Source organism: Necator americanus, chromosome V, assembly GCF_031761385.1.
Source record: "Necator americanus strain Aroian chromosome V, whole genome shotgun sequence".
Classification (NCBI taxonomy): Eukaryota; Metazoa; Nematoda; class Chromadorea; order Rhabditida; family Ancylostomatidae; genus Necator; species Necator americanus.
The window spans coordinates 2,305,494-2,368,444 of record NC_087375.1 but is presented as its reverse complement, the minus strand read 5'-3'; the positions used below and the strand labels follow the sequence as shown (position 1 = coordinate 2,368,444).

Sequence of the window (62,951 nt, the reverse complement as noted above, 5' to 3'; positions counted from 1 at the left end):
TACGTGACCCAATAACAACACTAATGGCCACAATACCCATCCATAACGTCATAACCTTTCAAAACTTCTGGAAATTTTTTTAAAAAATTTTTAGAATTAGTGGAATTTTTCCGTAACTTTCTTAGTGGTGAAACGCACAAAAAGAATTGCCCTCTCGGCTGCTTCAAATCTTTTTTTTCCCTAAATTCTAACTAACCTGAATTCAAGTAAGCCAAACCATCTGGTTCGTAAATTTAGATGAATTAATTGTTTTAAATTTCATTTTGTGTAGAATTTATAAAATTTTCTTTTCCAACGGGTGAGATTCGCGCTAAAATAACGCAAAAAAATTGCTGCTGCTTTTCTTGAAACTGAATTTTCCCGATAGTTCCAGCGATCAGACAGCTGATCACGGATCATTGAACCTCATGTTCCTGCACAACGCAGTGAAAAGAGTGAAATACTAGAAATAAAAATAAATTAATAAAATAAAATAAGAAAGTCTCTGCTGCGTCCTTCCACTTGGGATGCACCAAATCGTAGTCATTACGGTTTAGGAACGCATCTTGGTCTATAGAATGACTAAATAAATAAAATAATAGTAAATAATAAGTCTTTCACTGTCTTTCCACTATTTATTGCATCGTATTTTTCACTACTTATTGTATTTTTTTTTTATTTGCTGCATTGTTGTTTGTTTTGCGTTGGTCTTTGCCACATCCTTTTTGCCACACGCCGTTAAGCCTGATAAGTAAATAAATAGATAAATGCGGATGCGATTATTTGTATTTATTTGTATTTGTGTTTATTTATTTATTTTCATTTTATTTTATTATCACAGAGTATGGCTGCTTTTCCATGAAGATAAATCCAATGATAGAGTAGTAAGCTTCCTTGAGGACAACGAAAAATCCTCGATTTTCATATCTTTTGCTTAGCGTAAACAAGTTCTAGGTATTATAGGTAGGGTTCGGTGCATGGTTCTCAAAAACAATAAATAATTCAAAAATGTGCCGGTGAAAACGCGACTCACGGTTTCAAATCCAGAAATCAGAGGTTTTTGTTTACAGACGTACTATGAAGGGTTTCGTTACCGAATATTTTTTCTAATAATTCACTTTATATTTATTTTCTTCTCTGTTTTTGTGAAGAGTTATCTCACTGAATAAATTGAATCCTTGGTTCTCTAGATCTTATAGGTGAGAACTCACGTTTTAGATACGATATTCCCGCTTTAGTTTTAGTTTTTTTTTGCGATATTATTATTTATTTGGAAATCACACCACCAAAATAATTACAATTATTATAATAAAAAATAATTACAATTATTTGTTCACGAATTACACCGTGAACGCTATTTTTCTATCGGAGATAAGCGTTCAGCATGGAAAATTCCATTTAATTCCACTTCTTTTAAAATTCATTGTGAAAGAAAAATCAAATAAAATAAATAAATAAAATTTCTTATTAAAACGCTACAGGCAACAGAATACAGACGTAGATGGAGTCGTTTTCCTCGGATGGCTACCAAAATCCATGAAGCAAACAGAATTTACTCATGTACACTTCTTCTATTGGTTTTATTGCTGGTTGAAAGCTCAATTTCTTCCTCTACTGCTATTAAAAACCATGGAACAACAACAACAACAACAAAACTTTATTGATTGACAAATTACTTTAAAAAAAACAAGAGATGAGATCGTTTTCTACCCAATCCCAGACATATATCATCATCAGTCAATGCTAGCGGTTCTTTTCTACATAATTATGTTACAATTATTTTCTTTTTTTTTTTTAGAAAAAAAAAGTAATGTGAAAGGCGAGCATTCAACTGCTGATTCTTGTGGATATAGTCATCATTACGCCCGGTTTAGGCAATAGGTAAATATTTACTTTTTTAGAGAACCAGTAAATAATCAACCGATCTCCACTCGTAATTTCAATGATGAATACGTCCACAAGGAGGATGGACCCGAATTTTTCGAATATTCCTTAAAACTACTTAAACACAAAATAAACAGAAACAACAATGTACCGTATCACACAATTGGATGAAAACACATTTCAGTGTCCAAATTTACAGTAAACTTGATTTTTTTTAGCTCTTGCTCTTCTACAGCTGCTTAAAACTTAAAAGGTAAAAGTTTGATGATGGATCACAAGTGATTGTTCCGATTTCTAGTGTGTGGAAAGAATTCTCCAGAAAGAAAAAAACGTACAAAGTAAGAGAGTGGAATTTTTGTCCAGGTTTTTAACAACCACTTAAATATCGTCTACATACAATCATCCACGATCTTCATTCTGCTACCGAAAAAAAAACATTACGATATGTTTCCATAGAAAACATTTGAGACTCGTTGTAGGAAGAAAAAAACTCGCACTCTAAAATTTCACCCTTTAGTAGCGAGAATCCGCGATGCTCGGCCCTATGGGACCTCTACGCGGATACACGGCCCTGACTTTCGACGGATACGGCGATGACAGCTCGATGCCTGACTTTCTCCTGTGGAATTTTCGTTTTGACCACGTCGATACTCATCTTTAGGTCCCATTCTCGTAATTACTGCATGAATCGTCATCGAATACTTCCTCGCATGCAAGGCTGGCTAAGCAATGTTCATCTTCTGGTGATGCACCTTGGGTCTTACTGAAATTAGTTATTTAGATATAGTAGGATTAAAACGACATGAAGCATGATGCGGTTGCGTAAGCGGTTGCGCTCGAAGCGTTACGGTGGAGCGTAGCTAGGATTAGGATCGAGTGGGGACTCATCCAACCGTCGTTCATTGCTGCAGTTCTCGATGGTCCCACCGCGAATCCAACCGCTATGCTCCACCGCGCCGCTTCGAGCGCAGCCGCCTACGCAAATGCATCGTCCTTCATTTGGTTTTGAGCCTATTATAGAGATAACAATATCACTGAAAAACAATACCACTTTGGTGAATTTTGGACAAAATGAAGTCTCTAAGAAGAAAAGAAATCTCATTCTCATTCTTTGAATGCTTTTGTATCTATATTCTAAAAAAATGTTCCTAAAATCCAAAAAATTTCAATGTTCAGACAAAATCCGCCAAAAAAAAAACGAATTATAGCAAAGGTATGATGAATAGGATGGCTACGCAGATCCTCTCGCTTAGAAGAAATTTATCATGAAGTTGGCTCAGTTGGTGAACATATGGAAAAATACAAATAAAAATGAAAAAAATGAAAGAAACATGCGAAAATACAATCAATTCCCCTAATCGTCCTGAAAAGTGGCGTGGGAATGGCGTTTTTTCCTACTAGGTACGTTAGAACGCGCCCCCTTGAGCGATCGAACACCCTGCACCCCAAATTTTCTCACAGGTTTCCTAACTACGGCTGTTTCGTGATACGCAGCCTTCCAAGGTATCACCCCACGAATATGAGGACGGATTTCAGGTGGATTACGTCACAAGGCTGGCGCGCTCCAATCGAACTCGTAGTAGAAAGTGGAGCGCCAGATCGCTCGAACCGTATCGCCCAGACCTTTTTTTTCAGGCAATTAGGAAGAAATGGACGGAATCACCCCCTTTTCCATAGTCTCCCATCCCGTATACGAATACTCCACTTCAAATCCGTACCACCTCAGATTCGTGCGGTGATGCCTTTAACTTTACTTTTCCTTCTTTTCTTGGAAATTTATACATTTTCATGTAGAAAAAAAGTGGAACCTACTAGTAGTCCACGCTCTCTGAATGTGGTCTATTTCCTCGTATCAAAGGCAAATGAAGTTTGTTCAAGCATCCAGACTTCTCTCCGGCACGACTACTTTCGGGCATCATATTCGATTCCGGTGATGGCGAGGAGGAAATGGCGGAGACAGTTCGAGGTCGTGAAGTCTTTCTGGAAGAGAATCCATATTTGCCACCGCTGACTCCATGCAAGAACTTCCTTGACACAAATACGTATGTCGCTTCCATTTCTCCACCGAGGACCGCACGTTTTCCTTGAAGAAGCCAGAATTAAATTACGACCAAGCACTAACTTTGAAATTGAGAACAGTTTCGCTCGTGCTCCTTCATTTCTCGGCGCAATCCATTCCACTATGGATGAGGTTCTCCGGCGACATTCGGCCACAGCGTTCGCTTTACAGTCACAGTGCACGGCTAATCCACAATCCTTGCACTTCCAACCTTGTCGAATCAATCCCCACAGCTGAAACAACGACAATTAACGGATCCGGAATGGGGGGGGGGAGATTCTTGCAATCCACAATAATACAATAATTCCTCTGCTTATAATTATTATTATGATTATTTTTTCGAGATTGCTGCCACTGAATTCGGTTGAATAGAATTAAAAATTATGATAAAAAGGATTAAAAATTATGATTATTTAACTAGTTATTCTATTCTATTTTCTATTTTATTTATTTTCTTTTTCCTTCATCTTTTCTATTTTCTATTTTAGTTATTTTCTTTTTCCTTTATCTTTTCTATTTTCTTCTTTTTTCTTTTATTTATTTCAACTTGCTTTCTTATTTTATGCATTATCTATTTATAATTATCATTATGACTATTCAATTAGTTATTCTATTCTATTTTCTATTTTAACAATTATTTATTTCTATCCGTGTTCTTATTTTATCCATTATCTTATTAATTATTCTAAATTAGAAGAAAAAAACGAACCAATCTGCCACAGTGGCCGCATGAGGTTGGAGTGAGGAATGTCGTCTCGTGAAAATTGTGCTTGAAACCAAGTCGAAAGTCAACCGAGTCGTTGTTTGCCTTCACGAAGTAGGTTCTTAACTCCTCTCGGGATATTTGACCATCTCTAAAAGGGAGGAAAAAGCAATTAACATTTAGGTCTCCAGTCTTTTTGCCCAGGAAAAATCCATAATTCAACCATGTCTTCTTAAAGTCTCTTAAAGGCATCACCCCACGAATCTGAAGTGGTGCAGATTTCAGGTGGAGTATTCGTATACGGGATGGGAGACTACGGAGAGGGAGGTGATTCCGTCCATTTCTTGCTAATTGCCGTAAAAAACGGCCCGCAAGATGCGGCGCCGCGCAAGACTGGTGCGCTCCAATCGAACCTCTTGTACAAAATTTTGCGCCAGAACGAATGAAGCCGTATCTTCCGAGCCGTTTTTTACGGCAATTAGGAAGAAATGGACGGAATCACCCCCCTCTCCGTAGTCTCCCATCCTGTGTACGAATACTCCACCTGAAATCTGCACCACCTCAGATTCGTGGGGTGATGCCTTTAACGTTGAACGACAGGAACCTGGGAGCAGTAGCGTAAGGGGCTGCGCTTGAAGCGGCGCGGTGGAGCGTAGCGCGGATCGTGGCGGGACCCTTGCTAGCACCACTTCACTCGCTGCAGTTCGCGATGGTCCCACCTCGATCCATCCCAACCGCAAGCTGCACCGCGCCGCTTCGAGCGCAGCCGCTTACGCAACTGTAACGAGCTTCACGCTATTTTGATCCGAATATATCCAAGGAATGAAAGACTCTAACGACTGCAAAGCAATGACCCGGCACAGATTGATCGAAAAAGATCAAATTTTTAAATATACTATAAATGAAAATGTTTTTTTTTCGGAAAAAAAAGAGCAGCGCTTCAACAAACCTATCCAAATCAATAGCACCGAATGGATCGATGAACGGAAAGTTGCCGGAGATTTGCCGAAATTCCGTCTGGCTGATGTATCCGTCACGATCATGATCGTAATGTTTGAAGACCTTAAAATATTAACTACAATGTCCTAAAGTGATAAAAGTGCTCGGCATTCCATTCTTGGACTCTTTCTTTTTTTTTCTTTCTATTTCCTTTTTTCTTCGCATTCTTAACATCCATCGACAGATTTCTGATTCCCAAAAGTTGTACTAAATTAGTTCTATGTTCGATAAAGTCTAGCTCATAGCTAATTTTTTTTTTCAGGAAGAAAGTTCTGGTGACGCACAATACTTTTGATAGAAGTTGAAAAATATTTTTTAAAAAAATGAGATATTAAAAAAATAAAATGAAAAATAAATAAATAATAATAACAAAATATTTCCATTGAACTTTCAAAATTTCGCTCTGAACACACAATTTTAGGAACGTACAGCGACAACATCCACTGAATCCAAGATTATTTAATAATCCACTTACCGCATCGACCATAGCAGTGACATGCTTATTCACAGTCTCTGAATCTAATGTGGCTGATACTCCGGAAGCCCATTCCGCAAAGACGACCGGAGTGGAGGGTTCGAACTGAAATGTTTTTTTTGAAAAATTGAAATTAAAAGCAAATTTAATTAATTAAAAGGTTCCTATTTGACTCCGTGGGGAAAGATTTGTTTAGTCTACGCCACAAACAACATGAAATCTAAAGTGTTAGTCGAGACTCAGGTGAGAAGAGATTTTAGAATGCCAATTATTATTTGAACATTCGTTCAGCTCTGCTGATACAGTATTCGGCAGAACTCTCCTCTTTCAAGGTCCTATAAGGAGGTAACTATGTCAGTACACGAGAATAATAATGTAATTGTAGCGAAGAATGTTTATTAACCTATCAATCACCTCATTCCTGAGTCCCCCAGGGTTACTTTGCATTCTTTGCTTCAAGCATGTCGTTCCCATCCAGTGAGACACTCACAAATCCAAGCTCGAAATGCAAGAGTTCCAAGGGTGCTCAGAATTCACCGTTAGGTAGCGCTAACAAACCACTGAACTAACTTTTAAAAATTTCGTCAATTAAAATAGTTCCATATAGGTTATTGCCAGGATAGAGAGGGAGAGTCGAGTTGAGCGTAACCCATCTCCGCTTTATATCCGTTTTATAACTTCTTTTTTTATTTATTTTTTTTAAATCTTCGTTCCTTTAGTTTTTCCTCCTCTATTTTTCAGCATAAACTGCACAAGCGAAGTTTTTCTGGAGGAAACAGCACAAATAACTTTTAGAACACTTATTTTGTAAGCGAAGAAAATAAACAAATTAAACGAATTACCGTCATGAACGTGCGCGGTTCACGTCGAAGCGATAACTCGTAGATGTCTTCCTCATTGTAACGAATATCCAACGAAACCTGGAATGGATTTTTGAAGTAAGAAAAAACTCGAAAAATACACAAAAGCACTCTGAAACGCTCATAGCTAAGGCAAGTTATGTACCTTCCCCTTATTTAGGAGCTCTTACGAGTGCCATTTCAACAATGAGGTGATGAGGTGATTAAGCTCTCGATCCTCCTTATCCGCACAAATTTGAGGACTTTGTATTTAAATGCTTTATAAAAAAAAAATTTTGAGGGCGAAATTTGTATCCGGAACGTTTACATATGACATATAATAGAGCGTAATATCTCATCAGAGAACGAAACTCTAGGACCAACATTATTTTCAATCTTAAGCGCACAATTTAATTTTTACTTAAAGGAGGTGACCAAACACCATGGAGTTTCTAAGGTCTGGATGTTCAGCTCCACCGTAAGGACTCCGATACTTCAAACAAGGCTGGTGGGAACAAGGTGTTACGGTGACGTGAGGCAAACTTCACCCTAACTTATAAGAGTCAACTACTTTCTCAGAAAAATTTTAAAAATTAATTTCGTTCTCAATAGAATTTGTTGTCGCATCTTCTCGATGTTTGGTTTTTTCTCTCTATTTTTGTTAAGCACACAACTTAAACGTCATGTTCGCAGAAAAAAAAAGAAGGCAACTAGGAATTCTTCTTTAATTAAATTGGTTGATTAAATAATATGTTTTAACCTACCTTCAACGTGTTTATCAAATCCAAATTTGCCTCCGGAAAATTGTGCTGACGTTGATCAAATATCATAAAATGTGACAACAAAGTAGCGAGGCGACATAACCTGAAAGTTTAGTAGTGGCATTGTGAACAAATTTTGCAGGTTTTTTCTTTGTTTTGTTCTATTTTTTCCGTCAATTTTCCTTTGGTTAGAATAGAAAAAAGAAATCAAGCAGAAAAAAAAGCATCGAAAAAGAGTAGTTTGCCGTAAAATTAGCGCGGATTTTCAGGAGCAAACAATCTCGTGTGTGGTTCATACGAATGAAATCATCATATACAAGAAAGAAAAAATATTAATGTGAAAAAAAATCATGTACCTGTAGCATTATTGTGGAAAAAATATCATGCACCTCACCTTGGGATACTGATGGTCTTCGCTTTCTCAAAATCGGTAGAGCAACACGTTGCAGCCACTAGATCTTTTAAATGAACGCCTCTGAACAGGAAAAAAGTCTGGATTCTGAGAGAAAAAAGGAGAGAAAAAGAAAAAAGAAAAGGATAAGCGAAACGTTGGACGTTTTGGCCCCATATTGACGGTAGATCTAATATTCTCATTGATTTCATTGCAGAGATCAGAACGGCAAAGGCCAGTGAACACTTTTTTTTTATTTTCTTCACATTCCAAAGAATTATTTTCCATGAGTACCAAATCCACCTTCGTGGATATTTGCTAGAAATACCTTCTTTCAAACTGTGTCATAAAAATCAGTAATTTTATGTTATGCTGGGCTGGGTATTTAATTAAAACCTTGACATTTTTTGCTTAAAACATAAAGTTAAAAGTTTTTTTTTCGAGTTTAGACTCATTTCAAAAATTCTAAAACCTTTCACAAGGAATTAAAAAGGCTGATTTCTGTTGACTCTCCTTTTTTTTGTTGAAGTTTATGCTTAAAATAAAGATGGAGAAATGAAAATGGATAATAATGGATAAAAAATTAAAAATGGATGAAAAATAAAAATAATCGTGAAGTGTAGGAATGGATATCGTCACTGTTCACTGTTCCTACTCCTAATCAGAAAAAAAATAACGACATTAATTTAGGAACAAAAAAAAGGGGAAGAACTCACATAATTGGAATCCTAAAATGTGATCCTAACGCAGACAACGCTTTTCTGTATTCACCGAAATTTGATTGAACGGAAAGTAGATTAGTTAACTGGCTTAGTTCCTAAAGTAAGAATAGCACAAGTATATTTGAAGAAAAAATGAAGAAAAATCACTGTGAATCTATTTTAAAAAATATCCAGAGATCAATTTCCAATTACTTTTAAATTCACAAACCTTTTTCGTTTGTGGTGCAAGTTGTGAACTTGTCTTTGACAAACGTGAAATATTACTATGTGTGATTCCGCCAATAACTGCCATCAACGTATTAAAATTGCACAATTTTCGTAAATGCTAAACAAAAAAAAACGCGTTAATTTAAAGAAAATATCGAAAAAAAAGGAAGAAGAAGAAAAACTAGAGGAATAGCCGTGGCCCGTTCCACGGAAATCGATGAAAAATCGGAAAAACACCGGAGTCAAGGTAGATCGAAGAAAAACCGGAGGAATAGCTGGGCGCCCGTACCAGGAAAAATCGGGAAAACCGGAGTCAACGTAGATCAAAGACTCACTTTTCCAACATTAACAAATTTTGTAACAATAACAGCACGTTCTTTTGGTGTGGTCTTGCTTAATACCATCACTTGAACCCAATTCGATAGATTCTGAAATCTTTTCAGGACCTATGTATAGTAGTGCACACGGATACTGTACAGCATGATACTATACATAGTCAAAATTTCCTACATACATTAAATACAGATATTGATCTTTCCAACATAGGTGTGTTCGCTGGTGATCCGTCTTTCACGTACTGCTTTAGTTCGGCGATCTGAAAATTTTGGATAAAAAATTTAGAGCTGTTAGATAGTAATAGTTTTTTCTTAAAACCTACTGTAACGATCCCAAGTATAATGCATGTGAAAATTTAAAAAAAATAATAATAAAAAAAAAACTTGAAAAATTCTAACCGTAAAAGATGTAAGTTGTAATATTAGCGAAATAACAAATGTAATAGAAGCATAGTATCCTTATCTTTTTGACAAGTAATCGATTCGACTGAATTTCGATTCGAATCTAACTATAGATCTAGTGACGGGATCGGTCAATCGATCCCATGATGCAATAAGATCAAAAGATCAGGTAACGTTCCCCTAAAAATCGAGAATAAAGACGGGAAATGGGGAATATGGGACCCTATCTGGAAGAACGAATTCGGAATAGAAGCATCCATCATCAAACTTTAGGTGCTGATAGGAATATGCGTCACAACCACAGATTTATTGTTCTTCCTGAACGTTTCCACAAAATTTTCCGCTAATCTTTTCTTTGGTGAATTTTGAGCGGTGACCACATCAAAAACACTATCGAAATGTACAAATTACCTTAATTAATTAATTAATTAAATTTCTAGTTGCACCCTATGCATCCACAAACTACCAAAAAAGACGATTTCAGGAAAAAAGTAAAACTTTCCAAGGAGAAATCCTATATTTGTTCATTTGAGTACTAACGTGTACCTTGTTCCTTTACCTCGTCACCTCTAACCTCTCATCTCAGAGGATTTTCAGTTCTATACCGTTCCTTTCTATTACTATATATTATTTTCATTTTTTTATTCATTTAATACATTATTTATTTATTTGTATTACATTATATTATGTTAAATATTATACTTTATTGTGTTATATTGTATTATATTATACAATATCATATTTATAATCATATCATTTATATTATTTATATTATATTATATTTATACTCATTTTATTTGCATTAGATACATTTATTTATAATACGGTTTATTTTCTACTCTTATAGCATTTCATAAAGATGAAGACTGTATTATTTTTATAGAACATAAAATTTTCTAAGATAGAAATCTGTACTCACCGTAATCCTACTAAGAACCTTGTAATCAATATGAGAAAGTGAAGTGGATATGTCTTCCGGGCTCCATTGCTCAAATGAGAGTGAAAATTGTCGTGCGACTGGTTGTCGTACGGATAGCGCTCTCAACCATGCGTATGAAGGCCTGGAATATGTTTTTTTTTCACTAACAGTACAATTTTACCGACGTTCTTCCCATTTCCTTTCTTCTTCCTGCTTATCTCTCTCCATACAAGGTCTTTAGGATAACCAACAGTAAAATTTCAGGGAATTTCTGGGTTAGGACCAGTAAAATTTACAGATGTCAAGGATTCACAATTGCAATTTCTCCAGGAAGAACTCAAACTAGTGTAGGAGATAAGGAAGGGAATTTTTTTTAGCATTTATGAGAATTATCAGCTTTGTATCAATGGGAGGAAGCGAGGAGCAAATGGTTCGCATCTCTTTCCCTCGCTCCTTGGATCCCTCGTAACAGAATTCTATTTATTTCTAGAAAACTCTGGACCTTTTTTCCCAACATTTTCCGAACAGCCTAATTAATAGAAAGATTATTCCGTATGCCTAACGGAAAGTTTTTTTTTCGCCAATATTTTAATCTACAAATATGTACTGCTGCTGGAGAGCAGTAAATCCCTTTTGAATGATTCCGAGTGGACCACCATAAAAGCCAACCAAAAATTTGTGTAAAGAGTTATTTTTTCAAAAATTAATAAAATAATAGAAAAAGTGTGTTCCAAACAAATTTGAAACGAGTTGCATCCTCCCGTTATTTGTATCAATCTCTTAAAAATTGATCGAATTGAAATTTATTTGAAAATAAAATTATAAAAATATTATTGTAAATATTATTTGAAAATAAAAAGTTCTGTCGGAATAGAACAGCTTACTTAACACACTTAGAATTTAAAACACCTAGAATGTTGAATCTTCATGGCCCTCACTAAGAAATACACAACAATGGAAACGATAGAAAGTTCTGGAAGTTCCGAAATAAAACCAGATTCGAGTTCTGTCAAATCAATTCACCAATCAAACACAATTCAATAAACTTGCACTCACAAATCAGAGACGTCAATCATCTCACGAGTTTCATCTGGCACATCATCCGCTAATTCCCTGAAACGGACCGCCAGCGAACATAATTGTGGTTGACCATCGAAATGATGAGGAAATCGTCGTATCCAGTACACTACAGCCAAACCGAGACGAGTTCGTGTTGTGATATTTTTCGCTTCCTGCACGAAAACATGAAACTAAGTCATTAGTGTATGCTAAAATGTAACTAAAGAAAAAATATAGAAAAAATAATGTCAGGTAGATCGAAGAAAGATTCACGTCTTCTAGAATTTCTTCTTAAAAGAAGCGCAATTAAAGAATTCAAAAATGAAATTCAGAAAAATCAGCTTTTTCCCTTTAAAAGTAGTTCAAAAAATAAAAAAATGAAAAATTAGTTTTTCTCTTTTATAAATAGTTTCAAAAAAAGAAAAATAAACTAGTTGTGATTCCTTATTTTCCCACAGTGAAATTCCTCTGAGCTCGACGCTTATGGGAATTTTCCATGTCAATTTTTTCCCAGTAAGTAAATAAAAGCAAAGCAAGTAAATAAAGTAAAAGCAAAGAGTAAATATTCACGTAGTTTTCATGTGCTACAGTGAAAACGTGGAACCCATCCAAAAAATCCAAAACTAGGTCATTGATGTGGGCCTAAATGTAAAAGTCATTTGAATTTAAATGTAACTGATTTGTCCCGACTCAATCTTGGAAATATATTTGAACTCATCGCTCAAATAATTTTCGAATTTTCGAATAATGTTTTCAAGGTTCATTTTCTTAACAGTTCTTCTCCCGAAAATTCCGATGAATTCATAGAGAAAAGAATTTGGTCTACTTTTGTAATACGTAGAAAAGATTTCGTCGTCTTTCACACATATCGAAAAAAAAAACATAATTTATATAAAATAAAAGAAAAATAAAGTAGTAATAATATTACAATAATAAATAAAAAATAAACAAATAAATGATACTGAAAAATATTAAAATAAAGTATATTTGTAATTTTTAATTAATCCCATAGAAGGTGTTGTCTTTAACGGACCTGCAGGGTTGTAATGAACTGTGTTAACAGCTGTACGCTGTCAAGTAACCATTGATGAGCTATAAATAAGCTGAAGAGGAATTCATCATCGATAACACTTCCGTCGTCATCTGAAAGAAGAAAAAAAGTTTAAAAAGTTGTAAAATAAATTTAATTTGTAATTTGTAATTAAATTGTTAACCATATTATTATTATTGTTATTAAATTATTATTATTATTAAATTATTAAACAAATTGTAGTTTATAATTTATAGAATTATTAACAGTTATACAAATAAGACTTATAAAATAAAACTTATAAAATAACTAACTTATAAAATAATACTTATAAGAAATTTATAGTTTACATTTCATAAATTTCTGTAAATAAGTAGATTATTTGTCAAAAACGTTCGTTTATTCAAACAATAACGTAGAATATTCGTGCAATTTGAAAGTTTCGTCGTTCAAATAAAGGAGATCCGAGGACACTAGGGAAATCCACTTACTTAGTCCTTCGAGCAATTATGTAGGTCTAAGGAAGATTCGATTGTCGTAACGAAATTCCAGAGAGAACCTAATATCGCACACCAATCACTTCTCTTTTAAAAAAAAAACATTGGAATAGTTTAGCTCCTACTGTAACGTTAATTTCTTTATGGGACCTACATATTAGGCAGAGGTGCGCATATGCACAGTAAACAACTATCACTCCTATTTGATTTGAAATGGACGAAATCTTAGAAAAATTAAATGTTAGCCGCATATTCGTAAAGAAGACCTTATCAGTAACTTTTTTAAATACCTTATGAGTACTCAGTAAATAAATATGGAGCACTACGATATTTCTCGGATGATCTAATTCATCTTCAGAATAGAACTCTTCTTTACTCCCTCATTTAGCCAAAGTTTGCATCGGGAACACTTCTACTTCGTTACTTCTTTGCCAATTAACATAAACTATTCATATTTCTCTGTTTTCTCAAACCCGAATTTTTGAGGAAGACAAAAATTAGAAGGATGAAAATTTGGAAAGCTTTCTAATAGCAAAGAAATAAAAGAAAATTATTCGAAAGTAAAATTCCATATATAGGTGAGCACAAAGAGAAAACGAAGGAATAAAGGACTAAATAAATTTTTCTAAGAAGCGAAAACTTTTGAATTTCGAATCCTTTAAATAGTAAAAGTTGCCTTCTGCAACCTTGAAGAGAATCCCTAAATAGTTCAGAGCAGAAGAGAGGACAACAATAAAAAGAGGGAATAAATAAACAAATAATAGTAGAACAAGAATAATTAACGAAGATACAATAGAATTTCTCGAAATTTTCTACAAGAGGAAGCCAAAAAGTTAGGAATTCGTAAATTTGATTCTCAATGTGCAACATATTGAGAAGTGAAAGGTAAGAAACCATTAAGGACATCAGAGTTTCCGGGAAGAAGGTTTCGCAAGGTGCCTGGTAGAAAATTTTCTAATTTTAAACAAGGTTCCTGGTAGAAAATTTCCTAACTTTAACCAATCTTGACCGATTATTCTCACAAAACCTCTACTTCGAATCCAAAACATGGCAACAGATCCAAGGCTCTAAAATCCTCATATATACCATCTGTGAAACAGGAAAAGTAGAAAAACAAAGGAAGTGAGAAAAATATGGAAATTTTCGAGATTCAAGGGCTAGAAACTAAACGAGGATTTAAACATTCAAGGATTGAAACTTTTAAAAATTCGAAAACTGTTATCCAAATGTAGAACTCTGGAGGGTAGATAGAATTGTAGAGGAAAAAAAAAACGAAAAAAATCTGTTTAATGCATCAAAATCTCCGAGGAGGATAAAAAAGTTTGAGAAAAAGAAAACCTTGAGATTCAAAAATCCAAGAATTTCCCTTCGAATTCAGTTTAGAATTAGTTTTCGAGTTTGCACTTTGCAAGGGAAAAGAGCAACCAAAAAGCAAAGAAAAAATTATAGAATTACTTCCGTTAATCGATTTATTAAAGAATGAAAATTGTCGTCGCATCATAGAGTTGAAATTTCGAATATTCGAGAATCGAATAATCGAAATCGATTAATAGTCGAAATGCCTCAACAAGAAATTCTGATATAGAGAGAAGAAACAAACACAGAAGAAAGCGACAAAATAATATTACTATAATATATAATAAAATAATGAAAAAATAAAAAAATAATTTAATAATAAAATAAATGGTATAAATAATAATAAAATATATAAAAAATAATAAATTAATTAAAATGAGATATGAAATAATAACATAATTATATAATAAAATACTTCTTTCCTCACTTGTATTCAGTAACCTACGTATGTACTAATTACAATTATTTTGTTGGTGTTACTCGTGCTGAATATTTGCTCATTGTTTACTCAATTCGTAAACACATGGATTGCTATGTAAAGAATAAGTAAATTAATAAAATAAATAAATAAATTATTACTAAGCTGCGAGAAATGTATCACATTCTGATGGAAATGTATGCAAAGCAACAAATGGCATCAGTATCCCAGTGGAATGGTTAGGAATCGTTCAAAAGCACCAATTATTTCACTTCTCAACTGTTTCAATTTTTCGAAATGTCGGCATTATTTAAATATTCGAATAAATAACAGTGTTGAGTTCTTAGAGTGCACAAATAGAAAAATTAATAAAAATTAAAAAATTAATTTTAAAAAAATAAAAAATAAAGTAATAAAAATAATAAATAGAGACAAAACGTAAGATAAAACAATGAAAACAACAAACAATAAAATAACAATAAGTGTTCAGTGTTAAATAAATCAAAAATTTCAATAAATTTCTGAATCTGTTTGGTTTTTACAGAAATTCATACTATATTTATTCGCTAAATCGTCCAAAAAAGAGCAATTTTGAAAGAAGTAGCCAGAAAAAACAGGAAGATGTGTCATTCTGGAAGTTGAACAAGATTTCAGAGATTCAGTTTAGATTCCAAATTCAATTTAGGTTCATCTTTCTCGAATCATTCAGAAAAATCCACGAATTAGAAGTTACTCCACTTCGCTCTGTTGCTCAGGAACATTTTGTTTATGGAAGGAGAATCTACTCGGAATGGGTAGCCGGTCGGAGATCACTACTTCCTGTCAGAAGTGTTTGAACTGCCTACTATAAACATAAAATAAAAACTTTTATACTGTAATATTAATGCCGTAAGTACTCTGAAAAAAAAAATCAAAAAAAAAATTAAAATCTGACTACTGCTGTGGCAGAATTTATTCCTATTTATATAAATATATAAATAATGACATAATAAACAAATAATGATATACAATAATACAATCTAATATAATAATATATATAATAATATTATAATAATATAATAAGTGATATAATTTATATAAATATATAAATAATATGGAACTTATTCCTATCTATATAAATATATAAAAAAGAAATAAATTTTGAAGCAGCACCTCTACTATAAACATAAAATAAAAAATTTTATACTGTAATATATTTATAAATATAAATATCAAATATAAAATACTATAATACTTCTATAACACTATAATGCTATACCGCTATAAATAAATACTGCTATGAATATAAAAATTAAGTACTGCGATTGCAGAATTTATTCCTATTTATATAAATTATAAATAATAATATAAGAAATAAATAATAATAATGTAATAATAATATAAAAGTTCCTCAAATGAATAACATAATAAATAATAATATAATTTTTATAAATATATAAATAACATAGAACTTATTCCTATTTATATAAATATATAAATAGGAATGAATTCTGCCACAGCACTACGTACATTCCTCTCTTTCTCGGTGTCTCTTTTCATTTTACTGGATTCATGAGGCGATCACATTAGGTTTTTATTGGTTTTCAACAGGATTGCCGCTTTGTGTCTGTCTGTGTGTGTGTTATTCAAAGAGCGATGACCTTGCACACATCTTCAGACCGCTATTGAACCCTCACCTGACCGATGGAGAAACCACGTGGTCTCTTAAAAGGTTCCCGAATTTTACACACTCGTGGAGTACCTACATAAGTATTTTTGGATGGGGGAGGATCAGAATTGTTCAAAACTAGCCCCAAGAGCCCCTAGATCTTGCAATGAAGCTCTCCCTCCAAGAATTATAATTCTTTCTTGGTCATTCCTCTTTTTTTAAGATTTTTAACATTTGGGTATTATTATTTTTCGAACATTATTAGAATTTTTAAAGATTATTAACATTATTAACGTTTATACTGGTGAGCACAGCGTTAAACCACAATGTTAATCAAAATTCAGCTGTGGAACCGGAGCAAATTCGAAATTCCCGGCTATCGTTCGTCTCTAGGATTCGTAATTCCGGCCTCCCACACCAGCTGTAATCGAAATCATATGTGTGTAGCGCCTCCGTACGTATTAATACGGAAGCGATTAGGATTAATTACATCTTCAGCGATTCATATTGCTTCAATCCACGATATTTTGAAGCATCTACAACTCGCTCACACATAGACATCAGTCTTAGTAACAAACAAAAAATAAAGTAAAATAAAACAAAATGAATAATAAATAATAAAAATAGGGACAAATAAAGTAAAATAATGGTGATCAAAGGAGTTTGTAATCGAAATATCCAAAAATTTTATTTATTATCCAAAAATAAAGTTGAATAGAACAAAATAAAAATAAATAATAAAAATAGGGACAAATAAAGTAAAATAATAGTGATCAAAGGAGTTTGTAATCGAAATATCCAAAAATTTTATTTATTATCCAAAAATAAAGTTGAATAGAACAAAATAAAAATAAATAATAAAAATAGGGACAAATAAAGTAAAATAATAGTGATCAAAGCGGTTTATTATCCAACACGAGCGCTGACGTCACTGATGAAAACAAATCAAAATAAAATAAAAACAATAATAAATAATAAAAGTAGGGAGAAATAAAGTAAAATAGTTGTGAACAAAGGTTACTGAGATGGATGGAAGAGGTATTCTTCCAAAAAAATTTTGTCTATTCCTAAATTTTTACGCTTAATCATAGTAAATTTGATAAAATTATTGGTAGTACGAAAAGAGAAAGGTGACTTCTTTTTCTTCAATAATCGTTATTCACTGTGCTAGAAAGGCCCAGTTTTGTTGCATAAAATTTATTGCTTTTATTTAATTTATTTAATTAATGTATTTAATTTATTTGCTTTCGTGCTTCTGTTTTATGGCACACCTATGTTTGTTATCAAAAAAATATATTCAAAGAATCAAAATTGAAGAACTTTAGAGAAATAAGAGGGAATTAGAGAAGTAACAAATATTTTTCCTTCCGATTTCCCAATTTGGAAACGCACTTCTCGCCAGAAGCCGTCAATCTACTTTGCTCGGTCCATGGCTTCTCATTTTTCATTCAATACACACTCTGTTCAAAAATTTAAAGGATGTACATTTGTAAAGTGTATTTCCGGCGCTTTCGTTTGCTTTCTTTTAAAAGTAAAGATTTCAATGTGTTTCCATTAAGAAATGTCAAGATTTTTCAGTTAATAATTTTGAATAGTAATTAGTATATATGTGGCTATGATCAGTAACAATTAGCAGTTATTATTTTTATGAATATGAAAGAAAAAAGAAAATACATTCAAAATTAATTCTTATTATTTAATTAGTAATTAATTATTCCTAAAGCAATCACCTCTTTTCAAATGTAATCTTTACCAAGATAAACATTTACACATTTGTCAAAAATTGCAAAAATTATGTCCTAAATATTTCTTTGAAAATTAGTTTCGAAGTTCAATGTTTGCCTCAAGAGGTTTGATAAATATTTACCTAAAAATTAACAAAAAATTAAGTCACCATTTAAAAAACCATAAACGCTATTTTGTAGAGGATAAAATGCTTCTTCAGACGAGAAACTTCCGTTACATAACTCTAACCTGTTTTTTTTCGTGCACGAGTTCAAATTATTTTTTAAAAAAACTCCAACTAAAAAAAACTAAAAAAACTTTTGAAACTATTTATGCACTATCGTAATAATAAGGTTTCGCTCGAAGTAAGTTCTTCCGAGGAAAAAAACTATTTTTTCTCCTGTTTTTTTTTTTATTTTGAAACTAAAAAGCATTATGAGCGGTTATATGTTCGCCTGGATACGCGCCTATGGATGTGGATATAGCTGCCGGATCCTGAATGCTCGTCGTGTGAGCTACGAGCTAAACACAATACATAAAGTCATATCACATATGTATTGGACAGTGTTGATCGTTCTTTTAGAAAAAACCTTTGAAAAAAAAAGAATTTCTTCCTGAAAAAAAATTCTTGCAGAGATTTGAGAAGAATTATAAGGAAATATTGTATGCAAAGCATGATGGAAATATTCCCGAATGAAGTACGAGGAAAAATTGATCGGAGAGCTGCATGCACATAGCTTAACTAGGGCATTACGAACAGGAGAAGTGGTGCGTTCGTTGATTATAGCAGGACTTACTTACTTGAATTTCAAAATTTTAAAAGAAAAATACAATTTTGGAACCTTTTCGAATAGTTGAATTTTAACATTTAAAAAAATGGGATTTTTAAACGATTTTAGAAATAAAATCTATAAATGATCACATGATTATTATAGCAATATCCACATTAGATTCTATTTCTTTTCTTTTTTTCTACATTTACATTTTCTATGCATTTTTAAATTTTGTTTCATTTTTATTCTAAGCTGTATTTTATTTGTATTTTAGATCTTTAAAAAAGGTAAAAAAACGAGTATGTAATTCGATTTAAAGACGTATAAGGTACATACATACAAAAACTACATTCTTCCTAATTGAAGGGAAAATTATGTAATGTAGATTTTTAAAAAGTATTTCTAAAGTAAGTTTTTAGTAGTTTTAAAAAGTAAAAGGACTTTATAAAGAAAAATAATAATGACCTGAGACTGAGATTAAAGTCTAGTCAATAACAAGCGGATATTTAAATTATCAAACAACTAGTTAGAGTGGAACAGCAAAAATTCCCCCCCCCCCCCCCCGTAAAATTAATGCAAGACCAGTCCAGATTTGCCTGAATCGAATATAAGCGGAAGCAATGATGATTCAATCGATCAAAATCGTTTTTATTCGCCCGCTATAAAGAAGCCAACAGTGGATAATACATGAAGAGGGGTCGTTTTGGGAAATAATAGGCCCAATATGGAGGTAAGAAAAACTTAAACGACTATGAATCGGTAAAAGGGAGGAATTAACTATTTTTATTACTACAATTTTACGATATTATCCATTATTTTTAGGATGTTACCTTCATATTGTCGTCGTAATAAGCACTAACTACTGTTCAATTATTTCTTCCGTTTTTTCTTTGTCCTCAAAATAAAGATCCGAATATAAAATGCTTGAAAAAACGGAACGTTGAAAAAATAAAAAAATAGATTAATCTCATAAAATTGATATTATGACCAAATAACGAATGCTATCAAAAAAACCCGCTAAGCCCATGACATTTACTGGATGAAACTTCCACAAATTTTTAAAAATAGCTAAGAATACATACTCAACTCCATAGATGAAGGCGATATTTGAAGCAAACAAAAAAAAATTATTCAAACCCATGCGTGATCGTTAACGAAAAGGAATTACGGTGATAATTCATCCTCAAAAAGAAGGAAAAGACTCTCATTTACAGTATTTTCATGGGACTTATCAATAATTTGTGAAAAAAAAAACATTAGAAGGAATTTATCGCACAGAAGAATAGATCCGAAGCTCTCATGGAAAAATGTGAAAAGTGATTTCAAACCAAAATTGATTTCTTATATTCATAGGTTAACATAAAAAATATGGAGGTACGACGCTAAGCTTAACTGGTATCCAGATTTAAAGAAACAGATGTAATTTATAGAAATGTCATAGTTATAGTTAAGTTATAGAAAAAAGAAATGTTATGTCGTCGTAAAAGCAGCGTAGTGGACCCTACGGGGATTTTATTCGGCAGCGAAAAAAAAACTGACGGCAAAAAAATTATTAAATAATTGAGAACAGAATACAAATAAACTGTCACGGATTAATCCTGTCGTATACTCACCGAAGCAGCGGATGCAGTGTCCAACAAGCTGCGCAATCGTTTGCGGCGCGTCGCGCACCGACCCCATAAACAAGAAGTTGACGCAATCAACAACGTGATTGTTGGAGGATTACGGTAGACGTACGGTAGGCGGATGATCTTACACCGACGTATACATAACGTGATAATGATGGTGGTGATGACGATGATGATGATGATGATGAGGAGGAGGATGATTATGATGATGATGATGATGACGGTGGTGGTGGTGGTGGTTATGGTGGTGGTGGATGGAACTCAGCACATCGGATCGATTCAGGTGCAGTTACTGCTGCTGCTGCTGCTACTGCTGCTGCTGGTGCAACGACGACGACGACGAGACGGCATCGATTCATGCATGGACAGCGACACGCCTCTTCTCGACTGGCAGCTTTTGGAAGGCCGCCAATCACTCGCACTCGCACTCCCGACACGACACGAGCGCCGACTTCACGTAGCTCGACACGAGACTGTGTGTCTCCCGTGGAGACCGGCGCACACATAATGACGAACATTGAACGCATTAATTGCAGATTTCTCCCTCCATCTCCCTCTCTCCCTCTCGCCCCGGGCACCGAAGTGGAAGTTTCAGTGCAGAGTCGAGAATAGTTGAGAAGCGCTCTCTCCGCCGATGGAAACGGACCCGTGAAGGATTTATTGATAATTCCTGGAATACCCTCGTAACTTTTGTGTTCACACAAAAGTCTTCTAAACAAATAATAGCGGTGGGGGTACCCAAAACGTTGGTGCATAAATAATTTTAAAATTTTTTTTAAGTTGGAGTTTTTTTAAATAATTTAAACTCGTGCACGAAAAAAAAAACAGGTTAGCGTTACGTAATATGTTACCTGAAAGAGCATTTTTTTCTTCACAAAATAGCGTTTACGGTTTCCACTGTTGGCCCGGTGGGCGTGGCTAGGGGTGGGGCCTAAATGGGCACACCGCTGCGCTTTCGGGAAAACCGCTACAGGTGTCTACCTGTAGCGGTAGATGGTACCACTTTTCAAATAAAAAAGTAAAAATGTATTTTTTGCTCCCACTTGTAACTGTAGATTTATTTTAACCACTCTTCAAATTTATAAAAAATTATGGTAGATGTCTACAAGTTAATTTATTTTAGATATTTTTTTAAAATTTTTGCATCGTTTCTCCCAAGCACTCCAGAAACTGTCAATTTTTTTCCCGGAGAAACAATGCGAAAGTAAAAAAATTCCGAAAATTACGTGAGGAAAAAAATACCTACTGCTAAATGAACAGAGTGCAATAAAATTTGGAAAATTTAGGTGAAAGCGGAAAGTCAATCAATAACCAGAATATAAATAATACCCTCCACACAAATACATAATAAAGTGTGTAAATATAAATAATAATCTTCATATATCTTGTAAATAAAGTTATATGTCCACTTAAACACATTTTTCACAATATCTATGGAATCTATGCATGAAACTGAACTGATCATATTTATTCCACTTCCTTTCAGGATCCAAGCATTTTCCACGAATACTATTTATCACCGCTGAAGAGCGAATCTGCCCTGAGGCGGCTTCCAAGTGCACAATTCGAAATTAATATCCTTTAATGACGCCATTAACTAGCAATTTATCGGTACCAATTCAATAAATGATCATATTTACTTTTTATCTTCCTTTATTTGGTCATTTGTTTATTTGTTGTTCTTCTAGGGTTTTTCTAGAGGTATAGACATTGATTTGAGTTCTAAAAAAAAAGATAAAAAGTATTTTTTTCACTCCCACTCAAAAACATAGATTTATTATAACCACTTTTCAAATAAAAAAGTCAAAAAGTATTTTTTGCTCCCACTTGAAATTATGGATTTATTTTAACCACTTTTTAAATTTACAAAAAGATGAAGAACAGCAGCGTTCAGCCATCGATAGATTTTGAAGTGCAAATATAAATGAAATTTGAAATTCTGGACAATCTCAACTTTTTATTCAGACTTCTATTTTCTTATTCTTGTTCTACTTTTGAGCTCAGTCAAGTCAATGAGTAAATAAGTTACTATCTATTCTTGTTTGAGTGATTTTCTGCTACTGATCGTCTAGTAATGTGCCAAAAATGACCTGCAAGAGTACGATATTACCGCATGCCTATGTCTTAAGGACGAAATTTCGCCGAGGTTTTATTTCCGTCCTTGAACACACCTCTGCTCAACCTTCTCGATCTTCTGCGAGAGCTTGCACAGAATCAATCCATTCGACTGTGTGATACTGTGGTAATAGCAGGGATGAGTAATAAATAATAGCGCTTTATGGATATAATATTTTTTAATGGATTATTTGAAAGGTGAAATGATGGTCATATATCATTAATGTTGAGGTTATTGCGAAAATTTTACAAAACTCCGTAGCTATAGTTCCCAAGTTTTGAAGATATGGAAATTCAACTAAAATACCACTCCAAAAACTTTCAACGTTAATCAGAAAAAAGAAATAAAATAGAGTAATGAAACTTTCAACGATCTTTTCAAAAAAATCATTTAAAAAAAAATAAAATGACAAGATAAATATGTGAGAAATCTGTTGTGGAAAAGATTTGTTTCTTCTTTTTTTAGCCCAAACAAGACTTTTTTGTTTTAACTGCGGCTTTAAGTTTACATTTTTGATGCTTCCTCTTATTTAGTGAGTATTTGAAAGGTCGTAAACGAATTAAAAATTGTGAATAGGGTTTCTACGAGTGCAACATTTTATACATAGGTGTTTGATCGATAAAATGTCCAAGTCTTTTTTTTAAATATATATATATATATATTTATTTAAAAATATAGTATGCTCCAACTACAACATAAATGTCGGCTCAACTCTATGTTTTGAACATGTAAAGATGCACCTTTCTTGCTGCATAATTTGTTGTACGTAGTGGAACGAGCTCACCGACTAGAAAGTATGAAAAAAATGAAAAAAAATGAAAGAATGAAGGAATTTTGAAAGAAACAAATTCACGAGCGCATAGATTGCACCTTTTCTAAGGCAGCAGTTCTATGAAAGCGTTGTTCTTTAGGATATAATTAGGAGAATACCGTTTGTAAGTCAACTTCACTATCAGTAAGATTAAAATTTCGACGAAAATCCTTGAATTTTATTTTTTGAAAAAAAAGGCCTCACCCAATAGACTAGGAGTTGCTAATTCTGAATTTTTGCTTTTTTCCTCCATGCATACTCGAAGGAATTTATGACAAAGCAGTGAAGAAAAAGCGCAATCTTGCTAACAGTGCGGAAGTTCAGATATATATATATATATATATATATATATATATACCACCGCATCGTGTGATGATAGCAAATTTTTCTTAAATAAATAAATAAATAACCATAAATAATCGAGCTATCCGAAAATAGAGAGGAAATTATTTGAAAACTTCTCCGTTCGCCCATCATTTTTTGGAACACATTTCAATTGTTTTGCTATGGATGTCTGAGGGTATAAAAAGAATGTATCATATTCGAAATTTTGGTTTCTTACCTTACCTTGTTGTGTAGAAAAATAGAAGAAAAAGAAAAACACAATAAAATGAAATGCTAAAAGAAAGTGGAGGTGAACCTTATTCATCGTTAACACCATGTGGTCTCATTTCACGTCGACATTCATAATTTCCGAGACTGATCTCAACGATTTTTTCTTTTCCTTATCAGAGAGAATAAGTGTATACTGCAATATGCGTAGACACCCGGAAAATCCGAAAATATCCGCTGTTCGGACCACTCGATCTTGCTGCAATAATTTCAGCAACACGAGAAGTTGAAGCGTTTGTGAATATGTGGTTGGTGTTGTGTTTTTTGTTTACTTTCACCACAGTATTGTTTTATAAGTATCTTTTTCCCGCTGCTGCTAGCAGTTCAGTGAATTCTATTCCCGAATACCTTGAATAGCATAAGAGAAGAATTTTTAGTAGCAAATCATTCTTTCTTTTGTCTCTCTTTTGAGAAAAAAAAATGAAAGAAAGACTATCTCTCCGTAACCAACGACACAATGTGATTAGTCTTTCGATCACAACGATCAATAAGTTTTCAGAATTCCAGTTTTTGAAGCATGAAGACAAGCAAAAATCGCAGGAAATTTCGTAACTAGTAGCTGACTAAAAATTGTGGCTACCCTTCCATAGAAATTAACCAAATTAGTTAGCTACTTAGTTATATTGTGTACATTTTATACATCACAGCACGAAACAACCTCTCACTGCTTTGATTTACACATCACTTCTTAGGAAAGTAAGATTTATGTAGATATAGGAACTTGAACATACTTCTCGTCTACATTTCTGGATGCTCCTCGTCCTTACTATGCATGCAAAGAAGGACTAGATGTCAAGATGATTCATGGAAAGCAATTGCATAACAAATATGAATGACAAGCAAGATGATCACAAATAGAAAAGTACTGGTAACGTGGGCAATCTGAATGGCAACTGATAAGATCACTAGTCTGATTCCTATGCAGGAGAAGGAAACTCTTTGTAGAATCTAGTAAAGCACTTTTTAAGAAAACACAAATGCGGTGATGCATCGCATAACGCTAATAGAACGGGGAAAAAATGAGAACAATAAAGCTCAGTATAAACTACAGCCAATCATTAGAAGATTCCAATAACTCACGCTCTCTCTTTACCAAGCAGGTTGGTTGAGAAAGTGGTTGCACCAAATGTATTTTCAAAGAAAAAAAAAGAGGTTAGCTCATCCTCTTAACCAAGTTATAATTCTTCGGCTAGCAGTAAGGGGTTCATCGTTCCCTCGTACGAAGTTGCTCGCCCTTTCCAGTGTCAAAGATTTGAGGCGATCTTCGTCCTCCAATCTTAAAAAGGCCGAGTAACATAGGTAGAAGAAATGTGCACAACAAACCAACCAAAGCGAAACAAAAGCAAATCCAGAGAGTTTTTATCCTCATACAGCCTCAAAAAAAAACGATGTTATTAAGTAACAAAGCACTCACAGCTGCTCTTCCGTGATAAAGAGTTTCTGAATGAGATCATCTTTCTTTTGTATGGCATCCATATATGATTCCATGAGTTGGTCAGTCCGATCCTTTTCTTCCGCAGTTTTGAAATAATCTGAGAAAAACAGAACATTTAATTAGTCATCACTGCAGGAGAGCAGAAACCTGGGTGTAAATAGTCCAAACTAAGTACGAATGCAATAATTTAATAAGACCCAACCAAACCGTTAACACCTCCACGGTCGATAAATTTTTATTACTACACCTGAGCGGAAGGATTAAAAAATGCTGACTTGATATAGTCGGGTCAAAACGACATGAAACACGGTTGCTGAAGTAGCTGCTGAAGCGGCTACGCTCGAAGCGATGCGGTGGAGACAGCGGTTGGAATCGAGGTAAGACCATGGCAAATTGCAGATATGGGTGGCGGTAGCGAGGGTCTTTACACGATCCCAATCGCTCCACCGTTTCGCTTCGAGTAATACTTCATAAACCTTAGACTGAGGCATCATAAACTTCAAACAGCTCTGAGTTGAAGTCAAACGCGATTCCACTATCCAAAGTAAAAAGGTAAAAGAAAAAGGTAATCCAAAGGTAAGTGAAAGTATTAAGTAGCCATCACAGGCAGACCTCGCAGATTCTTCGCAGTAGCGTGAAGATGACTCGTTGCGTCGAACTGCGATGCACGGCGGAGATTCGGCGAAGTAGTCTTCCTTTACTGACTTCATCGCAAATCGGATGCCTAGCCAAAAGTAAACCACCGCACAGATTTCCCACCATTTTCATCTCCGAGCAAGCATCATCGATTGGTCCCCAACTCAATACAAGTTAGCGACAACCTATAACGGAGGCACGAACTTCTCTAAGCTCGTCTATTCGTCATTGCCAGACTGCTTAGCAGGAACAAACTCTGATTGCCTTTCCAACGTTGGGTCTGATCCTGGACGTTGTAGTTTCAAACATTGCACAACACAACTACCGGTAATGTTAAGAGTACCCAGTTCCACGAAAAAAGAACCATAAGACTGGGTTCCAAATAGGGAAGGAAGAACGCTGGTCCGATTATCGGATTTCTTTGCGAAGACCATCAAAGAAGAATATGTATTGCGTTGTTTCCCAGCGAAGAAGCCACTAACACCTGCCACACGTGATCGAAATAAGTGAAAATACTACTTGCGCCCGCTACAGCTAACCGAATAAAAACGAGGGAACAGGTGATACACGGAAAATGGTTTTTAGGAAAACAAAAGTAAGCAATTTACTTACCGTCAGGGGTGTTTTGTGTTAAGCTGTCCAATTGATGGTTAAGATCGGCAATATGGCGACTAGTTTCTCTGAAATATGGAGTATAGCTAACACCTTTGATGAAAAAAAAAACTTAAAAATTACCTTATGTTCTCAATAATGTTGTAGTATTCTTGTTTTCCAACCAAAGAGTTTTTCTCATTAGTGAGATTCATATAAGTTTCTAATAAAGTTTGCTCCTCTGAGCTACCTTGTTCTGAAATTTCATTTCGTAGAAACAATAATCTATTTAAGTGTTTGAACGGGTCACTCACCTGTTTCTCTGATTTTCGCTTGGATTGCACTTGCCTGCGCAGTAACGTCACCGAGCCGTTCTTGAATTCTTTGCTGCTCAAATGCAGTCCCCTCAACGTCAGCGACATCCTTCTGCAACAAGTGTAACTGGACAGATATACATACAAACGTATCGGCAAAAAAAACAGTACGAAAAAAAATTTCCAAATCAGAGCCTGCAATTAATCTAAAAAAGTGATTAATTACCAAAGGAAATCACAAAAAAAAAAAAAACAGAATGTAATTCGCTGCGGTCAGGCCTTTTTAATGTGGGTGGGTGGGGTGTGCATTCCCAGAAATTGCCCTGGAGTCTGCTTTGTAGCTTAATTACAAAAGTGAGGGACAACAAGACTGAAACCCTCAAGTCCACCTCTTTAAGACAAACTATCCGCAGCGCACTCTCCTCATTGAATAGCACTCATAGTATCGAGAGCGTATCCCTACTCTCTGAACAATTATTCGTGATATAAACCGAACCCAAAAAATACTCATATAATTGTTTAAACCGCTCAGAATTTATTTTGAGAGCAAAAGACTCTGGAAGATAATATTAGTTCGGCGATGTAGATAAGCATTTGCTTGAAGGCACGAAATTGACTACGTTTGGGATTGTGTAGGTTCTGGGTGTGGATTGCAAGTATGAGCGTGGTCCTGCTCAATTCCCTTAATCCTCCTGACAAAAAAAGGAATAGAGAAACGGCATTTGCTCCGACGAGTTACGTGAAAACGTGCCTCCCTCGTGCACGCTCCGCAACCACGGTCAATGAGATTTCCTCAGCAGCCTACATAAGGCTACGTACCAATAAATCGGTGTCGTCGGAATCAAACTACTATACCTAACTCAGAATCGATTATTGAGGCAATTCCTGAGTAATTATTTTGGATAAGTTAATTAGGAAAGCAAAATGCATAACTCAAAAATCGTACCTCCCATTGAGATGTGATTTTTCTCGTGGGCGTTGCTTCGATAGATGAGTGAGAATCTCGCTGCTGTTCATTGACCTAAAATAAAACAATGAAAGCATCCTGAATAATCTTACATCATTATTATAAAACAAGGTATGCAGCTGTTTAGGTGCAAATTCCGTTACCTTTCCCCACTTCAAGGTGGTATATGGATAGTGTCCTGACCACATACAACAACCTGACAACCGATGGTCTAATTAACATCATCTTTTCCATGCGCTTCACATTGACAAAAAAAATGCTAGGGAAAACATATTCTGGTGCTTTGCCCATACTAATGGGATTTTTCTGGTAGAACAAAGCGTTGCGGTCGTCGGAGATTTCTGAAGATTCAGAAACAGTTGCCTCTGCTGCATCTTGTTGACCGAGCCGCAAAAAGTTAATGATGCCAGACAGTTCATTAAGCACATAAACAAAAGCGCGTATAGCCCCGTTAACGAGAGCAGTTACGATGTTAACCAAACGACAAATTGCCTCAATAATCCATGTGCTGTGCATCGAATATATGGTTGAACATCTATATTCGGTGACAGGATAAAAAAACGCATTATGAGGAGATATCAGACATTTAATCTGTTCTGTAATCTGTTTTCTGGGACATTGTTGGACGATACAATTGGACAATTGGCGCGCAAAAAAAATAAGCATAGTCCCACACAGCAGATATATTTTTAAAAAAAAATTCTTTAGTCGTCAATGTGTTGAATGAACTCCTAAACTGAGAAAATAAAATTTCTTATTTTCCCAGTAATTACAGTCAGCTCAAAACGACCTGGAGCCTGTTTGAGCTGCATAGGCGGTTACGCTCGAGTTGGGACTCTCCGCAGTTCTAATAAGACTACAGGAATCAGTAAGGGTCCAACCGCGCCACTTCGAGCGCAGCTGCTTATGCAACCGCACCAGGCTCCAAGATTATTTTGTCCCAGCTATGAAGTTATTTGTTGTTATTTGAAAAGTTTTATATCTCTATTTTCTTATGCTACTTGTATGTGATGTGTCCTTGCGTAAATTGTACGCCTATTTCTCCATTTAAATGTCCAGATGCGTACATTTCCTTCAGTAACAGTAAGCAACAACTCAGATAATAATACTAAATAGGATCCATGCCAGAAAGTCCTTACCCCGTACTGCTTAGCAAACTGTGCCATGACTTCTTTAAGTTCCTGACTTCGCATACTTCCGTACCTCTTCACTCGGTCAAACGCCGATGACGTTGTCGCACCACGAGGCTACAAACACAACGGAAAGCATTACAACATTAGCAGGAACGATAACAACAACAAAAAGCAGTCCGGAAGCGGATGGACATGATGACATTCAAACAGCAACAGATTCTTTTTCTATCCATTTTGCTTCTTTCTTGACGTCCTGATCTCCTGCTTGTAAGGATGAAAGAAAAGATAATTAAAGCAATATCACATTATCAACAAGCTCACGATAGAATAAGTTTGGTTTCTGCAAAGCAAACTAATCCAAATTAACCATGCTAACTATCGAAGAAAGTAGCGGAAAACCGCAGATGACGTCTAAACTCACACAGCCATAATTTTGCGGTCTCAGTGGGATGAGTAGTACATTTCGTAAACATCACAAACACAATCACAATCACAAATGCAAATTTTCAAGTATGTGCCTTAAAGTCAGACTAATATCCCATTTTTGAATTTGAATCCTCTACATAAACCCTGGACGACGTAAGAGCGGATCTAATTGGATCCTGGCATCTGGCGAAGCATTCAAAAAGCTTTTGAATTCGAATTTTAGGAAACTAGAATTACTCTACTTGAGAGCTCAAGTAGTGCCTGGAAGAGTTTCGAGAGTTCGTGAACTCGAACATTTGAAGATTCAAGGAACACATATTCAAAGGTTCGGATTAACTCAGTTACCGCACACTCTACTTCGTTTACAGTTCCTTCACCACCAAAAAATTAATGTTATTATTGTTTAGAAGAAAAAAAGCTTCTAAAAAATGCACTTTTAAGCAACAAAAAATTCCCCTTTAAATTTGTTGTGACACTTCTTTTTCTTTTCAGAAACATGAACCGTTTCATATACCGCCTTAACGATTTGCAAAAGCACACACTACCTCAAGACGATCGTTTGTCATCTGTGTTGGCCGTCCCATCCCACGCAAAAGCGGACTGGCATCATCTGAAATAGAAGATAATTAAAAAGATGAAGTTCAGTAAAAAAAAAACCAATATGAATGAAATAATGTGAAAACAACCAAAAATTAGAATCGAGGAAACATTCAATCACAACAAACATGCATGCTGACACTGTTTTCGTTGTAGAACAGGTGATGGATCCCGTTTGTTGAAGGTATGGATTGTGATTGTTGGACGTACTAATTCTAAACAATATATGCACAGTCACAAACAAGATAGCTTCCGATAAAACCTTTGTGGAATCAATATCACGTGACACGTGAGAAAATAGGTATTAAAGAATGTGTAGTCGTCGGTATTTTGCTAAACCACCAGCGAAACATTTGCATCAGCTTCTTTTTTCTTAGCACTCCTGCCCTCTGGCCTGCTGTTACCGAACGCTCATCACGTTCGCCCAAGAAAAAAAATTAAAATGAAGAAACGACTTTCTGTTTCTTGGATTTTGCTACGGGAAACGCAATGATACTTAATAAAACCAAGGAATCTCCATTAGCAACAGTGGCACTCGAAAAGATTTCTTCACAACAAATTCACAACACGGAAATGAATAGCATACTAAGCGCTAGTGACGAGAAACTACGTAGTCCACAAACTACATAATTATGCCACTCCAAGTTGAGATGACTTAAAGCATTAGCATCTTTTTACTGATTAACATGAAGGAAACCGAAGCTTTGCTTACTTCACTTTTATCCCTTATAAAAATTTCTAACCCTTTTTTCGCAGATCCGAACTCGATCCATTCAGCGACGAATGCAAACTGCAGCTTCCTCGTTGCAAACTCGACATCGACGTAGACGCTTCAGCTAATAGAATGACAATTTTGAATAGAACGAGGACAACACTACCAATAACACACTGAGCACAAAACAATAAGCTCTGATTAAAAGCACCATGCGTGTTTCTAGCAAAGACAATTTTTGAAATAATTACAAAGCTACAGACCGGCACCAATAGAATATGTAGCGCCATCTGTGAAAGCATCCTCCATTAGACGACGAGCTTCTTGACGACGTCTCGTATCCTCGGTTGATTGCTTAAGTATGGTAAATAAAAATTCATACTCGAATAAAATCTCACTGGATAGACAAAGAAAAACAAGCCAGACACTAACAGATTTCATTCCCGAGACGGCAGCAGATGGATTTTCAAGCATTTGGCGAGCCTTTCTTCGTAGTTCTTCTTTTTTTGATGGACTGGTGGAACGACCCTTGAAAGAATCGATCAACAAGAGATAAAAAGGATTGAGAGTAAAAACTAAAGTAAAGTAAAAACTGAAACTAACTGAGGAGCGGAAGGTCGGAAGTGTAGGAGTGACCATTGTAACGGAGACGTCGTGATCTCTGAAGGACCTGGAAAACCGGGAATCTCAAAGTTTTTCTGTGTAGAGATAGGTTTGCAATTCTTGTAAATCCACACACAATGTTAAGGTGCGATTACAAATTGAGCAGAATAATTAGAAATTAATTCTATGTGTGAAATTCATCATTACTGCTGCCTCGAATTTGGAAGAAAACCAGTCAGATTGACTTACACATTCCTCTCAAGTTCACCACCAGGATCCGACTTCTTACCATCGTTGTGCACAGTTTCTGTAGTTACCTGCAAAAATCATCGAATTTATCATGAAACTGCATGAAAACAAAGGAATCTACCTCTTCTGTTCGTGTGAAGGGAGAAGATTTTGTGTAACTAGGAGTTTCGGCATGTTCCTAAAAAAGAATGAAAAAAAGTGCTGAGAAATACTACAAATGTGCGACATCCTATTCAAACATCAAACGCAGCGTCAACAGGAAGAATGCTTAATTTTCATGGATCATGATAGCTTAGACACATACGCACAGATACATTAAACGTTATATCAGTTGCAAATCCCAAAAAAAAATTCAGAAGGGTCGAGTGAGGGTCAAAACATGAGTCAAGTGTACCACATCTTGACCAAGTGAACACGCCAATACGAGAAAATTTGAATGTATTGCATATATTATTGTAGTATTCTATGCACTATCGTGATTGTCCTGCCAAAACCGAACATCCACACCGGAGTTGGGGCTCGCTCCACTCGCCTTAGAGACAGCATACCAGGAAATTGACAATATTCGGATCTCTCCATGAGAGGAGAATCTTAGGGGTGTAGATTACGAGTGGGAGCGTACTAAACGGTCTTTCTGCAGTAGTTTTCCTACGACCCACCTTATGCCGCCCCTATACACGCAAATCCCATCAGAGGCCTAACCATTAGTTTTACTTCAATAACCGCTGAGAAAACCTAATTGATTATCCTCCACTCGCTCGCAGATGCGGCGTGTAAACATGGGTGATACGCTACAAGGTGTTTCGTAGAAAAATTCGTACATGAAGGCCATTTTTCACCCTGTTTCCCAGACTGATTTCACCGTAACTACTCCCATTCTGTGAAAAAGATGAACTCAAAAAAATCACCAAAAAGAACAACAAAGCGTGTACCTTACCTTAATGTCAGAGTAATCAACTGCGGAGTCAGCTTCGCGTTGCTCTTTTATCTTCTTGATTTCATCAATTACCTGCAATTTTTCCAAATTAGTATCAAAATTGACAAAACTAACTAATGACGCAAATTACCTTCTTTTCCGCCTCTGAAATGTGGTATAATTGTGAAATTCTATGGTCGGACGACGATGTCGGAGTTGGTAAATCCGTGCTTCCTTCTAGTACACGACGTAGTCTAAAAAAACTTCTTAAATGATAAGACGTTCGCTTCCTGATGAAGTTTCAGAGTGTTACGAACAAAGAAGAATATTATACAATATCTACTCGCGGCCAATGAATCAAAATCGAGAAAATAAAGCAAAATTTTGTAGACCATAAAAAGTAAATAAAAAATAAATAAAAAGGGAGCTAAATTTGTGGAATTACCTCTCGAGTAAAATCCTTATGGTTTTGCTATCTGGCGTAATAATATCGTTCTCGTCTGGTATATCACTGACTCCAAGAGCTCTCGCTACAGCTAAAGCCTGTAATTGTCGTATATAAAAACCACGGATACGTAGACGTATGTTAAGCACAGTACTCCAAAGTAATTTTCAAAAGATCTCAAAGCGGACAAACTTGTTTTAGTTTAATATCTAGAAGAAACGTCAAAATCTATTATTAGTTTTTTTTTTGTAAAGTGGAGTCCCGATTATTTATGCAAATGAATCGTATACCTTCTTAACGTTTGATTTTCTGCCATTTATGGTCTCAGAGAAATCCAGTGCATCATAATCGCCAGCAAGATCCGGGCGGTACGAATGCAGAAGCGCATTGAGTGCCAATCCACTCCGCCAAGATTTCCTGAATAAAAAAAATGCAGGATTAGAGAGCGTTTAGATCTGAGGGGTTGAAAACACAACGGTAGCTAACGTCTGGTAAAAAAATGAGCTTTTCGTGATTTCGGTAATACTAGAAGTTTAGGTGGAATATCCCTTTGTATTCTAACTAGGCCCTTGGATAGTTGTTTCTCCAAACATTAAAGTGAGTGCCACCTAAAGTTTTGCAACGCACTAAAAAGATGTTTAAGAAAACAGAAAAGAAGCCAGAAAAAGCAAATTGAGCGCTAAACAGACACAAAAAATAAAGTTCCAATCCTTATTCCAGCTTTATTGATTGGTAGCAATCACTGACTACTAAAGATGTTACATAACTTTTCAGTAGGACAACGAGAACAACTGAAACCACATTTCATGTTGATCCGACCATTCAATGGAATTATTCTAATAGAATTTCGCAGAGAGAATACCTAGGCCAAGAAGGGAACCACTTCTCGCAAGAGTCTCTTCTACTTTCCAAATCGTTAACAAAACGTATATACAGTTTCAACACAAAAACACAGTTAGTCGTTGAACGGAATCGCCAGTTGTCGCTCTCTAGGCGCATTTCAATCAAATTTTGAGCAGTGCTTTTAAAGTCATGCTTTAGTGCAACAATGCAAAAATGATTTCAAAATTGGAGATATATTTCGTGGTCAAAAAACAGTACCAGAAAAATCCTTTTACGAGAGAAAAAAAAACTTACGTGAAATCATTTACTTTCACACCATGATAACCATTAGTCACACGCTGAGTCCAAGCTAACAACGCTTCTCCTTCAACTCTTTCCGGAACGTGGCCATGACATGGAGGAGAACGTGTCCTGTTACATTATCCTACATTTGAAGAAAAACGCCCCATTTATAAATATGAAAAATGTCATAATACCGACATAACACCGAAACAATGGAAGAACGTTGGTACAGCATTTATTTACCTTGTACTCCTCGGAGAAGCAGCAGGAGTTACATGAGCTTCCGAAAAAGGTACCTCCACTGGTCTTGAGTGTTCATCGACCTGATATTTGAATGTGTCAAGTTTTTCAGCAACATAGGATATAATCTTATAAGAGAACTACTTTGAAGAAGGTCTCAGTATGTGGCTTTGTCGGAGAACTTCCTCGCTCCTTCGATGCCCTTCTTTCCTCGGTGGATAAACGCCAATGAGGTCGAACACTTCCCACCGACACCGCAACGGTGGCAGCATCAGCTACATAGGAAGGTTACAATAGAGGAATAAGAAATTTCAAAAAATCTAGACGAGCTCGAAGAAGCTGAATTCGCTAACCATTCTCCTGCTGTTGAACTTTCTTCCCTTCGTCAACCAAAACCTCGGTTTTAGCCCTGGGCGCAGTATCTTGCTCCATCTGTGGTCTTCGAATGTTGCTTTGGATCGGCTCATGTTCCACCACTTTACGACTAGGTTCTTCACTTTCCTTTGTAACGGTAGACCACGACTGGTTTTGAATTTTGTTAGCAACATGTACCAGTTCTTGATTTGTCTCGGCTGAAAGATATTATGGTTGTCGGACGAATTCTTTTGAGTAGCATACAACGGAATTCCTGATTCAATGGGTTTACACGGTACTTTACATTGCAACATAGAAAAGCGAGCAGTTGTAGATGGAATCAAGAGTTTAGGAAAAGTCAGAAAACAAGAGAATTACAGAATCTATACGAAATTAACTACTCCAAGCTTGCGATATGCAAATGGATCCTATAATCTGAAAATGACATGTGAAAATGTAAATCCTTTTCTTTGTCAATGTTTACAGTGGTTAAGGAGGGATCTCTCATTCCAATTTTCTATGAAACTGTTGTATCGGTTTCTGAGCTTATTTGAAAAATTCAGTATGTGCCGTGTGGAAAGCACAGGAAAGAAAACTGAAATTGGTAGAGAACAGAAAAGTAGTTCGTATAGGGCACGTGTAGATCTTCTCCCATCACTTTTTGCCGAACAATCCATTATAGATTTTCAGCTTTCACTGACATTTTAGGACAAAGTTTCACTTTCGCCCCCAATCTCGAAACACCTAGGTGGTAAGAAACAACTTCGAATATATAAAGCAGTATATGTATGCAAGAATGGTGCAAGTTCAACAACTTTTTTGATTGACAGGTAAAAAAAAAATCCGAAGTTATCTTAAAAATCTCTTTTGCTTTTATTAGTCTTCCAGAGAACGGTCTCTTCTTGATTCAAACCGTTTGTCTTTGTTCCACCAGAACAAGAAATTTCTGTGTTTAATGATAAACGAGTGTTTTTCCATTCCTGCCAAGTAAATCAGGTCGAAAATTTGTTCGAATCACGTCAAAACTCGAAAAAACAATTATGTATATAACCATCCTTTTGTTATAATAGATCCTTATATGTAGGAGATTTGTGTCATCTACTGCATCCATTAACTCACTTCCATCATTTATAATTCGACACATGAATACTTCAAACTAGTAGATTACTAACTTGAAGGTTGATAGCATTTATGTCTTACGACATAAGGTATCGATTTTCTAGGTATGCACGTTATGGCTCACACATCCGACCCACGTCAGAAACCTGTTCACAGTCCCACTGAACGCAATGAACGTCTCCCTCTTCACTTCTTGACTGTTTGAAGAATGTTTCTAGCTTAAACATGATTTTACATACAACTTTGTGTTCAGCTTCTCTTGTACATTTCAGCTCTGCAAAAGTCTCAGAAACAAAAATTTCGGGTGGACTTTATTTCTAAGCGACATAGATTAAGTTTATTCGTTTTAACGAAAACTTGCAAGGACTAGGTGGGACAGATTGAAAAGTACAGCTGATTTTCGTCGTCGAGAATCCTTCTACATCATACCATTCTGCGCAAATACTCGACTCCTATTCTTCACTGTTTGATTATAACCTAGTGCTACGTTTCTAATTGCGATTATGAGATACCAAACTCCCTACATTATACCCATATGCAAAAAAACGAATATATCAACAAAAGAAAATAAAAGGAATTTAAGAAAGTGTTCCTACCATGGTCATTTTGCTCCTCTGGCTGATGCGTACCGGTGATCACATCGCAAACACTTTGCTCTCGAGAAGAACGGTCGGCATGAGAAGCTGTCGACGCGAGACTAACATCATCCTTGCTTAAAAAAGTAAATAAAAGTACAGAATCCCATTTCTTGCTTGCAGTGATTTGCAAAAATGGCAGAACTGAAGAGAGGGAGTCATTTTTTGAAAAGTAAGCAGTATTTGAGACGCATCTGAATCCATTAGAAAAACGAAAGTTTCTTCTTCTTTTTCACCCCGGTTTAAGAGCGCTATTACGATGCTCATTGCATAGAAATATGTTGCGACCGATAGAATTCACCCATTAGACCCCTCTTACATAACCCCACTCACATTGAACAATGTTCTTTTTTAAGAATTAGAAAGAATAGTATATACTGCAACATAAACATTTCAGACCGATACTGAACGCTCCTTTAGATTCTTGCTAAACATTCGTTAAGAATATAAAATGCGCGTTTTCTCTTCACGAGGCTGAAAACCAGTACGAGTGGCATTGGACGGTGTTGAAGGGAAAAAACTAAAAAATGACGCATATCCATTGGGACAGCAGCAGTAGATTTTCCACTTGATCTTCATGCCACGTTTTGGGCAATGATGATCCATTCTTAATATATGTGATAACTTAACACTTCGAAAAGCGCATACAAAAAAATTAAGCAGCTAGACTTAAAAGGATAAACAAAGTCTAGCACTATTCCACAATTAGTATTAGAAGAATACTAATGAACATTCAAAAAAAATCAAAATTTTACTCACAATCCTTCTTTGAGCAAATGGCTCGAAAGTAGCAATACTAGATTGCATTGTTTGAGTTGAGACGTTAGCGGTCGGAGTTTCAATTTCAGCTCCGATCTTTGCTCAGGATGGTCCACAATAAAAAGACGCATATTCAGTGGGACAGCAGCGATAGGTTTTCTTCTTCCTTTTGGTGTCACTTCCTCCACAACGATAGTCCATTCCTAATGTACTAATTGAGCACTTAGAAATGAGTATGTAAAAGAATCCCTAATCTTACTTTGTCATCATACTGATCATCATGCTGTGATTTATACAATGTGGTTAATATGTCGATGTGATCTGGTGCTTGTTCTGGCCACATGATAACCGTCTGATTGGGACTTGAGAACGAGTCCTCCCATTTTCTTTCCTTTGAACTGATTTTTCTTCTCCTAAAAGTTAGAATAATAAAGCAGCGCTCATAAATTTCCATGAATCTCAAAAAAAAAATAACGTATTCGATTCCTAATTCACACAACTAACGGAGATACCCGGTATAGCTCACTTATATTTTTGAGCATTTTATATGATGTATGTACCAATAGAGCATGCAGGGAACAAGAACACTACATTAATTTTTAGGAGTCCGAACGGGTCCACTCCTACAAGGACTGCTGGACTTTCTGCAAAGCTCTGGTAGTTAGTCTTCAACTGCACTAAACCATATTCTGACCACTTCTATATGTCCTAAAGTAAATCCATTGTATGCATTACAGGTTGAGGTGTCTGGCCCGTCACTTTGATACATGCTTTATTACTCTTTCTTATTTCGAGCTTCTAACCATCCATTCTGCGGTAGATTTTGTAAATTTGTGTGTGATTATACTAAAGCTGTCCCCTTGCAGTCCTATATCAAATACTTAAAGCCATCATCCCACGAATCTGGGGTGGTGCGCGTTTCAGGTGGGCTATGCCCCTATACGGGGTCAGAGATTATGGGGAGGAGGGTGATTCCGTCCATTTCTTCCTGACTGCCGTAAAAAAACGGCCCGAAAAATGCGGCGCGTGCACAGTGCTGGCGCGCTCCAATCGAACTCGTCATACAAAAGAGCGCTAGGGAACCCTCGAAGCCGCATCTTCCGGGGATTTTTTTACGGCAATTAGGAAGAAATAGACGGAATCACCCTCATCTCCATAACTTACGACCCCGTTAGGCACAACCCACCCGAAACCCGCACCACCCTCATAATTATATAATAGTTCATTCAAAGGTAGAATGGGTTCACCAGCTGGAGCTCATTCCTTCACTTCTTCTAAGACAACGGAGGTTGTAATGTCATAAAGGAAGAAATGAACTTACTTACCGTTTTTTGTTTCGAGTCAAACGAAGTAAGGAGATGAGAAATAGCGGGCACTGTCATTGCAGCTCAACATAAACTACGCTTTTACTACCCTTACTGCGGGTGTAAACCAACTCCGAAAAGAGTTTAAACCAGTTGAATGGATAAATGCGAAAATGCAAACGTAACAAAAATAACAAACAGCGAGATCAAAATAGAAAAATTCGAAGTGGAGCATAAAGCAAAGAAAAAAAGGAAATTTAAGATACCTGTGCAGAAATGAAACAACGACAGTGTTTGGCCTCCATTTATCCGAACCAACCAAATGAAGTTCCTCCAATGTGGCTGTGAAACGATATTTGGCGGCCTTCTTATTTGTTCTTCTTATTCGACGAATAACGGAGGCCATTGCTAACCTAAAATTGAATCCACAATATTATTCTCTAGTTAGACTATGTGTACAAGATGAGTTCAACGCAAAAATCTTCTATTCATTAAAAGTAATGGAAATCTCTAGAAATCATGGACAAGAGAGGTGAATAAATATTTGTCTTGAGGAAAAAATCCTGGAAATATGCTTCATGCTCTCTAACTGAAAGTAATAACGGTGAGAACAAAATATATAATGTCGGGAACTTCAGCGAAATGCTTCAACGTCACCGTATCAGTGAGAGAAATGATTAAAATGTGGTCGTCAGGGAACAACCGCACCCCATCTGTCAATCAAAACTTAAAAAATCTCCGACGATACACGTATAAACGGTGCCATGATTCTGTTAAATATTCAAAACTTCGGTTAGAAAAAATACTTTGATAAAGTTACGAATTCTTCCATTCGAGGAGCCTGAGGTGAATTGCTGAGGGCAGCGAAAGGGAACCGCTGTAGCATGCGTTTCTGCGTCTCGTCCGTCCTCTCCTCCCTCCTGTGCTCTGCAGACGGCAGCCGTTGCGCAGAATTTTTCTAATTAGGTCTATTATTCTTTATTTTATCTTAGTTCTTATTACTTGTTGCTTTGATCTGTATGGTAGAAATCGTCCCTCTTTCCTCATTTTTCCCTTTTCTGTGCAGTACCCAGTACTTCTATTCGTAGTATTCCTGCAGCGAATTTTCTTTGTCCATTTCGTTTTCAAAAATGGCAGATGTTTAGTGCATTACTCCCAAGTATAAATCCACTTGTGGGACACTAGAGAGAAAACACTAGGAAGAAAATTTGTTGGGGTTAAAGTGTTGGGGGGGACTCAAGCGCGCTCTTATTTCTGAAATTTCTATCTTCTTTTTTTCTCTTAGTAGCTTTAACCTACATGTCATAAATCCTCCAAGATAATACTTAGTTTCTAGGGCGCCGACTGACTTAGTAGTTCACTTCCAGAAATAAGAACGCGTTGAGTACCCGCCGCCCACCAACTACACTTTATCGATTTGTTGGCTGAACTTTGTGTGGTTAAGTAGGATGGTATGCGATATTATTTACTATGTCCCAGTTACCCGTTGAATTGCCTGCACACATAAATTAGCGTACAGTAAGATATAATGTCCGTACGATAGACGTTTGACAATACAACTAAAGCCTTATAATCAACCCAGTAAGATCCAATCGGATCCAGTCGACCTGATCCCATCTCGCTTCAATTGTGTAAGCGGTTCCGATCGAAATGGCGCAGTGGAGCTAGCCGTTCGAACCGAGGTGAGACCCTCGCTAGCTCCACTCATTGCTGCAGTCCGAGTGTAGCTAGCGATGGTCCCACCTCGACCCAAACCGCTCGTCAAACCGCGCCGCTTCGAGCGCAGCCGCTCGAGCAAGCTTCGGCTCCTTTTGACCCGACTATAGATAGGGACGAGGTGTAATTGAAGAGTATGAGCGCGATCACGTTCAATCCCCTGCTCCTAGTTATCTAGAATAAAGTAGGTGAAGCAGTCTTGTATGATTCCGTTTCCCCTAAGATATAGTTTCTTAAGCGATAGAACTCAGGCAACTTTGTCGTTGCCCACCATCCTCGATCCAATTAGTATGCCTCAAATAAGCAGCAGAAGAGCCCGCACCACCAGGAGAATCGCTGACGCGCTGCCGAGTGCCCTCATTATGTTACCCGTCGCAAGTTCATCGTTAAGGATATGGGCTCACACAAGGAATTACCGCACGCCCTTCTCTTGATTATTAGGAAAAATCGAGCGCGATCACACTCACACTCATGAACTACACTCTTACACCTGAATATCATATCCATGAAGAGATCACAACAACGTCAATTTTGCGACAGCCTGCATCTAAGGATACGAAAGCCTCGTGTATTAACGCCCTAGTAAGCCGCATTTAACGAATGAATACATTACACACATAGCATCTTTCATAGCGAACATTCATGTGTATAAACTATTGCTCTTGCGTTTCCTTAGACCCACTAAGAACCTGCATAATAACAGAAGTCACTAGAACAAGAGAAGACAGTCAAAGTATTTGGAAAGTTCTCCTTGATGGTCTAGCTTGCCTCAACGTTAACTATCCCGACTATTCACAACCGAGAATATTAGAGGAATTTATCATAGACCTCACCCTATCCCAGGAATCACCGCCGAATCAACCAGCATGAGGGCCCGACTGTGAAATGAGGTGAACTCTTTAGGAGGAATAGGCGTCCATTAAAATGTGCAGTGTGTGCGTTGCTCAGACATTGGATTTCACGGTAAAGCAGAACTAGCGAACTGCTCTCCGGAACCCAAAACTGGCTGCTCTCCTTAACCCAAATAGAGGTACCATTGCATCGAGGTCGATCTAGCATTGAGGTAGATAGGAGAAATCATGTCTGGCTTCTACTTTGATCCTTTCGACAGTAATGTCCATTTGCCTCCTCTGCAGCTGAGGGAAGACGGACATGCCATTCCAGAGGTTCTCCCGTCCGAAGTACGACATGGTGTGATGTAAGTAGTAGTGCGATGACCGGGGCTGACAGGATAAGGTTTGAACGTCTAGAAAATCTCCCGACAGTTCTTATCAACACTCTTATCGACACTTTTTGCACGTTACTTGTCGGAACGCAAAGTTTCTAAACAGTGGAAGACCAGCATGACCCTTGTATGACCGTGTCGTCGTACAAGGGAAACGCAAATGACATCGGCACAACCTTCTTGCTATCCATAATCCACAAGCTCTTTGAAAGAGTGATCCTCAACAGGATTGAAAAGGTGTTACATGAAGGAGAGGCACGTGAGCAAGCTGAGGTCCAACCTCACGAACTAGTCGAATTCCTTGAGAACTTCACCCGGTTGTATCACATCCAAAGCCGTGTAGAGAGGAAAGTTTGCAGTAATAACACTGTCTCAGCCCTGCTCGATTATTAGAAAGTTTTGGTAACACAGAAGTGAATGATACGCTGTCACCGTTCTTTTTTCGAAGAGTACTCGTGAAGGCGATGTTGATGGAATCAAACGAAACAGGAGAGTGTGGCCACGAGTAAAGAAGAAGAACATGTAATTCATTTAAAAAAAAGCACATATTGTAAGCAAGATGTACAATAGTCAATACCAATCTTGGCTACAGCTAAAACAAAATCAATTGAAAACTGTACAATTTTCATTGTTAGTTTTCTGAACTTCGCCAAGTTCGTTAAAGTCAGCTAATCTTACAGCATTTAGAAAGAAAATATGCAGAGACTTAGCTATGATGTTATATATACAAATAATGTATGATATAATATACATAATCTATAAACGGATGAGTACGCATATTACTCTCGCATCCTGTTCCAAATCATCTGCGGACGAAGTCTGTCCCAAATAGATCTAAGAGGAATTGTTTTGATATAATATTCTCAGTTAATTAATAAACATCGGTAATCTCAAGTGTCTCAATAATCTCAAGTACAGTCGTTCCAGAAGGACCTGGAAACTAGTGCTGCTGTGTTGGCTTCGCCTGAGGTGATGCAGTGAAAATAGCGACTCGATCCGATTAGGAGCGAATTAGGAGATGAGTAACGCTCTTAATTCGATCGAGCCGCTAACTTTACCGCGCCACTTCGAACGCGACCTTTAACACTGCGCTAGGTTCCAGGTCATTCTGACCTGACAACATCAATACAAACAGCGGATTCTTATTTTTGAACAGACAATGATACATATGTTGGCCTTTTATTATATGAGATTCAAGCGAATTCTCCTTGAATTTGAATAGTTCCCTTTCGCGTAGGAAGTTGAATACCAACACACCTCACTAGCTTTGATTAGTCATTAGGCGGTTTTAATGTAATTTCTGCCTAGAAACGTAGACATTTTTCGCGCCATTTTTACTATGTATTACTTATAATGTATTTACATGTAGATTTTTTCGCATATTTTGTAGACGTTCAAGTATTACGTTCAGGCGTTAGCAGTACTACGAATCGGAACTTTCTGCGCTCGAAAACAAACGAATAGATTCTTCTTCTAAGATGTGAGGGATGGAAGTGAGAGTTGTTGGATTGAGGTATCACAGAGGACAAAATCATTCATTTTCGCGCCATTTTTACTATGTGTTATTTATACATGTAGATTTTTTCGCATACTTTGTATTCTCGTCTAAATTTGGTAACGAACACTTACCAAAGTAGTCCAATTCTTTTACTAACGGCTCCTCTAAAGCGAAAAAGTCATTTTTATATACACGCATTTGAAACTATCGAAGAGCTAACATTGTTTGAGAATTCATATCTTCTTGTAACCATTAGGAAAAGGTGAAAGTCGTTATCGTCGTCTATCGTTTGATTCACTCTCTCTCATCAACTGTTTCTATGTTATCATTCAGAAGTCTACTTGAATGACAAACAAATTCCTATTGCTACTCACTGGCTTCTTTCTGGAAGGTCCTCATCAAAGTCTCTCGTTAACGTTCCGTTCGGAGAAAACTAACTACATATATGAGAAAGCATCTCAGCATATCACAGATCAAGAACGACTACACAAGTTGGAGGTAAGTAGTGAGTGAGTTCCATAAGGTTGCTTCCCGACCTTAAGCGGTAGGTGGCCCTAACCTCTCATCATACCCACAGAGCCACAACTACAGAAACATACCCTATATAATCTAAGCATGATTCACTAGAAGTTCCATCTTTGGGCTGTTTTTCATCGTGTTTTCGACGGTTTGCAGTAGGTGTCTGCGCTGTGAGAGTCTCGCTTAAAGGCATCACCCCACGAATCTGGAGTGGTGCGGATTTCAGGTGAGTTATGCCTACACGGAGTCGTAGATTATGGAGCGAAGGGTTATTCCGTCTATTTCTTCCTAATAAGCGTAGAAAACGGCCCGGAAGATACGACTTCGGGCGTGCCGCCGCGCCATTTTCTACTATGAGATCGATTGGAGCGCGCCAGCCTTGTGTGAGCCCTTTGCAAGCGCCGCATCTTCCTAGCCGTTTTTACGGCAATTAGGAAGAAATAGACGAAATCACCCTTCTCTCCATAATCTACGACCCCGTATAGGAACTCTCCACCTGAAATCCGGACCACCCTAAATTCATGGGGTGATGTTTTTAAATGAAATAATCACCTCGGTAAGGGGCCACCTTGTTCGTGACTGAATTGATCCTCGAACGATTTCTTTGCTCCCTAACCTTCAGTACCCCTACTCTCCTGTATCGCCTTTGGGACCAAATCCACTATTTTGTCTTTTATTTATATTATTACTATTTATTACTTTTTAATATTTCACTTTATGCCTGCCTTATCTGTATTTTTACCACCCCAGATTCGTGGGGTGATGCGTTTCAACCCTTTTGCTCTAAATCCTCCGTTTTGTGACCGACAAAATAATGAATCAGGAGGGAAATTTTCCTTTGGATACGTTGGAAAAGCGCAAGTGCACACAGCTGTCAATCACTGATAAAACGACATAATGTGCACTTGATTTATAACGGAAGAGGTGTAAAGTGTCTGTAATACCGCCACGAATAGAACAGAACTGTGAATAAAGTGCCGCAGAGTCTGTGGGGATGGGCCCATGCGTTCGCCTTCAATTCAGAATCGTTAGAGGTTTATGATCAGTGACTTGCGGAGTGAACCGATGCGTTAAGCCAGTGTTTTTATCCACCCAGACAAATCTGGTACCAATTTGTTGACATCGAAAGGATGAAAGATTTGGTTAGCACTAGGATGGTTTCGAACTTCCTATCAGTCGGACCTTCTATACAATTCTGTGTTATATTCGAAATGACATCGAGGTTTTCGAATTAAGTGTACATGTGACGTACTATTAAATTAATTAATTTTCTCAGAAAATCATTGCCATTGTTGAGATGTTCAAGAGCTATTGAGAAATTCACGAGGATGACGAGAACGAACATCGGCTACATGAAACGTTGCGTTTAGGCTGGGTCGCGTGCAGTATATAAGCAAAACAATAATTGCTAACGATACAATCTCTTAGCTGAAAACTAAGTGTTCAGGACACTCAGAGAGATTTACTAACCTACGGTAATTGGCCCCCTCCCCACCTCCTCCACCCTGTTCCTTTTACCGGCACAAAAACCCGTAAATAAAAGTCCCAGACCTCAATTCCTAGAAGAGTATAAAAAGTGGAGTTTTTTTTTAACTAGACCACTTAGTTGTTTGTTGAGTTGTTTTAGGATGAATTGACGAAATACGACAAACTGTACATGGAAACAAAGTCTGCCGACGTGTCACACAGTGAGATTTCCAGTCAAATCGAAAAAATCGACAACAAGCTGGCTTTGATGTTGGGAAAATACGATCTGGAACAAGTAGTTCATGCCTTTAAAGAGGTATGTTATTATTTTTAGAGCTTAACCCAGTAACCGAGGTCAAATGGAAAATGTCTAGCAAAACCTATGATAACTAAATGCGAATCGACGAAGTGCTCGAGGAAATACGCAGAATATTTCTTCGAGCAGTTCGTCGATCTGGTGGCACAGTTGTGTTCTTTCTTGTCGATTATACGTTCGGGATTTTCTGATGACAACTGCTAATTCAGCTCATACCCTAAAGGCCCATAATGATTTGTGAATGCAAGAAGGTCTCCATACTTACGCCCTCCCATCGTAATCATCAGCGATCATGTTCATCCGGACTCTCACTGTTTATTTAATGCATGCTCTAGTGCGTTCTAATGCCCTAAGCTAAATACGTAAGCGGTTACGCTCGAAAGGGCGCAGTGGACGGTTGGGATCGGGATAGGACCGTGGACTGCAAGGACTGCGACGGTGAGTGGTGCTAGCAAGTGTCCGCTGTCGATCCTAGTCGCTTCGCTCAACCACACCGCTTCGAGGGTAGCGCTTAAATGACTGCAGCGAGCTTCATGTTGTTTTGACCAGACTATAAATGAAACGCGGATTCAATGCATCTCTCTATCAATGGTAAGGATTTCACTTTTGAGTGGACGGGATCAATCGGAGACAAAGAAGAGTTATTTGGTAGCTTAGTATGCAGATTTCAAACCAATTTTAGCAGCCTTGAAGCCAAATCGTAACAAACTCTCAACAGTAAACAAATAGGCATCATCAAAAAGACAGAAACGGAAAGAAGTGCATTGGATCCATGAAAGAGAAAGCATCGTTGCTTCTTATCCAAAAGTGAAAGCATTCGACGCAGCGGTCCGTCGGATCCGTCTGCCACCGCAATTCTTTCTGTTATTATCAGACTGCTAGATCAGCATGTTGCTTGTAATACATCTGTGATATACGATTGACGTGTGACTGATGTTTGCATTGTTTTGCAGGATCGATTCCCGCTAACGCACTTTGCCGATCACTGACTGACGAGTTTTTTTTTTTATTTCTTCAGAAAATGAAGCACAAGAATAAGCCGTACTCTGGCGAATCTGCAAAGCAGTTGCACGATTTGGAGAATTTCACGGACGAAAGACTGCAAAAACTGTGGGAAAAAGCTAAAAATGGGATGTTCTCTGAGAATGAGTTGATAAGTTCGTTATTTTCTATTCGTATTTGTGACCACATCTTGGTGAAAACCGAGAAATCTTTTTTTCAATGGTTCGATACTATGAAAATGTACGTATGACTTCCCGGATACAGCCGGTGTATCAATCCGGTGTTCCAATCCCCCCTCATCCCCCCTCAACCTCTAAAAAAAACGGGTCTAGCACCAGCTTGTCGATTAATTATGGATGAGAGGCCTGGTTTTCTCCATATCTCAACGTTAAAGGCCCCATACCACGAATCTGACGTAGTGAAGAATCTGTGGGAAAGTCTAGAGTTAGGTTTGTAGATTGTGGGATCAGGGGTGGTTCCGATCATCACTCCCTGATCGTCATAAAAAAAAACGGTGTGGAAGACGCTGTTTCTTATAATATTTTCAGTTGCGACCCCCTCCCCTCCACTTGTGCACGCGCCGCATCGACCTGCGAGCGGCAGAAGATCAATGGGGTCTTCTTACCAGCTTGTTCAAGTGAAAACAATCCATAGGCTGCTGAGGGGACCGGAACGTGTGCATAGAGGAACTTTCTAACGCACCTTGCAATAACCAAAGTTGTTCCCGGCCAAGTTTCTTACGACGACCAGGGGAGGTGAGCGGAACCACCCGTAATCCAGCAATCTACAGCCCCTTCTCTAGCTTTTCTTGCGGATACCCTCACCACGTCAGATTTGTGGTATGATGCCTTTAAGAATAATGAACCATTTATTGATAGGTAAATTTCATGCAAGTTTGACATGCCACGACAGCGTTCGATGATTCTACGCCACCCTAGTCATGAAATGCATCTACCGAGGGTAGAACTAACGACTTTCCGGTTACGTTACACTGCTTACCTCTACCAAATAGACACATGTATAATAAATACAAGACGACATGAAGCACGGTGTAACTGCGTAAGCGGCTACGTTAGAAAGGCCGGAGGTAGCGGTTGAAGTCTAGCTGAACCATCGCGAACTATGTCAGATGTCAGCAAGTGTTCCCCTTGGATCCTACCGACTGCGCTCCGGCGCACCACTTTAAGCGCAGCCGCTTACGCAACTGCACCGTGCTTTATTTCGTTCTGGGCCTGCCATAGTTATCCCTGAGAGCCCGCATGGTATTCAGTTATAATATTGGGCAGGAAAACTACTTTCGAAAACACAGTCAGGGAAGAAAAAAGCTGCATGGTGTGTTCTTGCTGCGAAACTTTCCTCATGAAACAGTTTACCGTTGACATGCTCTTGTAAACTTTGAAAGATTTTCGGCACCGATTATATAATTTTCTTTATTTCTTTTCTATATATATTTTATAATGCATTTGCTTTTCAGCACTTCATAGCGATTTGAAAGACGCTGAAAAAAAGGCGAAAGTCTACGATGATGCACTACAAGAGATGAACAGGGTTTGTTTTTGAAAATGCATTTGTTTACTGACATTTTTCTTACAATGTCTACTGTTTTGATTGAAGGTACCGCTAGAGAACTCAATTCTTTCCGATGAGCCATTGTCTTTAGAAGAAAAGGTCAGTATTATGCCAAAATGTCCACAGATGGTCTGTAGGATACTGTATTATCTCTTCAGCGTACCCAACTGAAGAAAACACATAGAGAGATGTCGGATCATCTCCAACGGCTTCACGAAAAAATCAACGATCAACGACAATCTGATTTTCAAAACGAACGTGTTAATCGACTTTGGAAAACGGTTTGTTTTCTAAGAAAACTATTTTTTCATAGAGTATTTCCAAGAATTTTTTTTTAAATCCAATTATTGCAGGCAAAAAGTAATGGAAATATTTCTGAGCACGACCTAAATGTGATCAAAGATGAACTCCTTCATTTTGATAAACAACTCAAGAAAATGGAGTTCCATAAGGTTGGTGAAGATTGCGTTCATATTTATACTATGATAAATTGTTCGAAAAGCAATGGGCAATTTTTCCCTGTCTGGACTTTCACCTACTGTGAAAAAAAAACTTAAAAGCATCACCCCACGACCCCACGAATCTGGAGTGGTACGGATTTCAGGTGGGGAATGCCTATACGGGGTCGTAGATGATGGGGAGAGAGTGATTCCGTCCATTTCTTTCTAAATCCCGTAAAAAAAGGTCTGGAGGATGCGGCTTCGAGGGTTCCCTGGCGCTATTTTCTACAACGGGTTCGATTGGAGCGCACCAGCCTTGTGCACGCGCCTCATTTTCTGGGCCGTTTCTTACGGAAATTGGAAAGAAAAGGACGGAAACCACCCCTACCTCAGATTGCTGTGGTGATCCCCTCAAGAAACTTTAAAATTTTCAAATTCACATGCCAATGAAAAATCCTTGCAGTGGCTTTCTAACAATTATGACGTATTTTAAATTAGTTTATGGTACCTTAATCTTGCTAGAATTTACTGGAATCTGGTATGGGTACACTGTAAGAACATTAACCTATCTCGTAACAGATGTCATGCTCATTAACTACACTCCACGAAATTACACATGACGATGACACACCGCATACAAAAACAAACGTCTCAAGTGGGAATTGCGGTGATAATCAGTCAATCCGTGTTTCATAAGCAATTTCATCGAACAAAGCGCTGTGTTAGAGGGAAAGTTACATGTCTCCTCGAAGTTTCGATCACGTTGATCGAGTTCTCTCTTCCTATTTCTCTGGGTCACTACAAATTATCTGGGTAAAATATCACTCTGGTATCGCATAAGATAAGAAGATAAATATGAACTCATATTTTGAAAACGGGCTTCATTGCGAAGACCCTTCATAATTAATTGATCAGAGAAAAAGCATAGAAGATTAGAATGCGCCTAGCCTAGGCTTGATTTACAAATTTAGTTGTGTAGCCGACTCAAAACAACCAATTGCGTACTGGGCTGCGCTTGAAGCGGCGCGGTAGAGTCCGCGGTTGCGATCGCGGTGGGACCATCGCTAGCCCCACTCGAATTGCAGAGATGAACTCAGTTTTTTATGGTTTAAAGAAAATTGCTTCTTGTTGTTATTATTATTATTTATTGTTTAAAGAAAGAAGAATCTTAGGGAAGTGTTTCCGAATATTTCTTTGCGTTCTGAAATTGGGATTTTAATGCTACAGGAATACATTTGATAGTACGTACAGTTCTGTGAGACTGTGAAATAAACAGTTATTTACAAAATGGTAGCATCAATTGTTAGATGAATAATAGAAATAATATAAATGATATAATAAATGAATATTCAATACGAATAATAGATTGAAGTAGGATCTCAGGAACAATTCTTGATTTCCGAATGATGTAATAGTGGTTTTTTGAGTGGTGTGTAATCCAGAAAATATAGTATCGTGATCGGATTACAGAAAGAGTTAGAAGCTCGTCGTGCTGAACGTGAAGCGCAAGGCAAAACACTTCTACATGCCGTGGAAGACGAGGAATTGGAGACAAAGCATGAAAAAATGGATAGAAAGTTACGGAAAATGGAGAAATATCTGCAGATTAAAACTAAACATTTAGAACTTTAGGTGATGACATTTATTTGTGCCTTAACAACTCGCTGTTTAACGTTTAACGAGTACACTTGTTTTATAGCCTTTTCCAAAACAGCTGGTATTGTGGATATATTGTTGGTGCTAATTTTTTATTACTAGGACCGTTGGGCAGTGCCCTATTAATGTGATCCTCAGCATTTGCTCTTTGCTGAGCAAAGAGGGACGAGAGAATTCGCTTATTTTTTGTTAATTTCGTCTTTAATAATCAATAAATCTAAACTATTGGAGTATTTCTTGTTTCACAATAGAAGAAGTTCGACTCCACCTTCATATCCCAAAAATGTAGTGTTGGGTTGTCCCATAAGTTTCTTTCCATGGTCGTCAACATTTTATTTGACAGCAAAATGAGTTCGAGGCCAAATTAATCAACAATTCATCACATCGACGGACGAAGACTATTTAGTATTCTGCTAACTATATTTTTTGATTAGAATATCTTTGCTGAATAAAAAAAAAACAAAAAAATAATAGAAAAATAGGAAAAAAAAAACGTATGGGGACAAGCTAAGACTTCCGAAAACTGATATTTTTGGCCGCTAATGACGGAACTGGTTTTCGAAGCAGAGGGATTTGGGGGTCGAAATTGACGTCAAAATTTTATTCTTTTCGTCATCTGATCCAGAAACTATTCTGACCCCATTGATGCAGCTTACATTAAAATTCGATTCATTAACGCAAACAGAGATCCAGCCAGAATTCTATGGCTATCCATTTATGCGCAAAAAAAGTTTTTTATAACTTATACAGGTTTAGAATCCTTTCATTTGAGGTTACAATCTCTCCGAGTGTTTGAGATTTGACTGGGTTCGGTAGGTTTAGAATTCCCTCACAAAGTTCTACAAAAATTTTCACGTTGTTGTATTTTAAACTTCAGGAATCATGGACGAATCATTAGAAAAGGCGTACATATGCCACAGAAATCGTTAAAAACTTACGGTGACTCAACTCAGAAGAGAAAGATCTTTGCTAAGTTGTGATGGGAAGTGCGACATGCGTTCCCTTAGTCCGAAAACCGAAACACCTCGGACATCCGGGGATTTAATGGATCTCACCAGTCCTGCGTGTTTTTCTCCATCGCCAGTATGCTGGCTGTTGAGGCAGAATCAGTGCTGGTTAACAAACGGGACTTCTCAAGGAGGATCATAAGATGCATTGCGTAGATCCGTAGAGCAATGGTACTGAAGATTACAGAGCAGAGAAACCGTTCAAGGATCAATCCAGTAACGGAGGGTGCGGTCCAGTACAAAGATGTTTATTTCATTTAAAGTCATCACACCACGAATCTGAGATGGTACGGATTTCAGGTGGAGTATTCGTATACGGGATAGTAGATTATAGAGAGGGGGGTGATTCCGTCCATTTCTTCCTAATCTCCGTTAAAAACGGTCCGGAAGATGCGGCGCGTGCACAAGGCTGGCGCGCTCCAATCGAACACGTAGAAAATAGCGCGCCGGGACGCTCGAAGCCGTGTCTTCCGGGCCGTTTTTACGGCAATTAGGAAGAAATGGACGGAATCACCCTTCACTCCATAATCTACGATCCCGTATGCGAATACTCCACCTGAAACCCGCACCATCTCAGATTTGTGGGGTGATACCTTTAAGACGACACGTCCGGAAATCGGAGAGTATGGAGAAAAAATCCAGAAGTAATGCGTTATCTTCATTTCTCGATTTACTACACCCGTCTTCTCCGACTGCATATGGTCTCTGAAAGGCTGGATAGCATACAGCCAATCAACATCATGTTTATGTTTATAAAAATCTCGAATAGCCCGTATCAGTGCTATCTGCTGCTATAAAAACGTGATCCAAGGAGGAGCACGGGTATACGAGCAGCTACTGATTTACAGTCATGTCTGAGGAAAAGGTTAGCTTAACGATTTTAATTAAGCTACATCCAGTACCAATAGAACTGATAATTTTGATTTAGATTAAAAGTGGCGAGGCAATTACAATTGAGAGCAAGGAAAAAGTTCATACGAAAGGTCAACCTGGAGCACCTAAAGAAGAAAAGAAGATACAAATTACAAAAATTAGAGATTCAGAAGCTGGAGGCTTACCGAGCGTCAAAAACGAAGATTTCTTCCATGGTTTCATGCCAAGAGAGCAGGTTTGATCGACATATTCGAGTTCTTTAGTGAATCAGGGATAGGGTGGGGGAGGAAGGTTCGGAATAGGAAGTTGAAAGTGGTTTACAATAAAATTTTTACCACAAACATCTCTATTGATGTGGTTGACTGCCATGAACAGTAAAACGCTGCATTTGCAGCTGTTTCTGAAGCTAGTATGACTGACAGCGAGGAAAAATGCTCCTGGAGGTGCATGGACTTCGCCGCAGGACCACGGCAAAGGGTCTGCAAGTGGTTCTCGAGCGTAATGCGATCAAGTATCACAAAACCGATTTGTGCAACTGGTCCCGAGCAGAACCGCCGTGGGTCCTGAACAGCTGAAGCGATGAGAGCGCACTCAACTTAATCTTTGGGACTGACACTACTCCTGGATCGTAGTCGGAGAAAGGATTTGGTAAAGTCCCTTTGAGGGGCATGTACAGTAAAATCACTTCGTACGTCCTTGGATATTAGCTCGACTACTGATCATTTTAGAGCACATAGTTGACCGATCAATAAGAAGGGGGAGCAGATAATTTTTGAGTGTTATCCGTGAAATGTTATTTGTGGTTTGTTGCTGACCGTACGGAAGAGATGCAGTTCGTTCACATAGTCATCCACTAAATCGTCTGGCTCACCTATTTGTGACTCTGATCAGACGTCGCAAGAGAGATGTTTGAGTCTAAATGGGTAAAGTTCTGTCGACCCAGTAATTAAGCATAGCAAACAACGCAAGTCGCGAAAATCCAGAAAATTTAGAAAGAGCATTATGACGGCACTACAAAGGCGACTGCCGCTTCTATACGGTTTTCCTGTACTCCAATCCTGTTGCACCTGTTGATTCCAGCGGAACCAAGTGTGCATCTTAAGTGTCAAACCAATCTAACAATAAAAGACAACACAGACAACATTAGACAATTCCACTAGTTTTTTTTCGAGAACAAATTATCCAATACCCACTTATGCAAAACGACATGAAGCACGGCACAGTAACGTAAGCGGTTGCGCTCGAAGCGGTGCGGTGGAGCGTAGCGGTTGGAATCGAGATAGGAGGACCATCGAGAACTGCAGCAATCCACAGTGAGGACCCCTGCTACCACCGTTGATTGCTGCAGTTCTCGATGGTCCCATCTCGATTTCAACCACTACGCTCCACCGCACCGTTTCGTGCGCAACCGCTTACGCAACTGCGCAGTGCTTCATTTCGTCTTGACTCTATCTCCTTGCCACATAACACAGTAGCATACTTTCATCTGATCCATTTCATTCGACCAATTTAACTTCTTTAAAGGAGAAGCTCTGGAAGATTTTGTACTTAGAGATCTCTCCAAGGGTAGGTGGGGTACGCCCACTACTTTTCGTCGGAGCGCCAATCTGACCCCGACATTTTTCTTACCACTATATTTTTTCGATGACTCGCATTGGTATTTGTTTCTCGTCACTTACATGCCATCTGACACCGAAACACCACCAGTGTCGTCGTGGGACCAGCTCGAACACATCTGCTTGCCTCTTTGGTACTGCCGGCTCACCTATCTGACACCGCTAGACCGGTCTCAGGGCGTAGGGTCATCTGTGATTTTATTTATTTATTTATTTATTTGCATGTATATAAAGCCATGAGAAAGTTCAAAATATGTAGCGTGTTTACATTGTTCTCTCTTGCGCTGAAAACCTGGAATTTGTAGCGCTAAAAAATTCTATATAAAGAAAAACGACTATTTAATGTGTTATTTTTCACGGATAACAATTTTCTAGAGAGATATTTTCTACAACTACAACATTATCTCACTTCGGAATACAGAGGAACGTTCACAGAAACGTTTAATTATTTTTTATTTCAATTATGAGATTTTCTTTTGTTTTAGCAAGTTACATAGGATCTAACTATGTTCAGACAGATCGTCTTCTATTGAAAGTTGGCGATTTTTTGGTTCGACAAGCGGTGAGAGCCGAAAACAAGTCGACTGTTGCTGTAATTCATTCTCTTCGTTGTTTTTTCCTGTTCTCATTTGAATGGATGTGTAAATATGAGGATTTCAGGAACAATTCATCATTTCTGTACGGGTAAAGAAACCATCTGTGGACATTTCTGTATGTTTATTCTATCAAAGTCAACAACAACAACTCTTAATTTCTACGAAATCATATGAGTTTAATTTGCAGAAAGGAGGAGTGGTACTGACGAATAAAACCGATGAAGAAATAGCTGTCAGTTTGAAATTCGAAACTAAATGGGTAAAGTTCTGGATATGTATGTATCGGATCTAAAATTTTCTAGGCAGAGAAAAAACTTGCTGAACAAGAAATGAGGCATATTTTTATAAAATATAGTAGAAGAGCGAAACTATACTATGTGCGCTTGTTTGGCTTCAAATTAGTATCTGGCAAGTATTCTCATTATTTCCATTTCTTTTTCTTAAATAACTCTCTATAATTGTATATTACCTTCTTCATGCATAAGCAATACATTTTTTATTTTAAAAAAAATCTATTTTCAATTTAAAAAAAAAAACAAGAGTTTTCTGGAAAGCTGCACACGAAGTTCTCCGTTAAAGTTATTGAACGACGTTGAATGACGTTGGGGCTGGTGTAGCGCAGTCGGTAAGACGTTCCGCTGTGACTGCACGATCGATCAACGGATAGAAATCGTCCTAGTGCCAACCAAACCTTTCTCCGAGGTCGATAAATTGGTAACAAACTCGTCTGGGAGGAGAAAAACACTGACCTGAAACAACCATTTTACCCCTAGCTCTTTATCTACACTTTTATACTTATTTATTTATTTATTTGTATAGAACTGAGCACCGCCAACATTATTAAAAGAATGTCAACCAGAAAAATCAATTAACAAATTCTATGTGACATGTACAGCTAATCAAAGGACAATAAACGTTAGTGGATCACTAAAAAATTCCTCTATGAGGCAACAAATTTTCGACAGAACATGCCCATAGCCTCAATTCATTGTATATTTACTATAATTTTGTTTACTATAATTGTTACGCGTATATTTATCAGATTTGATGCAATGTTTTCTGCTTGCTACTGCTTTAAAAAAATGTAATGCTACTAATTTCTAAGCTAAATGGTGCTTGTTTTTTTTTTTAGGTTCATTCGGTGCAGGTGTCAGATTTTTCTTGTATTTTTTTCTTCGTATGAGATATTTTTACAATTTTTCTTCATAACAGTTACACAACACAACACAACAGTTTATTTGACTTTACCTTCACAGTATTCGTCCTCTTTAGACAGCAGGCTGTATTGCAACACCTTGAAGTATTGCCACGAAAGAAAAAACCGTCGACATAAACCGATACTCACAGAATATTGCATAAGTTCGGCTGCTGAGTCTGTGTGTTAAGAAGAGAGCAAAATAGTTTGCTGTTCCGGAACTCCTTTCATCTTCCCGCTCCTCTATACAATATTTCGCCCAAAAATTCCGCGAGATTGTTAGGGATTGCTTAATAATAAATAAAACCAGAAATGTTAGGCTCTAGACAAAGAAGATAACCTCGTTTCCTCAGCTGTACGATCTAGGTTCGAATTAAATTACTCGAATTATTGAAATTATGCAAATATGAAGTTTTTACTGCTAGTCCTGAATGAAATCGCACGTAACGTGAAAAAAAAAGAAAAAAAAACACTTCTACACCGATTAAGGAAGGATTTTCTTTAGAAACAACTTTCACAGTGTATATAAGCACAAAATATACCAAAGCGCCAAAAGATTACTATATTTTTTACCTACCAGTATACCAAGAATGCTCTCATATTTTTACCAACGTGTCAATGTCCTAGGTTTGCAGGAAGCTGAGGCATATTCTAAGAGGTGGAGCTTAAAAGGTACTAGTCCTGAAACTAAAAAGGTGGTCCTGGTGCGCTATGAATACTTGTTCTATTGCAAATTTTTGGTCCTTTTGTAAAGTAGATAAAAGGATAAGATGTCTGGCCTTAATCAATCTGCTCGGGATGCGCCCCCACGTTCACTTCAATTCAAAATCGTTTGAGGTTCACGAACGTGTATCTGGCCTATACAATGACTTGCGGGGGCTAGCCGATGTATCAAGGCAGTATTTTTGTCCTTCCAGACAAGTCTGGTGCCCATTTATCGACCTCGGAGGGATGAAAGGCTTGGTGAGGATTTGAACCTCCGATCGATCATGCAGAGAGCGGAACCTCTTACCGACTGCGTCACACCGGCCCTGACCTTTTCGTAGTTTTTTTTTTTTTATGATTCTCCATAATATTTCTGCACTATTGCGAGTGTACTGTAATCAAAGTTGACACGATCCATGTGATCGTGTCAACTTTGATTACAGTACACTCGCAATAGTGCAGAAATATTATGGAGAATCATTTAAAATTTATTATGGATTGATCCATGTGTGAATCCAAAAACTATTTGGCCCCGAAGATGTTAGTGTTTTCGTCGAGTTTTCACCTTAATTCAAAGTTAGTTATGAGTGAAACATAATATTTAGCTTCATATTCAGGTCTAATCGAATATCATAAACGGCACAAAATCCCAATAGATGAAGAGGGTTCGGTATTAAGAAGAGCGATCAAGAAAGCTGATTGGCAGTTGAATCATGAGCAAATAATAAAGTAGGTTGAAGTCACAAACTGATAGGTTCAGAGTGAAGCCTCATCATTAAAGGACGAAGAGATTGGGCTCTGGTGCATTTGGAGATGTGTATAAGGGGATTTTACGAAGTGGATTGATTGAAAAGAAAGAAGTAGCTATTAAGACAATTAATGGTTCAATTTCAGCAGAAGAGAATGAAAAATTATTTCAGGTAAATCGTGCCACATATCTTGATGCTTTTCTGACCTCCTTATTCTCTTTTTTCTATCTTCTGCTTGTATAAAAGAGTATTTTACACTATTTTATGTATTTATTTTCTATGTGTTTGCAACAAGAAAATAAATACATAAAAATCTAAAATTTCAAATTATTTTTACGCAGTGAATTTAGGAAGCAATGCTTATGAAAACTCTTGTACATCCGAATGTTATTCTTCTCATAGGTGTAGCTTCAAACGAAGAACCTGTTATGATTGTAATGGAACTCGCTCCAGGTGCCTTCCTGAAAATCACTTCAGATATTTTGCTACCATGTGACTCAACGTAAAACTTTCAGAAATTTCCTAATAACTATTTTTTTCAGGTGGAGCTGTACTCGATGCTGTACAAGCAAAACCAGGTCCATCTGTCTATATCAGAATAAAATATTGTCTGGGAGCAGCGCTAGGATTGACATATCTTTCTGGGAAAGGGGTTTGTTTCAAAAAAACTTCTTTGTTATATATTTTGTATTAAAAAAACTAAATTGCGTTTATTTCTAATCATTGAAAAATCAGCAATCATTAAAAATAATCAATAATAATAATATTATAATAATCATCAGAAATATTTCCGGAACCAAAGCGGAATCAAAACCTTCTAAGGAGTCGAGTGTCATCCACATTTTTGTGAGGGTTGTAGATAAATGATAGTTCAATAATATAAAATAATGTAGTAAATAATAATTAATAAGTAGCAATAAATAAATAACAATAATTATAGATCATACATAGAGATATCGCTGCTCGAAACACTCTCATCGGTAAAAACCACACTGCAAAAATCTCCGACTTTGGTCTTAGCTGTCTTGGAGCTCAGAAAAAAGAGAAAACTTTGAAAAAAGTAAGTGGGTCTTAGCAAAATCTTCCTTTTTATTCAAATCTCAGTTACATAAAAATCAACTGATATTGATCAGAAAAAAAGGTGGAGTAACTGGAAAGAATGCCACTGCCAGGAATGTCGTGGACAAATAAAAACAAAACTAAGTCACGAAAACAAAATATCCAAAAAGAATGAATAATATGAAAGTGTAGGCGAATCAATGAATGGAGGTCATAGTGAAAAATTGGACTTTTTTTTTGCAAAATTCCTTGAAATTTCCCTACTCATTCACTGATTCTCATGTGCGCTCTCTTCTCCCTTTGAACTGACTTGAAAGCGTTCACCAAGTTTTTTTTTTCTAGTTAATCAGAAATCTGTTCAGGACTCATTCTCAAGTCTGTATTTGGTCAATGAATAAATTTAACTGTTTATTTATAATTTTCCAAAACTTTTTTTTTGTTTCCTAATGCTTCTTACGAATTTCTCCTTACTTACACTGAGAAATACTTCTGCCATCACTACTGGTAACCACTTTCTAGGTACCTGTACGATATCTTGCTCCAGAAACATTACAAACTCGAAGTTATACAACAAAAACTGACGTGTGGACGTTCGGAATCTACATGTGGGAGGTGGGCTCAGCTCGACAGCGATCTCATAGGAGGATTTTAAATTTTTAACTCTTTTTCTAGAAAATTCCTTCTAGTAGATCCTTAAAAATCTTGTCATTGTATCTTGTCATCCTTCACGTATAATCCAATTTGTAGGTATTTCATGACGGTATGACACCTTACGATGAATTTCCGAATACAGCCGCTATTAGAAAATTTGTATTAGCTGGGAATAGACTAAATAATGAATCGGATAAATATCCTGAGTATCTCTGGACATTGACACAGGTTCTAGAATATTCCTTCAGCAATCGAGACTTCCTTCAAATTATACGAGATTCTCATTTCAGGAATGTTGGAAACAAAATGGTGCGGATCGACCTACTTTTGAAGCTATTGCTACTACCATCGACTCACAAATGGAAGATTATAATGAATATTCTGGACCATTCTGGAAAGTATGGTAGTATCCTATCCTCTTAGAAAAGATCTACACATTGTCATTGCGAACTATTATTAACATGAAATGTATGCATTGCAGTAAAACCTGCACATCTGTAGTGCTTAGCAAATGCACGTAAAAATAAATTATACCTGAAACAGTGTACTGCTATTTTATTAAAATGACGTCAGAAAATTTGACCTTATCCGTTGTGATTGTTGGGGTGGGAATAAAACAAATCGTGGGAAATACGGACCAGACGAAAATAAAAGCATTGCTAAGGATATGTAGGTCAACGAGCAATAGGAGCAATATCCTGTAATTTCCCATCATAATTTCTTCCTCTTCCAAAACCAAATCTAGCGTTAATCAATCCGCTTGGAATGCGCCACCACGTTCACTTCAATCCAGAATCCTGTGAGGTTCACGAACGTGTAACTGGCCTATACAAAGACACGCAGGGCCAGCCTATCATCAGTCAGTGTTTCTACCCTGCTGAACAAGTCTGGCACCAATTTATTGACCCCGGACGGATGAAAGGCTTGGTGAGCACAACGGCGGATTCGGACCCCCGATCATTCGTGCAGGAGGCGGAACTTCTAGCCGCTACGCCACACCCACCCCAACTAGCCCCATATCAATCTATGGCTTTTTTGCGGCCTTTTAGGTCCTTCTCTGCAGAGCCGATCATCTCTTAGGAAAAAAATGGTCTTATTGGCGAATAACACGAGGCTCCGTCAACTGCCATGGAAAGCGCACCTTCGTGCCTCGTCTGGTTATTGATATCAATTGATATCGCGCAAATATTCAAATATATCAATACCAATATACAACGTATCTTCCGGGCCGTTTTCTATGGCAATTGGGAAGAAATGGACGGAATCACTCCCTCTCCATAATCAACTATCCCGTATACGAATACTCCACCTGAAATCCGCACCACATCAGATTCGTGATGCCTTTAAACGGTGGGCCAATGTCATCGCCTAACACGCTTACTCACATCTCGCCGAGGCGTCCCGGCCATGAACATACTGTAGCTCTGCCCAAGCTTCTCGATCTTCTGCGAGAACTTGCACAGAATAAATCTATTCGCCGCTATTCATAAATATATAAATTATAAATTAATGAACTATTTATAAATGAATAAGTAAAACATCACGACAAATATTAGACAGTCCTCGAAATACGCTGCGAATTTGACTGTGCGAACATTGGAGCCACTATTGAGATGCACCTATAATGCGCCAACACCGTCAACACAGCTCTATTATGAAGAAGAGAAGGTCGTACACCTCCTCTACCCGTGGCAAAATATTTCCCGGAGAGAAATCAGAATATTTAGGAAATCTTGACCTAGTCAGCACAGAATTTCGGTGACCTCATAAAAATGTTAATGAAAGATTTTACATAGGTACCAGCATGAACCTTGTAAAATCAATCACCCGAATGCAAAAGTTCGGATTTCCACGAAGAATATGTCGATTAACCATGATAGTACAATGAGAAAATGGAAAAAAAACCACATGAATTTGTGAAAATGATTGTAGAGGAGTTAAAAATGATTTTAGCAAGATCATTAGATAAATGTAGATCCTACTCCTACATTTTTTCTATGATTTTAGGATTACGAAGGTAAAAGGTCGTCTTTACGTACGTGCAAGATGTAACCACATGTGTATGATCCTAGTCTGAGGGCAATGTCGTTGAACAATTTCAAAACTAATGGAAAATCTCAAGATCTTTACTCAAGACCATCCACCAGAACACTGAAACGCCTATTTCTAACTTTAGTTTGTGATGCTATCTTGAGACATACCCTTAGATTATTTCCTATGCAAACAAAACCTAGAAATTCCTGTGTTCGGATACTTGAGGAAATCCAACTAATCCGAACAAATCCGAGTCTGATTACGCTACTATTCCTGAGCAATATATGGATACGAAACCACTGAAAAAATCAATATTCAAATTCAAAAATTCAAAAAAAGCAAAAATTCGCCATTCGAATAATCTAACATTCGGAACATGTCGGTGTTCGAATACACGAATTGGAATAACTTCAAAATTTGTGCATCAACTTTACTAAGATATTTTTTTTTGCAAAAAAAACCTTAGGATATTGAATATTCTATGTTGGAACATTTAAACCAACATAGTCGTTTGTCGTCTTAACTATACCTGATTTGGATTTTAAGAATAATAGTGAAATCTCGGGATGTTCGGGATAAAGTGCCACTCAGAGACCGAAGATCCTTGCACTGACACCCTTTAGAAAGAAAATTTCCACAAAATAGCACGATTTTTAGTTTCGTTTTATTTTTATCAAATTAATTTGTATTTTCTATTTTTCTAGATTTTTTCATTATAATCTTTGGAGTTGGGCCCAGGATATTCTGATTATTTGAATAGAAAAAAATCTGTTCCATAAAGCACATAAAAGGATAAAAGGAGGAAGATACTGGCGTATCAATCCACTTGGGATGCGCCAACGCGTTTTACTGGAATTCGTAATCGTTGATGTATTGGAACGCGTGTTGGCCTATACAATGACTGGCGGGGGCCAGCCGATGATCAAGTCAGTGTTTTTATCCTCCCAGACAAGTCTAGTACCAATTTATCGACCCCGGAGGGATGAAAGGCTTGGTGAGCACTAGGGTGGATTCGAACCCTCGAACGTGTAGCCACAACGGACCTCGAACCGACTGCGCCACACCCGCCCATAAAGTATATTTCGGATTTAAACTCAAAAACGAAGAAGAAAATGTCCACCAGCACATTATAAATATCTCAATCAATTATACGGAAGAACAAAAACGAGATCACTACGATATAGATCTTATAAAATCATCCATTTGAGAAATTATTATTGGTAGCAGCAGAGCTAATTGACTTTTACAGATGCTTCCATGATGTGCTCCATGTTCTAGCCGACAATTCGACAACGAAGAGAACCTGAATGTTTTTTTTTCAGAATTACAAATTATTGAAAGATTTTAAGCTAAATTTCGAAGAGCTTAAATTTTTCGTCGAGAAAAAGCTTGAGTACACATTATTTGTATGATCGTAGTAGTTACCATAAGTCTTACTAATCGCACAGTTGACTACCTCACCTCACAAGGCAAGGAGTGACGGTTCCAAGCGCTCGGAATTGGGTTGGGGAAATAAGCTTGCTGTTTACTCCCATTGGCTGGGGATTTTAAAAACTATACGATTGTCTACTTGAATCTATGTGATCTTTAAACTAGTCCTTATCTCTCTAAGAGATGAGCTCCAAATTAAGAACTGTCTAACTTTTCCATTCAGCTATATGAACCACATCTTTAGAGCTTAAATTGAGCGATATTTGTCTTTGCATAAATAATATTAGGCTAGCAACTAATTTCTATTTCACTTTTAAGATTTCGCTCTAGAAATTAGTTTACTTGACCTGCTTACCTAATGCTATAAATTATTAACCTATCTTAGTACTAAGTAAGTCGGGATGGAAGGGAGTCTCAACGCGTCCACTAGACTCCAAGAAGATGATGTTGTGCTGCTGGTGGAATGTCAAGGAAGTCATTCATTGCGAGCTCCTGCCAGATGGTTGTACCACTAATTCTGAGAAGTACCGCGAGCAGCTGGACCGTGTGGTTGCAAAGCATAGGAAAATAGGAAGTTTTTTTTTGGATAACAACACGCGCCCGCAACCGAAGTTGACTCAGGTGAAGCTACGCAGTTTCGACTGTACCATACTTCTTCAGCCATCATACCGTCCGGACATTGTCCTGTCCAACTACCACTTGTTCCAATCTCTGGCTCA

The 62,951-nt window shown here is 37.2% G+C and overlaps 6 protein-coding genes across 9 annotated transcripts in view; 2 read left to right on the top strand and 4 right to left on the bottom strand.

The window, feature by feature from the left end:
• Nucleotides 1-2,520: 2,520 nt before the first annotated feature.
• RB195_012724 (uncharacterized protein) lies at nucleotides 2,521-20,861 on the bottom strand (the record flags this gene model as incomplete). Its single annotated transcript, XM_064202230.1, has 17 exons — nucleotides 2,521-2,626; nucleotides 3,676-3,843; nucleotides 3,986-4,155; nucleotides 4,632-4,776; nucleotides 5,575-5,687; nucleotides 6,100-6,204; nucleotides 6,942-7,019; nucleotides 7,703-7,802; nucleotides 8,094-8,174; nucleotides 8,807-8,907; nucleotides 9,021-9,137; nucleotides 9,355-9,447; nucleotides 9,534-9,614; nucleotides 10,676-10,817; nucleotides 11,732-11,907; nucleotides 12,768-12,877; nucleotides 20,795-20,861. 17 exons carry the CDS (start codon nucleotides 20,859-20,861, stop codon nucleotides 2,521-2,523), a joined length of 1,953 nt encoding a protein of 650 aa, XP_064058111.1.
• A 187-nt stretch (nucleotides 20,862-21,048) lies between these two features.
• Nucleotides 21,049-21,315, bottom strand: RB195_012723 (uncharacterized protein; the record flags this gene model as incomplete). The annotated part of the gene is made up of 1 exon (XM_064202229.1): nucleotides 21,049-21,315. The coding sequence occupies one exon, from the start codon at nucleotides 21,313-21,315 to the stop codon at nucleotides 21,049-21,051; it is 267 nt and encodes an 88-aa protein (XP_064058110.1).
• Nucleotides 21,316-25,506: 4,191 nt separating this feature from the next.
• RB195_012722 (uncharacterized protein) lies at nucleotides 25,507-41,492 on the bottom strand (the record flags this gene model as incomplete). 2 transcript variants are annotated; one of them, XM_064202228.1, is made up of 28 exons in its annotated part: nucleotides 25,507-25,624; nucleotides 25,763-25,880; nucleotides 27,032-27,099; nucleotides 27,155-27,266; nucleotides 27,325-27,436; nucleotides 28,271-28,345; nucleotides 29,431-29,538; nucleotides 30,396-30,460; nucleotides 30,588-30,662; nucleotides 31,191-31,283; nucleotides 31,423-31,513; nucleotides 31,592-31,687; nucleotides 31,763-31,829; nucleotides 32,012-32,079; nucleotides 32,133-32,189; nucleotides 32,949-33,020; nucleotides 33,079-33,181; nucleotides 33,373-33,470; nucleotides 33,663-33,789; nucleotides 34,510-34,626; nucleotides 34,741-34,820; nucleotides 34,882-35,012; nucleotides 35,091-35,309; nucleotides 36,807-36,922; nucleotides 37,605-37,807; nucleotides 37,864-38,017; nucleotides 39,175-39,321; nucleotides 41,458-41,492. In XM_064202228.1, the coding sequence occupies 28 exons, from the start codon at nucleotides 41,490-41,492 to the stop codon at nucleotides 25,507-25,509; spliced, it is 2,925 nt and encodes a 974-aa protein (XP_064058108.1). The 2 variants fall into 2 exon arrangements, with proteins under 2 accessions (XP_064058108.1, XP_064058109.1); XM_064202227.1 differs by lacking the exon at nucleotides 41,458-41,492 and having other exon boundaries at nucleotides 39,175-39,314.
• A 2,200-nt stretch (nucleotides 41,493-43,692) lies between these two features.
• Nucleotides 43,693-50,292, top strand: RB195_012721 (uncharacterized protein; the record flags this gene model as incomplete). The annotated part of the gene is made up of 8 exons (XM_064202226.1): nucleotides 43,693-43,845; nucleotides 45,494-45,649; nucleotides 46,668-46,806; nucleotides 48,126-48,199; nucleotides 48,266-48,319; nucleotides 48,379-48,501; nucleotides 48,574-48,672; nucleotides 50,131-50,292. The coding sequence occupies 8 exons, from the start codon at nucleotides 43,693-43,695 to the stop codon at nucleotides 50,290-50,292; spliced, it is 960 nt and encodes a 319-aa protein (XP_064058107.1).
• Nucleotides 50,293-52,173: 1,881 nt separating this feature from the next.
• On the top strand, nucleotides 52,174-59,174 carry RB195_012720 (uncharacterized protein; the record flags this gene model as incomplete). 2 transcript variants are annotated; one of them, XM_064202225.1, is made up of 15 exons in its annotated part: nucleotides 52,174-52,188; nucleotides 52,252-52,306; nucleotides 52,367-52,431; nucleotides 54,327-54,404; nucleotides 54,473-54,523; nucleotides 54,596-54,640; nucleotides 54,711-54,816; nucleotides 56,926-57,037; nucleotides 57,090-57,228; nucleotides 57,408-57,510; nucleotides 57,600-57,709; nucleotides 57,998-58,117; nucleotides 58,636-58,728; nucleotides 58,864-58,995; nucleotides 59,058-59,174. In XM_064202225.1, the coding sequence occupies 15 exons, from the start codon at nucleotides 52,174-52,176 to the stop codon at nucleotides 59,172-59,174; spliced, it is 1,341 nt and encodes a 446-aa protein (XP_064058105.1). The 2 variants fall into 2 exon arrangements, with proteins under 2 accessions (XP_064058105.1, XP_064058106.1); XM_064202224.1 differs by having other exon boundaries at nucleotides 52,252-52,431.
• A 2,901-nt stretch (nucleotides 59,175-62,075) lies between these two features.
• RB195_012719 (uncharacterized protein) overlaps nucleotides 62,076-62,951 on the bottom strand; it is a gene marked incomplete at both ends in the record, with an annotated part of 10,604 nt that continues 9,728 nt past the window's right edge. For both annotated transcript variants that reach the window (XM_064202223.1, XM_064202222.1), the window contains one exon: nucleotides 62,076-62,104. In XM_064202223.1, coding sequence (XP_064058103.1) covers nucleotides 62,076-62,104 — 29 coding nt within the window. The remainder of the gene's footprint in view (nucleotides 62,105-62,951) is intronic.